Source organism: Mytilus galloprovincialis, chromosome 10 (assembly GCF_965363235.1).
Source record: "Mytilus galloprovincialis chromosome 10, xbMytGall1.hap1.1, whole genome shotgun sequence".
Classification (NCBI taxonomy): domain Eukaryota; kingdom Metazoa; phylum Mollusca; class Bivalvia; order Mytilida; family Mytilidae; genus Mytilus; species Mytilus galloprovincialis.
This window is the reverse complement of record NC_134847.1, coordinates 31,317,136-31,389,224: the sequence shown is the minus strand read 5'-3', so window position 1 is coordinate 31,389,224 and position 72,089 is coordinate 31,317,136. Positions and strand designations below refer to the sequence as shown.

Sequence of the window (72,089 nt, the reverse complement as noted above, 5' to 3'; positions counted from 1 at the left end):
GTTATTTTGCAATTCGCCTTATAACGTGATGCAAGTTGCAAATGGCAAATGGGACGACAGAGGGCGATTGGCCTCGACATTTTCTTGAACCAAGTATACCGTTTAGGAGCCTTACACACAATCTTGACTTTGTTTGTATAACAAAAAATAGCTAAACATACCAGGCAATCGTTTCTAAATCGGTAACTTCGTCAAAACGGTAGACATGGTTTAGGTAAAAGGAATTCATGACTTGCTAAGGTCTTTCCCCTACGTGAGGAAAGACCTTACTTTTTTTTTCTTCCAACATTTTTTTAGGCATGGCCTCTCCATGTTTCTTTTGACAAACTGTTTGAAGTTATCAAGACCAAATATGGACCATTGATAGACCTCATCATGAGGTATTACCAGAAAACCCTGTTAAGGATTTCATCATCCCCTTTTATAAGTTATCTCCCTTTTATTGTTTTATTTCATCATGGCCCCCTCTCGTTGTTTTTAAAGATATCATTACCTTATTTGGACCATAGGTAGATTTCATCATGATGTATTACCATATGAGGTTGCGTAGGATTTCATCATCCATTTTGAGAGTTATATCCCCTTGAAGCAATTTCTTTTATTTGCATTTTTCTTTAAAAGTTTTTGAGATAGAATCGGTTTCAAATTGGCAGCATATACAAGAACAGATGGCAATGTTAATAAACATAAACAATTATTTGTTATCAATCCTTATAAGGAGTTATTTCCCTTTGAAAATTATACACAATTTTTGAAAATTTGTATTTTGAGAACCGCTGCAATTTCAAGCTTGCATATTTAGAAAACGATAACAGTTTGCAGCATACATACTGTATATAAAATGTTCCTCTAGACCAGCTCTACATTTTATACAATAAGCCGAAAAATGTCTGACAGTCTGTTCAAAAGTTACGACGAGATAATTCTTAAAAGTACAGTATTGTGTGTATATCTTTCAAAGGTAACAGACATCAACCTTCTATTAAATGCAAAAATGATCAGTTCGTTAAGACCTTCAATTTGAGGTCAATGTCAGGTCATGATGAAATTTAACCTTGACCTTTAAAGCGAACAATGACCTTGTCCTTGTGATACTTGAAAGGTCAAAAGGTCCTGAGTTAAATGGTGATAGTCCCCATGTCTTTTATGACTTCCGGTTCTTAAGTTTGGTATTGCGTCATATATTTGATTATTCATTGTGACCTTGATGAACTTTGAAATTGGTCCAGGTTTTCTAACATATTGTCCATTAGCTGCAGATCATTCTTCTTTGAGCAGATTTGAGATATCTATTGTCGTTTAAGAGATAATGCAGTTTGCGAGCGGCAGCATGCATTTCTGAATCAACATCATGTTACCACCTGACATATTCAGAAATTGAAGAGTTAAACATGGTTATATGTTTGACCAAATACCAAAAACTTTCAATGAAAAACAACCCCAAAAACTCACATTAATATGTTCATGTTTTGCATTGACTTTGTACGTTTCATAAGTTCTATTATATAATTAATATTGCATCATGTTTGGCACTTTGCCAAATGGGGAAATCTGATATATCAAATTGAAGGTCTTTATGAGCTTTACTAAAAAATGAAAAATTTAAACCCCTTTTTCATCCCAGTTAGAAAGGTGGGGTCATTTAGTGCAAAAATTGCAAATTCTCAGATGGTTAGGTTGTCGCATATCAAATGAAAGTCCATTAAGCGTTCATTTCAAATATCAAAGTGTCGCCCCCAAAAATGACTTTGGTTGGGTCCTTTAGTGTAAAAAATAAAATTGCCTTCTAAGGTAAGGTTGTTGTATATCAAATGAAAGTTCATGATGTGTACATTTGAAATATCAAATTCCTGTTCTCCAAAAATGAGTTGGATGGGGTTATTAAGTGCAAAATTCTAACTTTCTAGAACATGGTGTTGTCGCATATCAAATGAAAGATCATCAAGTCTACGTTACATATATCATACTTCCGATCTCTAAAATGTAGGCGGATGGGGTCATTAAGTATAAAAAGCGAAAAGTTTCAGAAGGTATGCTTGTCGTATATCGAACGAAAGGTCATACAAAGTACATTACGAAAACATCACTTTTACAGGAAAGACCTTTCAATTGTTCTACAAACGATTGAGATACTAGCTTATTTTTTTCCCTTTTTCTCCGATTCGTTAGTACATTAATGACGGAGGCGATGATAAACAGTGTTCATTGTTAGATTAATCAAATGTCCCGCCTCTGATAGTGATACATACTTAAAATAGTCCTACGTGTAATGTGTACTAAGGTTGCACTTGTATGAAGGAAAATATTTGTATTATGTAGTTATTTATCTTATCTATATTCTATATATAAAGCTTTATCTGATATCTGAAGGACGGTAATAGTTACATATTTACACTATGGACAATCCGCCATGATTATAGTTTCTTTCCTGGTAAGTTCAATATGAATATATACTTTACATGAAATTACAAATTAAGATACAGAATTCATGATTCAGTCAAACAAACGTCAAACATCTCTATGTTTAGTGAAGACCAGACGCTAACTTGTTTATTAAGTTTAAACAAACAAGCATCGAATACACATATTTATGCTTTATTATAGAGAATATCGAGCATCAACAACACTAAACTGATAGGGACAACTATATAAATGATGGACATGATGTATTATTAATTGAATCTATTTTTTGAAATAAGATGTTCAAAATATATCTTAATTTAGTAAACAACCATCTCGATCATTACATGTTAAATGTAATATATTTTTCAATAAAATCCGACTCGTTTGATATGTATCGACTTTGATGAGTTATAGTCCTTGAACCAAGGTGATTAGTGTTGCATAGCTCCGCAAAAAGGGATATTTTGACATATTGCAGCTAATAGTGTAACGCCTCTGGTATAGCATTACGAAGCTCATATTTAAATGTGTGTGTGTGTATTTATTTGCTTAACACTATAAACAAATCAACCTTGGTAGCAGGCCTTTTATAATCTTTCACTGGTAATCGTGAAACATGCAATGGTAACTTGCAAACCTTGGTAGCTGGACTGAGTAATCTAAAACACTGGTTTCTTATTCATTTTAAGACAAAATATAACAAAAACAGTTATAAGTTTAGCAATGACTATTTAATCAGTCATAAATCAATATATATATATATATGTTATAAATAAATATCCCAAAGCAAAAACGGTTCAGAGCCCCCCTTGGATGTTAATCGTCGTGCGTAAACATGGGAAAGTGGTTTTACTATTTATATTATTATAGTAAATAATATAGGTCACTTGTCAGGTCGTAAATATCATAAAAATCGGGGTTAACATTAACCTGGTAATGGTTCACAAGTGGTATAGGCTCTGGTAATAATGGTATATCTATCAAAATGGTCAAGGTAATGTTAGCTGTCCGAATCGTCTGCTACAACCGTTTATATAGTCCGGAAGTCCGCGGACACAGAAAGTGTGTCCGTTACTATAACGATAAGTGTGTCTTTAAAATTAACGTAGCGATTGGTTGTAATTCTAAATATACATGATACCGGGTTCTGGAAACAAGGTTATCTCTGTCCATTCCGATTGGTCCTTAAAACCGGAAGTTCCCACGGCAATAATATAGAACATGGCGCAAAAACAAATAGAAATACACAACTGTCGAAGGAAAAGGGGAGATATGGGCTTATCAAGAATAACCCTTAGTGGGAACGTACCCTGGTTACAATATAGACCCTTAACGTGATTGAATAAAACAGGTGAGCAAAAGGGACAAGCAATATACAGGTCAAACTAAAACTGGGATCATGTCAAAGTACCCCCCTGGTCAAACAGTGAGAACGAACCCTGTCCTATCAATATTTCCCATAAACAATAATATAATACATACAATACAATACGATACGGCCGCGATACCTGAAATATAAAGTGTTCGTATGCATAGTCCTTCCGTTCATAATATAACAGTGCAGCTCAGAGTAGCGGAACACGAAAAATGATAATGAAAATAGAAGTGAATTCTCTGAGCAACACAAGAAAAGAATGAAACATGATACATGTAAACCTATCAATCTTAACTCCTACCCTTAGGCATAACACTACCCCCCACCCAGGGTTAAAAAGGGTTCGTCCTCGAACTAAAAATTAGGGACCTACTTACCCAGTACTTACTTACTAATAAATCCTTAAATAAACCCTTACTCTTCTGTTGATGGTGTTGTTGGCTGGTCAGAGGTCCAAACTTCCTTCATTTCCAATATGGTGCCATCCGGTAAGTAACATCGCTCCTCCTTCATTATGGTTCTTACTCCAATTGGTACAAGTTGCCTCTTATACCTTGCCTTCTGAGATTTTCTACATAAATTTACTTTTTCCTGTAATGTGGTAGCCAAAAGGTGTGTTTTGTATTGAGGTGGAGCACCAGCAAAGAATAGCCTCGGATCTAAACATAGATGTTCATGGTTGTCTAATTCTATTTTGATAGGTTTGACATTCCAAAGGTTGGTGGGTACAGAACAGTCAATTTCGGGTGTCAAAGAGCTGGTTGGAATTTCTTTTGGTCTTAAATTCAACTTATTTGCTGGTTTCAATTTCATGGACAGATCTAAAGGTTCATCTTGATGGGTGGCATATGGTTCTTCTGGTGTAGTGGTAATTGGTTCTTCTGGTGTAGTGGTAATTGGTTCTTCTGGTGTAGTGGTAATTGGTTCTTCTGATGTAGTGGTAATTGGTTCTTCTGAAGTAGTGGTAATTGGTTCTTCTGATGTAGTGGTAATTGGTTCTTCTGATGTAGTGGTAATTGGTTCTTCTGATGTAGTGGTAATTGGTTCCTCTGATGTAGTGGTAATTGGTTCTTCTGATGTAGTGGTAATTGGTTCTTCTGGTGTAGTGATAATTGATTCTTCTGATGTAGTGGTAATTGGTTCTTCTGGTGTAGTGATAATTGGTTCTTCTGGTGTAGTGGTATTTGGTTCTTCTGATGTAGTGATAATTGCCCTGGTCATGGTCAAATCTAAAATTTGTTCTGTTGGTGACGGTTGTTTATGTATAATGGTGGCTGTAGAAACTAAAAGTGATGATTCAGGCTCAGTAGTGGTGGTTGTAGTAAATAAAGGTGATGGTTCAGGATGAGGTAAAATGATGGAAGGTTCCTGTGGTTCAAAATCAATATCTATAGAGAAGTTGTCTGGAGAGTTCACAGGTGACAGATCTTGCAAATATTTTGAGAATAGCTGATCAGAAGGGATTATTACTTCTGGTGGTGGCTCTTCATTGAGGAGTTGTCTCATAGGTGATGGAGTACGGGGCTCCACACCTAGCAAGTCTGAAAAATCAAGCATACTAGCCTCCAGAAAGTCGGTCAGTTGCCTGGTTGTGTCAGTGTAAATGGAGTTGTCTTCAGGTGTGTATACATCCTCCCTCCTTGCATTTGTCTCACACACATTGTTTTTGGTTGTTATCAGGTTGGTGTATTTGTCATGGCATTTCTCGTGCTGTCTGACCCTGTAGCCATCACATTTTGGTTGGGAATACGGGCACCAGCGACACTTTATAAATTCATTACCATGTGACCTTCTTCTGTGCCTTTGGAGGCTGTCCCTAACTGGGAATCTCTTTCCACAGTCGTCACACTGGAAAGGGTAAACAAACCCGGATCTCACTAAATCCCTCATACTACAAATATTAAATAAAATCCATTTTAAACACAATGGCCCACTAAGATTTTGGTATAAATATATTCACAGGCTTTTGCATATATATACATGTATATATATATAAATGCACACAAGAAAATAAATGTCTGGTTACTGTAACTTTTTTTTTTTTAAATACAACATTAATTGTTTAACATGTTGCATTTCACGTTCATGTATACTACATGTATAAAGGTTCTAAGAAATCACTGGTAATGTGAATTAATAATAACAAGGTATAATCCTTTATACTATACACATGTACAATACATATGCATGAATAATAAATCTTTAATTTTTTTTAATTAACTCAAATGCACCAACTTTATATGGTATTAAGTTTCCTCTAGTCACTGGTTGCATGACTAAACGCACGCTTTGTATATATATAGCCTACATATAACTTTTGGTATTTAAAAATACATGTTTCAATCAAAATTAAAGGTTCTCACTTCATTAATAATCAGGTAATTGAACTATTACCAACAAAAATATAATAATTTATAACACATAGAATATCACTCAAAATACTGGTTATAATAAACATATCAATAATATAACAATATCAGTCATGGTCTGTCTGTTCTCTGTCTAGTTTATTCTTGACTTGAAATCTTGTATTTTGGGCTGGTTCCCCCAATGGTTGATACCATCTTTTCATATTTCCTTGAAACGGTTTAAGCCTGTTCACATGAACAACTTTAAATTTCACTTTTGGGCCTTCCTGAATTTTATACAAGACATCAGAAAGCACTTTAATAACAGTAAAGGGGCCGGACCACCGCATTTGAAATTTGGGTGAACGTCCTTTATATTTCCTGGGGTCATGTAGGAGTACTCCATCTCCTACTTTAAATGTGGGGAAAGTACAAGAGAGATCATAACGCCTCTTTTGTCTCTCACTTGCACTGACAAGTCGGTCCCTTACTTCTTCATGGACCTTTTCTGTTTTATATGACAACTTATCAACATAGTTGGTCACACTATATTTATTAAGGTTAATACCACAAGCCACCCATAAATTAAATCTACTGGCAGCTTAACTTCCCTGCCCATCATCATGAAACATGGTGTTTCTCCCAATGTTGCATGCACTGATGATCTATAGGCCATCATAAGGTACGGTAAATATTGATCCCAGTCCTTTTGGTGTTTAGGCACAAATTTACTAATCATATCCTCAATTGTACGATTCAATCTTTCCACCAATCCTGAACTTTGGGGGTGAAATGGACTATTCCTGGTCTTGTCAATATTTAATTTTTTGCACATTTGCATAAACAAATCAGAAGTAAACTGAGAGCCCTGATCGGTATATATTTGTAAGGGGAGACCATAACGGCATATAAATTCTTCTAACAGCTTATTTGCTACAGTTTGGGCTTCTATATCTGGTACCCCATATGCTTCAGCATATCTGGTAAAATAGTCCGTCACGACAATGACATATTTATTACCCTTATAGGTTCGGGTCACTGGACCTAAAATATCAAGCGATACCCTTTCCATAGGTTCCCCGACAATATATGATTTTATTTGTCCCCTGGTATGATGGGAAGGTTGGTTCCTTTTCTGACATTCAGTGCAACGCTTACACCACATTTCTACAAAACTGGTATATCCAGCCCAATAAAACCTATGCCTAATTCTGGCTATAGTACGTTTAAATCCTAAATGCCCCCCTAACTGATCATTATGCAACAATAAAAGCACACGGTTTCGATCTGCACATGGTAAAACATACTGTAAATTTATATCATTGGTGATGGTATTTTCCCACTTTCTATATAAAATTCTCTCAACAACAGTTAGTCTTTCCCATTGACTCCAATAGGTTTTATGGTGTTGACTAAGATGAGAAATTTCCGGCCACTTTGGTTTTTCTGGTGACTTTTTCCAAGTCAAAATTTGACTAATAATAGGGTCATCTAATTGGGCTTGTTTGAATTCATCAGGGGTCTTATTATTAAACCAATTAGTAACAATAGGGGTTTCTTCAATTTCGTTCTCATCCAACATATTAATGGCCCTTATTGTTGGATTCTCAATTTGAAAACTAACTTCAGTCACATCTCTGGTATCACAGTGTTTACAATTAACACATGGTCTCCTAGAAAGACCATCAGCATTTCCATGTTTTAAACCAGCACGGTGTTTTATAATAAAAGTATAGGTTCCTAAAATTTCTAGCCAGCGAGCTAGTTGACCTTCAGGGTTCTTGAAATTTTTGAGCCAGTTAAGAGCTCCGTGGTCAGTTCTCACAGTAAATTTGACCCCGTACAAATAATGGTGAAAATGTTTCACCGCTAAAACAATAGCCAATAATTCCCTTCTAGTTACACAATATTGTCGTTCAGTTTTAGATAAAGTACGACTAAAATATGCGATAACACACTCTTTGCCCTCATCATTGATTTGGGATAAAACTGCCCCCACCCCTGTGCCACTGGCATCGGTGTCTAAAATAAATTCCTTATCAATACAAGGATAGGTTAAAATCGGACTAGTTATAAGGGCCTCTTTCAAAATATTGAATGCTTTTTCACATTCAGCATTCCATTTAAAAATCACATTCTTTTCTGTAAGTCTATGTAAGGGTCGGGCTATTTTTGAAAAATCTTTAATGAATTTTCTATAATAGGAACAGGTTCCAAGAAAACTTCTTACATACTTAACGTTGGCTGGTATAGGCAATGACTGTACAGCTTCAATTTTAATTGGATCTGGTGAAATACCATCTGAATTCACAACATGTCCCAGAAATGAAACTTTCTTTTGAAAAATAAAACACTTTTTAGGGGCAATTTTCAATCCAGTCAACTGAATTCTATCAAAAACTTCTTGGAGCCTGGTAATGTGCTCCTCAAATGACTTCGAAAACACAATGATATCATCTAGGTATACTACACAAATTTCCCATTGCAACCTAGATAAGATATACTGCATAAGTCTGGAAAAAGTGGCACCAGCATTACACAAACCAATAGGCATGCGATTGAATTCAAAAAGGCCCTTACTAGTAACAAAAGCTGTTTTAGCACCGTCTTGAGGGTCCATGCCCACTTGATGGTAGCCACTGGCCAAATCAAGAGTACTAAACCATTGATTTCCCCTTAACGCATCAAGGCAGTCCTCTATTCTTGGTAACGGAAAATTATCCTTGATAGACAGGTCGTTGACTAAGCGAAAATCTATGCATAGGCGAATAAACTGGTCTTTCTTACGAACAACTACAATAGGAGAGCTCCATGGTGACTGGGAATGACGTATAATACCCCCGTCAAGCATCCGTTGTATTTCTTCGTCAACTTCCTTCATTTGAGCCAAAGGTACACGTCGTGGATTTTGTTTTATAGGATGAGCATAACCTGTATTTATTTTATGTTGGATTATATCTGTCCTACCAAGGTCATTTTTGGAAATTGCAAAAGCTCCAGAGTATTTGGTTAAAAGGTCAACTACAATTTTGCATTGATCCTTTTTGAGGTTACTTTTACACTTTTCCATTATAACTTGCATATGTTCAGGTAAAACTAATTCAGGTTCTGCATTTATATTTCCCAGAATGTTTTCTGAACATATAGTTTCAGCTGTACCAGCACAAGTATTTTTATATAAGGTCTGGGGTAAATCTGTCAAATTCATGACACGTATGGGTAAATTATCTCCCTTAAACGTACAAATTGATTTTGCAACAAGAACACCCTAATTCTTAAAAGACTGACTGGTATTGTCAAGAATCATGGTTGTACCATAAGGTAATTTCTCATTTGGTAGTGCATGAATAATGATTTCACTATTGGGGGGTATAGTCACTTGCTCTTCAATTGATATTTTGAACAAACTAGGTATTTGACTCTCTAATTGACAGTCCACAGTTTGACTATTCAATAAAATATTTTTATTTGGTACATCAATCACACATTGATTGTTATACATGAAATCATATCCTAGAACAATAGGTATATCTATATCAGCAATCACAAAAATTTGGTATATGTACTGATTGTCAATTAATAATGGTAACTTAACAGTGCCTAATGGTCTAACATTATGCCCATCTGCCATTTTCAAGTTATTTTCATATGGTTGTAACTTGGTTTTACAATGCTCAGGTAAACTATCAAAAATTTTGGGGTTTAAAACACTCATAGATGCCCCAGTATCAAGTAAACAATGAATTGTTCTACTAAAAATCTCAACTTTCATGAATAACCCATCATGATCATGAGTTTTCACTTTCAAAATATCGGGTCGTTTCAAAATACAAGGTTCAGCTGGGAGATGACCCTCTCTTCCAGCAACTAACAGTTTCCCTGGTTTGAGGAATTGGTTGTAGGCACTTCACTTCTTGGTTGGTTATTTTGTCTGTTAAGACCTTGGTTATTATTGTATTGACCACTTTTCATTTGCTGAATGAATTGATTATTATCAGTCATGCGTTTTTCACAATCCCTCTTAAAATGTCCTGGTTCCCCACAATAATAACATGCCCCTTTTCCTGAGTTTCCCCCTTTAAAATGGGTTTTCGGTGCATTATAATTTGTGTTTACTTCGCTGACCTCTGCAAGTTTCCTTAAATTAGGCTTCCTATGACTTGAATGAAATGCCTTATATTTCAGAGCCAAATTAAGGGCATCGTCAACAGCGTCAATATTTGATTGGGTAAGAGCCCAAGCAAGGTCATAGTCATTCAATGCTTCTCTAAAGCTTCGGTAAGCAAGACTATCCAAAACCTCTTGTTGTGCTTTTGGGTAAGCCAAACGTACAAGTCTTTTAATATCATGGGCAAGTTCAGGCAAACTTTCTCCCCTTTTCCTAAATTCTTGTGTCAATTTGAGTTTTATACAGCTTAGTCTGGTTTTCTGGTGCAAACCTTCTAGTTAAAGTATTGATAAGCTCACTATAAGATGGTGGACAATTTGTATTTATATCACCAATTGCTGCAAGTGCTTCATTTTGCATACAAGAAATTAATTTTAAAGCTTTAATTTCACTAGACCATCCATTTAATTGTGCAACAATCTCAAAATGCACTTTATAATCAGACCAATTTGATTTTCCGTCATAACTGTTGGGTTTGGTATAGCCAACATTTCCTGAATTATGGTTACTAAAACTAATGCTAGGGTTAGATACAACATTTATTGGTTTGTCAATCTGTTGACATGTTATAACTGGTACTCGTTTTATAAACACGTCTGAACTAGGTGTGTTCTTGGTATTCTCAATAGGTACAAAAGCACTAGGTATATGACCTGACGTATGGTTCTCAGGGTTTTGTAGGTTTTGGTTGTTTGATTTATTTTGGTTATTTATTTCATGCACACTAGGACCAGAACTAGCAAGATGTGTGGTATTACTATTTGAATTTGGGGATGGTTTATCATTAAAACTGGCTTTTAAAGGGAAAAGCTTTTCTAAAATATAATCCGCTTGCTTTTCCATTGCTGTAGTGATTTTTCCCATTTCACCATGAAGGTTCACAAAATTATTTTGTAATTTTGTGTTAATTTCAACAGACTGGCTTTCTAATTTTGTGTCAAAATCTTTTGACATGTCACTTAATCTGGTATTAAATTGTGAAGACAGGTCTTCAATTTTTCTATTGGTATATTCACTATAGGTATCAACTTGGTTTTTGAAATTTTGGTTCTCTTCAGCTTGGTCACTTAACCCCTTGTGGAAATGGCTAACAATACCAGTTAATACATCAAATTTGGTTTCAATAGTATGAAAATCTGGTGCTTGCACCGCAGATGGTGATAAAATTTCAAGAGATGTCATTTGGGAGCTTTGACTACTTAAAACTGGTGAATCTCTTGCACTTGAAGCTTCAGATCCACTGTAACTGTTTTCACTCATTTTATGTCAGTAATATTTAATAAAATTTATTTAATTTTATGTTTCACTTTATGTCAAGAAAAAAAAAACTGGGTTTATAAATCGAATCCCACCGCCGGTCACCAAATGTAACGCCTCTGGTATAGCATTACGAAGCTCATATTTAAATGTGTGTGTGTGTATTTATTTGCTTAACACTATAAACAAATCAACCTTGGTAGCAGGCCTTTTATAATCTTTCACTGGTAATCGTGAAACATGCAATGGTAACTTGCAAACCTTGGTAGCTGGACTGAGTAATCTAAGACACTGGTTTCTTATTCATTTTAAGACAAAATATAACAAAAACAGTTATAAGTTTAGCAATGACTATTTAATCAGTCATAAATCAATATATATATATATGTTATAAATAAATATCCCAAAGCAAAAACGGTTCAGAGCCCCCCTTGGATGTTAATCGTCGTGCGTAAACATGGGAAAGTGGTTTTACTATTTATAGTATTATAGTAAATAATATAGGTCACTTGTCAGGTCTTTAATATCATAAAAATCGGGGTTAACATTAACCTGGTAATGGTTCACAAGTGGTATAGGCTCTGGTAATAATGGTATATCTATCAAAATGGTCAAGGTAATGTTAGCTGTCCGAATCGTCTGCTACAACCGTTTATATAGTCCGGAAGTCCGCGGACACAGAAAGTGTGTCCGTTACTATAACGATAAGTGTGTCTTTAAAATTAACGTAGCGATTGGTTGTAATTCTAAATATACATGATACCGGGTTCTGGAAACAAGGTTATCTCTGTCCATTCCGATTGGTCCTTAAAACCGGAAGTTCCCACGGCAATAATATAGAACATGGCGCAAAAAACAAATAGAAATACACAACTGTCGAAGGAAAAGGGGAGATATGGGCTTATCAAGAATAACCCTTAGTGGGAACGTACCCTGGTTACAATATAGACCCTTAACGTGATTGAATAAAACAGGTGAGCAAAAGGGACAAGCGATATACAGGTCAAACTAAAACTGGGATCATGTCAAAGTACCCCCCTGGTCAAACAGTGAGAACGAACCCTGTCCTATCAATATTTCCCATAAACAATAATATAATACATACAATACAATACGATACGGCCGCGATACCTGAAATATAAAGTGTTCGTATGCATAGTCCTTCCGTTCATAATATAACAGTGCAGCTCAGAGTAGCGGAACACGAAAAATGATAATGAAAATAGAAGTGAATTCTCTGAGCAACACAAGAAAAGAATGAAACATGATACATGTAAACCTATCAATCTTAACTCCTACCCTTAGGCATAACAATAGTATGGTATGAATTGTTGAAGACTGTATACAATATATGTTTACAGTTCTTTTGAGACTAAAACATTAAAAAACTGACAAGTGTTGTGTAGATAGTTGTTTTACACTAACATCGGAAACAAAATAACAAATAATCCTTTTTCATATTTAATACCACTTGAACATCAACATATATATCAAGAATAATACAATGATAATTTGATTTTGCTTTTATAGTCAAATATAAAACCGGTTGCATGAAATTCACATGAAATGCCTGATAATTTTACATTATAATACAATTACCGGAGTCAAATTCACAAAAGGACGGAGAAATATCTAAAGACAATTAGCGGAGTAAAATAATATTTAGCGGAGATTAACAAATCCATACAGTCCATAAATTTGAATACAAAAGTTTTCGCTATTCGCGACACTCCCAACCACACAAATGTCACTCGAAATGTTCAAAGTAGTCATTTATCACATCATATGTGCTGCCTGTGTCCTCTCCATCTATATAGTGGGTTCTTTTCCTCATGGATATCATTATTGTCTGAACATAAGTTCCTGATCGTCCAATGGTAGTGTCTTCACACAATTTCTTTATATTTGTCCCTCAGCAGGGTTTTCATTTGTTGAAATGTATCTGTTACAGGCATTTTCTAAATTTAGGCATTTTGTAAAATGCCTGAAAACTTTAGGCATTTTCTAAAACTCAACAGGCAATTTGTGGAATTTTGCATCAAAATTTCAGTCATTTTACAAAATGACTAGGTATTTTTAGTAATTTTGTATAATGCCTGTCAAGGTTAGGCATTTTCTAAATTGCCTGAAAATTCAGTCATTTTACAAAATGCCTAAATTTAGAAAATGCCTGTAACATATCCAAATTGTATTTCTGAATAGTTGTTGATTTCTTTTACTCGATTTCGAACGAAAACACTCAGATCCTTTTCTGATGATACCCATTTAAGCACACATTGTGAATCTGACCATACGTATTTCTGTTCTATCGGTAAATTTAGTTCTGTTTCTATGAATTTTAAACATCGTACTCCAATTACAACTGCCATCAATTCCAATCTTGGTGTTGTTAATTTCTTGATTGGGGCGAGTCTAGATTTGGAAAAATCTAAATCACATTTGGAATGGTTTTCATCTCTTTGGTGTAAATATATCGCAGCTGAGTACGCACTTCCTGAAGCATCACAGAAACACAACAACTGGTACTGGACGTTTTTTTAATCAGAATCCAATACAATGCTTCTAGAAATCGCACATTTAGGAATTCTTTCTAAATCACATTTAATGTCATTCCATTTAAACAAATCTTCATCACAAAGTGCATCATCCCAGTTCATTTTTTTCTTCCACAAACTTTGTAGTCGTATTTTCCCTTATATTAAAACTGGTGAAAATAATCCAAGTGGATCAAATAATTCTGCAATTCTTTTTAAAGCTGTTCTTTTGGTAATCTTTCGTGGAAATAACACATCATCTGACGATTTCATACACAGTGTATCAATTTTTATGTCCCAAACATGTCCAAGTACATTATATGAGTTCGAATTTATTCTATCCTCTTTTGATATAAATTCATTTACACATCTGTCATTTGTTATCCATTCCCTGAGATTCATTGACGCCTCTCTGAATATTGTCTTGGATTCAGAATAAATACCAATAGCATCCACTACCGAGTTTGCTCCGGTGATCAAGTTATCAACATATATGTCATTTCTGATTTTTTCTGCACAAGGTGTCTTGTAAGTCATTAAATGACTGTCAATCGTAGCCCCAAGAAGGAAGGGGCTGGAAATAACTCCAAAGGGAACCCGACAAAACCGGTATTCCTGAATGTTGTCATTGTTTGTAGTCGGGTTTTCACAATCCTTTAACCATAAGAATCTTGTTACAACTTACAAAAAAAGCCTTTTCAATATCTGCGACGATAGCTATTCTATATAATCTAAATCTAATCAACATCCCACACAAGTTTTGTAGAAGAACTGGGCCTCTATGTAAGCACTCGTTTAGACTTTTCACCTCCTTTTTCGTCTTTGCGGAAGCATCATACACGATTCTCACTTTCGTTGTAGTCTTGAGGGGTGATATAACTGCGTGGTGAGGAATATAATGCACTAATCCCTCAGTGTTGTGAATATCTACTTTCTCGATTATTTCCTTCGACAGTTGATCTTGTATTATCGAGTAATATTGTTTTAAAAGACCTTGTTTCTTCTTCATTCGATCAATATTGGATTTCAATCGACCAAATGCTAGATTCCTATTCATTGGAAAATCTGGTGAGTCTTCTTTCCAGGGCCACTTTACTTGATACCGTCCTTTCTCGAATGTCAGTGTGTCCTTGAATATCTTCATCGCAATTTCATCGTCTGTGTTGTCTATTTGATCTGTGATACCAATAGATTCTAATTTCCAGAAATCTGTTAGGTCTGGAGACGACAATACTCCGTACTCTTTCTTGCTGATACTGTTTTGTTCTTTTAATTCATTTCCATTGGTATGAGACATGATCAACAACCCTGTTTCATTCGCTTGGTTATCTTTGTCCTTAACTCTTCCGGTGACCATCCATCCCAATTTAGATGCAAGAAGATACAATCCTGGTTGAACTTCAAGTCTACGAGCCAGTATCAAGTCTAGATAGTAGTTATTTCCAATCAGTAAATCAATTTCTGAAGACTCGTTCTCAAATGGAAGATCATCTGCTAGGTAGATATCATTCACATATTTCTTTAATTTTGTCATGGAAACACTATCAAGTTTTCTTCTATTTAAACAACCACTTATAACTGGTACTATATTTGCTATGATACTGAAATATAGAACATTCTTGAGTCTGATATCAAGATTGGTGTGTGTTGTCTTTACTATCTTTATCTTTTCACTACCAAAAGTCATTAACCTGATTTCCTCTTCATGGTAACTTTTCAACCCCAATTTTGATGCTAGACGTTGAGATATATAGGTTCTTTGTGATCCAGAATCAAAAAGAATTCTAGACTTCTCTTTCTTAGTATAATTTGGGTTTGCTATTTCAGCTGTAGCAGTCTGCATAAGAACCATTTCACCGAACGCTAGCATAGAACTCTCTTGTTCACTTTCATTATTTGTGCTTTCAAATTCTTGTAATACATTAGCAGAACAATATTCACTAATTTCTTCTGACAAATAAACACATGTGTTTTTCGTGTTGAAATTTTTTGGACACAGGCTTCTGTGATGAGAATTAACTTCATTGCAATGAATGCACAATTTGTTTTTTTTTTACACTCAAAAGAACCATGTCCAACTTTCAAACACTTAAAACAACTTCCTTTCAACTGACGTTTTCGTTCTTCAATCGTCTTAAATTTTTGGCATTCATCACTCCAATGTTTACTTCCACAATACCTACACTTGTCAAAGTATTTACTTCCAGGTTGTGATTTGGGTGAATTTGCTATCAATGCTTCAGCAGAACTTTTCGGTTGATACACACGGTTTTCACTTCTATTATTGTTGAATGAATTGGTTTTCCATGGCTCTCGAGAAAATTTATTTCCAAAACCATTCGGTTTTACAGAATCTTTTGCCTTCTCTGTGACACAGGATTTCTCTCGTGCAACCACATAATCGTTAAATTTTTCACACAGACTTGATATTTTCCACTTTGCCTTAGCTCCTTTTTGAATTTCTAATTGAAGCAATACATCTTCGGGTAGTTTTGATCTGATAATAGATACAAACACGTCTTGGTTCACGTCCTGTTTCAAAACTTCCAGACTTCGAATATGTCTGTTAAATTTGTCTAAAAATCTCTCAAACTGGAAATTTTGTTCGATGGCGTTGGAAGATTTATTAATTGATTATAATGAATATCAATCACATCTTGTTTGTTTCCAAATCGTTCCTCTAATATGTTAATGGCCAAAGAATAATTATCACTAGATAAAGTTAAACCTGACACTGCAGGTTTAGCTTCTCCTTGTAGCTTGCTCCAAAGATAATTGAATATCTCAATATCTGTCAACTTTGTATTTGAATGTACGGAACTTTGAAATGAATCCCAAAACTCCATCCACTTTATTTTCTCACCATTAAAAAAAGAAAGATCTAATTTTGGTAATTTTATAGAACACGTAGAATTTTCTTTTTCATTTATCAACTGTTTCTTAAAGATTTCATGTTGTTGTTTTATTTGACTTTGCATAATATCTTTCATTTCCCTTTGTAACTCCACAATTTGGCTAGAGAATTCGTTTTCTTTAACCTCTATGCTTTCCTTTTTAATAAAGTCAACTAACCTTTCTTTAAATTGTATCAGATCCAAGTAGCAATCCATCACACTTGAACACAGCTCACAATCTTCACCCACTATATCATCTATTACTTCCCCTTCATCTTCCAAAGCACTAGCAAGTTTCCCACTTTGAATTTCTAATTTTTCGGAATACATCTTCAGCTTGTCTGCACATTTCGTTGCTTTCAACACAAAACGTTGTTCATCGAGTTTATCTACCTCCGATGATAAGATTTGCTTCCCGTTCAGTATTTCTGTCTGAATACTGTTCCTGTACCTTGTTCGCACACCTTTGAGGAATCGAACATTTGACATTTTGAATTTCCTAAATTAAGATCCAATTTCGGAATAAACTTAATCCCGGGTTCCGGCACCAAACAATGTTGTGTAGATAGTTGTTTTACACTAACATCGGAAACAAAATAACAAATAATCCTTTTTCATATTTAATACGACACTTGAACATCAACATATATATCAAGAATAATACAATGATAATTTGAAATTGCTTTTATAGTTAAATATAAAACCGGTTGCATGAAATTCACATGAAATGCCTGATAATTTTACATTATAATACAACTACCGGAGTCAAATTCACAAAAGGACGGAGAAATATCTAAAGACAATTAGCGGAGTAAAATAATATTTAGCGGAGATTAACAAATCCATACAGTCCATTAATTTGAATACAAAAGTTTTCGCTATTCGCGACAACAAGTAATTTAGTACTTCTCGATGTGAAAAGACATACAAATTCCAAACAAATAAAACAAAATGACCACCTCTTATTCCGAAGCAGCTAGAGATGAAAACAAATACAAAAACAAAAATGATGACTGCAAGATTGGTAATGTACAACCAATATTTCTTCTCGAAACAGACGTCTTTAGTGAAAGTGATATGAATCATTTAGGTCAGCGACCATTCCTAATAAATATAGAGGTATATCGAGCAATAGAAGAGCAGGTACCAGTTAAAGCTTTAATTGGGTTACAGAGAGTTCGAGGCATCTGGCGATTAAATTTCGACAATAAACAAGACAAAAAAGAACTACAGTCATTGGGGTTAACCATCAGAAGAAAATCAATAACCCTGTACTTGAGAAACCCAAAGGTAACCATGAATGAAGAACCAAATGCTATTAAGGTCAAGTCAAAAATGTTCTTCTATCAGCAGATGACGACCAGATCTTAAGAACTCTTGAAACCTTAGTTAGCAAGTGTGAGATAATCACTCACTCCAGGGAAAGATTGAGAATTGATAATCTTGTAACAAACTGCAGAACAGGTGATAGGATAGTCATATGCTAACCTTTCAATCAACCTCTGTCAAAGTCGTAGGCAATTATTGGGCTACTATCAGCCATTTTGGCCAAGCATCTGCAAACTGACCAAGTATGAAATGTAGTAAGTGTCTAGATGAAGGACACACAGCAAACACTTGTCCAAACGGATGGAAGTGCAAAAAATGTGGTCAACTATGACATAGGCAATATGAGTGCGACGAGCATTCTGATGTTGAAGTTGAGGAAGACAATACATATATGACAAACATGGAAGGTTTCTGCAGTTCAGATGTTTTCCATGCAAGTGAAAATGATGTACAGAACAATGACAAGACTGAAGATAATGATGAGTCATTCCAGGATAGTGATGTTGATTCGAAAAGCTCGACAAAACCTCTCCTGAATACCAAGGGTAGAAGTAGGTCAGAGAGTGACAAGGAACATTCGCAATTGAACCTTGGTACTCAGGAAAGTAATTCCAACGGAAACGTCAATTCCCAACAGCAAAATGAAAAACCTAAAAATGTTAAAAGTGTTGACAGAAGATCGGATATCTCAAAGTATTTGACAACAAAACCGAGCGACACAACAAACACCACACCTAAACATTCAAAAACAAAAAACGTTGAAAAATCTCCAGTTACTCCAACAGAGAATTTACACGACGCAACACGAGATGAGGCTGCTAAGAAGCCAAAAAAGAGACGTTAGTTTTACATCAGTAAATTAAAGTACAAAATATAAACTGAAACTCTTTTATTTTAAATTATATAAAAAAAAAAATGTATTGAATCAATCATATTTTTCACACAACAGTATGTATAGCACTGACTTCATTTATTTTTAACTGTTTATATTATTCGAGATACGTCTCAAAATGTTTGTTGTTATGTGACACAGCTGATGAAGGGTGTCCAACTAAAATATCCAGACTGACAGATAGTCTAATCAATACAAATAATGAAGATCATAAATGATCTGTTCTTTATAAAAGATTTATCCTGAAAAATAAAATAAATATAAAAAGTACATTAATGCATTATGTATTTAATAAAATGGCAAAGAAATTGTATTGTGTACTAGAGAATCTAGTCATGTCGATGATAAAATTTAGTTCCTGTTACTATAATATTAAATTAAAGTATTTACCATCTGATACTAGACATCCTGAGAGAGAGAAAAAATATTAATCCATCTTATAACAGTAAAGTCTCCATCAAAAATTGATTAAAAAACCTTGACCAGAAAATCTATAAATAAGTTGAGTTCGAAATATAGAACGAAAAATAATAAAAGTTGAGAATATGCGTACCTGGCGCACGAAAGTCTAAATTTATTGCAAGACAAACAACATATAATTGACAAATACAATCATCATGAGAACAGGATATCAACACACATAATGGAAAAGATCGTTAACATAATACATCTTACTGGGCGGCAAAAACTGATAAAAATATTAACCAGGAATACACCGACTATAAACATAGAGAAGAAAGAAAACAAACCGGTATTACTTGATGAAAAACAGACACAGTTTTAAATTCATCATTTAAATACCAACGATTTGAAAAACTAAAAGTAATCAGAGAGGCGTATAACGGTATTTCTCAGGTAAAACAAATTTTTATCAGTATGTAAACAGCCCTATAAATAAGCCTTCTTGTATAGAAACAGGGCTAACAGAATTAAGTTTTAAGTCTGTCAAAAGTAATAACAAACTAACAATAAAGAAAACAAATCTTAAATGAATTAATGGTAAAAAAGATAACTCACCATGTATGAAATTTAAGATATCCAACTATAAACCACCGTGAAAAACTATCTTCATATATGTACGGTCAATGATAATGGCCTACAGCAACCTGGAAAAAAAATTAGTAAGTTGGGCAAATCAACAAAAATGTGATATACTTTTATACAGGAAACAAATTTTACTGAGCAAATGCAGGATACTTTGTCTAAAGAACTTGGTAAAAACATTTTCAGAAGTGAGGGTACAAGTAATTCACGCGGAGTAGCAATGTGGATAAACGATAGATCAAATTTTAAAATTATTGATGAGCACAAAGATTTTGATGGTATATTTATTTTGATCAATATTGAAATAAATGAAATATTTACACCCTTGTAAATATCTATGCGAAAAATAAATCAAAAGAAAGAAATAGTTTTTTCAAAACATTTCAATCTTATATAAATAAATATGGATTAGGTCAAACAATTCTAGGGGGTGATTTTAACGACATCTGGTCATTAATTGATACGAAAAATAAAAACGAATCTTCCAAAAAATTTGTAAAGCCAGTTACAGGTTTAAAAGGGCTTATAAAATCGTGTAAATTAATAGACATCTGGAGAAGTAAAAATAAAAATCTAAGGCAATATACTTGGTGTAGGAAAGGTAGATCAGAAGCCATCGGAATTGATTATTTTCTGATTTCAAATGAGGTACAAAAAAATTGTGAAAGTTGCGATATTAGACCTATAGTACAGAAACTAACTGACCATAATGCAGTATCCTTAAAAATTGATACTGATAGAGGAAAAAAGGGTAGTGGCTACTGGAAATTAAACTCCAGTGTTTTAAACAATGATGTGATTGAAATAAACAAATTAATAAACAAATATGAAAACGAATCAATTAACTGTGATAACTTGGGGATACTATGGGACAATTTGAAAATAGAGGTCAGAAATGCAAGTTTAGACTATTGTAAAAGAAAAGCCAAATTAAAAAAAAAAAAAAAAAATTCTAGAAAAACAGCTAAACGATCTTAATAATAAAGCAAATAATGGTACAGATGTAAATCAAAATTTACAAAAAGAAATTGAGAATGTGGAGAATGATCTAGAGAGTTTATATAAAGACAAAATTAAAGGACAAAAAATAAGATCAAGGGTAAAATGGTTTGAAGAAGGAGAAAAAAATAGTGCATACTTATTGGGACTAGAAAAAAATCGTCAAACAAAAAAGACTATAACTGAACTATATGATGAAAATGGGCTCGCAACAACTGATCAAGATAAAATTCTTAATCTACAAGTGAAATATTACTAAAACCTTTATGAGTCAACTAATCCTTGTGATAATGAAGTTAAAACATATATTAATGAAATAAAATTAACAAAAACGCTTAACAATTCAGATAGTAATCAATGTGAAGGGGAAGTAACAGAAATTGAATGCACTGATGCAATTTTAAAAATGAAGCTTAATAAATCCCAAGGTCTTGTTGGGCTGACAGTGGAATTTTATAGGCAATTTTGAAAAAGTCTTAAAAATATTGTAGTCAAGGAATTTAATTATAATTATGAAAAAAAAGAACTTACAATTTCCCAAAAGAAAGGTGCAATTTCACTTATTTCTAAAAAGAATGATCCTCTTTTATTAGATAATTATCGTCCGATAATTTTATTGAATATTGATACCAAATTATTAGCTTATGTGTTAGCTCAGAGACTTAAAAAAGTATTACCTTCTATTATTAGTCTAGATCAAACAGGATATGTTAAAAATAGATATATTGGTTTCAACATCAGACAAATTCGAGATATAATAGATTATTCTGAGAAATTAAATATAGAAGGAGCAATCCTTTTTTTAGATTTTAGTAACGCTTTTGACTCAGTAGAATGGACTTTCATGACGGAAACACTGAAACGGTTTGGATTTAAAAGTAGCTTTATCAGATGGGTGGAAAATATGTATAACGACATTAAGGGATGTATATTAAATAATGGGTGGGTCTCGGGTATATCGAGGAGTACGACAAGGGTGTCCGATTTCAGCGTCACTTTTTGTTAGAAATATTGACAACAAGAAGCAATAAAGATTTTAAAGGTATAAAAATAACATTAGATGGAAAATCTTGTAATTTAAAAATTTGTCAATCAGCTGATGATACAACACTTTTTCTTCAGTCAAGGAAAGAAATAAGTTTAGCTCTCAGTATAATTGAAACATTTGGAAGTTATTCAGGACTTAAGCTTAATAGAAATAAAACAGAAATATGAAAATATAAATTGGACTGACAAACCAATTAAAAGTCTTGGAATATATTTTGGGTATGGCAAAAAAGAGTGTCAAACATATATATATTGAAAAAGTGATGGACAAATTATCAAAACTTGTAGAAAGATGGGCAATAAAGAAAGTTAACACTTCTTGAAAAAATATTAGTAGTAAAAGCTCTTCTGTTACCAAACATAACCTACATTGCTACTAACAGTTAGTTTCATTACTTAAGAAAATCTACAAAATAAAAATAAAATCTTATATAAATTCATTTGGAACGGAGGAAAAGATAAAATGAAAAGGTCAATAATAACAAAAAAACTTTACAGAAAGTGTGTGTGTGTGTGTGGGGGGGGGGGGGGGGGGGTAAATGATTGATATAGAGTCCTCTATATAATATAGACATTTAAAATGGATTATAAAAATATTAGAATCAGAAAATGCGAACTGGTCTGTATTATCAAAACTATACCTTAATAAATTCGGAAAAACCTTCTTATTTTCAAGATGAATGTAAATAGCACAAAATTACTAGATAAACACATATGGAACAGTACACCAACCTTCTATCAAGAGATGATATAAACATGGATAAAAGTAAAAAATTGTGAAAACAATCATCATGATCAAATCAATAATTATTTAGAAATTATAAAACAAGTTATATGGGGAAATAGATATATAAAATTTTAGGGAAAATGTTTATTCTTTGATAACTGGATTGATAGTAACATATTTTATATAAATGACATAATAGAGGAAATATATCAGAAAAAATAATTACTTCAAAATTAAGAAATAAGAGGAATTGGATTTCTGAATACTCAAAACTAAAAAAATCTATACCGAAGCAATGGACAGACAAATTAAAATCAGACGAGTCATTCAAAACAAAAGTCCATATCAACCGAACAAAAACTAAACTTAAGGATTATAATGATGTACTAACAATTAATGTTAATAACATATACAAATTAGTATTAAGTGTGTCCAAAACAAAAATACCAGGAGGATTTTTTAAATGGGAAAGAGTCTTAAACAAAGGGAGATTGATAAATGAATTCAAAGACACTATTTAATTTAATTTTTAATATCTAAAAGATAATAGAATAAAAATGTTTAGGTGGAAATTAATGCACTATATTTTGCCAAATATAAAACATTCTGGAAATCAATGAAAGTTTTACTTAAAAAAGTCTTCATAGACGAACATGTGATAAGTCTCCATTCATTGGTTATAGGAATCAAAATTCATGACGAGGCATATTATGCGCTAAATCATCTGCTTAGCTTAATGTTCTTTTCAATCTATAAAGCTCATTATGTTTCTAATAAAAACAAAAGCAGTAGACACATTAAGAACTTTTGAATATGAGGTAGAAAATACAGTATATTTATATAGTATGACATATATAGAGATCAATGGTTTATAAACAAAGGTATTGAATATTTTGAGGAATAATGAATGATGTCACTTTAAAGTAAACTTAAGCTACATGTAGTAAAAAACATATGCTATCTATATTATTATGTGTGATTGTATGTGTTTTTTTTTTCTCTTTCCTATATCATAAATTTAATATGCAAGTAAATATATATAAGTGTAAAATGTATGCCTATGGTATGAGTATCTGTGCAAGCTATGGAAAGAAATTGGTTTTGTAAAATGTATCAACTGACACTGTATGTTTGCACAATATTGTTACTATGAATATTAATGTGGGTACTTCAGATGTATTATCATGTGTAGGTGTGGTGTGTGTGTGTGTTTTTGTGTGTGTGTTTGTCAATATATAGGTACTGCAACACCTGTACGCTGCATTGAATTTGTTTACAAACTTTGGTAGGTAAAGGTCACAACACGGTACCTATCTGGGTCAAATCAATAACAAATTTAGTTAAGATTGAAAAGGCAACTAGGAAAATTATTTTTACAATCCAACTTACCTTTTGACATCATTATTCCAAACTTTCAAAACCACATCGAAATTAATAATCCAAATTCCCGAAACACTTAAAAAAATATTACATCCAAACACGAGGTCACTGACCGCAATACGTTTCTGATTAGGTAATAAAAGAATCCCCAAAGACATTCCGGATGAATGATCAATTTCCGTAATAAAATATGTGTAGATATTTTTTATTAATAACATAGCCGAAATTATTTTTTTTGTGAAGCAGCATAGACTATTTGTAACAACTATAATAGTGGTTTGTAGTTTAATGTATTCAGATAATTAAACAAATGTATTTTTTTAGTTAATTTTACTGAATATTCTCCCTGGGTATTCAGTGGTAATTAAACAGGGAAACTTGTTAAAATTCTGTACACCAAGTTTAATTGTTAAACAGCAATATTTGCAATAAAGAATCTATTAAAAAAAAACATAAAAAATTCTTGGTAAAAAAAAAACCGATTTTATACATCAAACAAGTTTTAAGATTTCACTAACTTAAAAAAGCGGTTATCATGCGTAGTTTAACCTTTTGATTTCAACATTTGCATTTTCCTATCAAAATAAGAACAACCGAGACCACAGTTAACTATATTTAATATTTTACAGTAAAACTGATAGATCGTATGTAATGCCACTTTCTTATATAACATACCCATATACATAAAGATGCTACAAATAAGAAGCAAGTCTGACTGGCAGCAGAATTAATTAGAAATGGAGTCAGACGTCTTAAAAAACTACATAATTGTCCAGTGTATGTTGACAGGAATTTCACCATTAGTTGTGCGTGAAGTATTTGACAGAGAATTTGCCCCTGCTTGTTTAAAAAGTGAACTAAGTAAGAAAAGGAACAAGATCCAAGAGCTGAAAAATAAAAGAATTTTGAACCAGACACAAATGAATATGCTTTATTCAGGAGAAGGTGAGTTGTTTTGATGCAAAGGAAAGTATTAGAATCATGTTATACGTTTAAAGGATTTTTTTACTCCACCGTTGAATTCTATCATACAATATATTATTTTTCTGTGGTTATATACCTCTTTGTGTTTTGTGTTATGAGTTTGAACAGCGGTATACTACTGTTGCCTTTGTTTATTCAGTTCCAGATCTTGCGATTTGAGAAACAACATATAAAGATTCCCCTATATTGTATATATATGTCGTGTACATTTTATTATTTTGTACAGATTATTACTGGTACAAAAACTTTGTATGAGTAATTACTTGTATGATGCCATCATACAAGTTATTACCTGTACAAATATAATTGTACCAGTAATTACTTGTACAATTTTTGTTGAGAAAAAAGATAATAACTTGTACAACACAATATCTTTGAGCTGTATGTGCTTCTACTTTTGCTTTTAACAAAATGTTTCATTGAAAAACTCCTTTCTTTGAGTTAGTAGGTCTGGTATTGTTTTGTCAATTGTCGGGTAATATTACAAATTTTCTTTTACTCTTTTTGTTCGTATTTATTTATTTGTTAGTTTATTTTTTTTTTCTTATCATAGAGCGTATGTATTTTTGAAATCAATTGTGTTTGTTTTTCTTTTTTTTTTGCAAATGTGTATTTTATACTTAGTGGGATTGTATCCATCTCAAGCCTTTTTCAACTGATTTTTATAGTTCGTTCTTATGTTGTAATGTTACACCACTGTCCCAGGAAAGGGTAGGGTTGGGGTCCTGCTGACATGTTTAATCCCGCCACATTATGCAGGAGGTTGTCATTCAATGATTGTCGCTTGACGATGTGTTACATACTTTTTCCGTTCATTTTTGTACATAAATAAGACCGTTGGTTTTCTCGTTTGAATGATTTACATTTGCCATTTCGGGGCCTTTTAAAGCTGACTATGCTTAAAGGCCGTGGTGGTGATCTATAGTGTTTAATTTCTGTCATTTGTGCTCTTGTGGAGAGTTGTCCCATTGTCAATTATATCACATCTCCTTTTTATATTAGCATTATTTTTGAAATGTTAGAAGAAATAAGACACACGACGAACGCAGAGTAACAACATAACCTAGCATGAAACATTGAGCAAATTAAGCTTAACAGCTTCGTGCCATTTAAATACTAACTACTGGTGCAAAGTAACAAGTCGTTAAAAGCAAGAATAAAATAAAACCCTTCTACAATTTATTATCAAAAATAAATCATGATAAAAAGTTGCATATGTAATATCATATATTGGAATTGAAAGTTAAACCTTATAGATAAAATAATCTATATGTGTTTGCACAAGACAAGGAAACATGACATCTGGTATTACACAATAAGTTGATCTTTTCATTTACATTTGCCTGTCTTACAGCCACGCCGCCAACTGCAGTGAACATGATCTTGGTCACCAATTCAAGAAAGCACTTGTACTGCTTCCATGACGTATACCTCAGTGCTCTCTGGTATGTCAAACATTGTCAAATCCTTTCTCTGAATCTTTTCGATTTGATTTTGACTCATTAAACCAATCATGATTTCAACGTTTGTTCCTATTTTTCAACTTTCTGTAATATTCAGTACAACTCCTTTGATATTTCTACAGTCAATCAGACCTCTGTCTTCTATTTAACTGTAACATTGTCTACAATTTCTAAATATTTTAATCATCTTTTGGCATGTGCTGTTCTTATCAAAGGATAGAGTTCATCAACTGCACAATATAAACAATTCAATTACTGGTACACTCAAAACACCATTCTGTCATAAGAAATATCTTTGGAGTGCTATCCTTTTGGAACTGAATTTGGCTACCTTTACCTTACTACTATTCTCTCTGTACTATTTTACGCTTGTGAAAGCGAATTATTAGATTTAATTATTTCTTTATATTTTTTTCTACACTGTTTTCCATCTTTACACTTAAGTCTTCACTTGTTTTTTTAAGTTTTGCTTATATGTTTGTTATTCAAAACGAACACACATGTTGAAAGTTTATACCTTTATATGTGTAAGTAGTAAATTATTTGTTTAAATGGGAAACGATTGCTTGAGAACATCAAATATAATGATTTGTACAAGTTATTATCTTTTTCTCAGTAAAAATTGTACTAGTAATTACTTGTACAATTGTATTTGTACAAGTAATAACTTGTATGATGGCTTCATACAAGTAATTACTTGTATAGAATGTTTGTACAAGTAATAACCTGTACAAAATAATAACATGTACACGACATATACATTGACATTAACCTTAAAAGCGGTCATCCAAGTACATGTATCAAAATTCCTGATTTAGATTTTGAAATTATTCCTTTTCCACACATTGGCAGCAATATACCAATTTTATCCACGTAGGGATTATATCATATCTCATTTATGATATGCTGGAGCTTGCAATTGAGAAAATAATTATTATGCATGGGTGTAATAAAAAGATACCTCGTCCTTTTTCTCCAAAAATTAATCTGAAGGTTCCAAGGCCAAACAGATAATTTTCCAGTGTTTACCTAAAAAATTCAAAAGATTGTTTTGAACTTACTATGCATCTATTTATGATGCTTTTGTTTCGCTCTTATTTCACGAATAATATTTATTCAATTATGTTTTCTTTGGTCGAATGACTTTTAACCTGCAAGATTTTGGCTTTTTAATATGTAAACGATGTTTGATTCTGACACAAACGTTTGTTATAGTTTGTTTCCATTATTTTATTTTGCTTACCCTTGCATCAATATTTACTTAAATTTTACTCTATCAACATGATCAAGAAAGTGTATATACTATATATGGAATGGACTATGCAAGACCAAAATGTGGTGATGCTGACGTCATAAACATATATTAAATTAACTCTCTACCTTAAATTTTGTGTTAGCGTCTATAATAGATGAATTAGTATGTCTGTTTTTGAAATTTTAGTCTGTTTTGTTTTATGCTTGTGATGTAAGTTTACATGTTGTGGCTGCTTGATCTCAATAAATGTTAAGTGAAACCTATTATGTCCGTCTCAGTTTTTCAATACCATGGAACTATAAACACAAGTAGAAGAGTAAGCTAGTAATAAAAACAGGTTTTACCCAGTATTTTCATTGGGAAATACATTAACCAAGTAAACAATATGGAAATGTGTTTCACTTGTTCCGTTAATTGGTAGCGTCTGATTTATGTCAGTTTGTATTTGTGTTATACTTTGTTTCTGTTATACAAATACATAGGCGTGTTTCAACAACCTATCAACTGGGAGACGCGAAAATCAAACAACGAAGAGCAAACAGCAACGGTACATATTTTTCAAAACAAATTGGACATTGAAGATACATAAACAAATAACTAATGTTGATAACAGTTAATTCTAGTGGGAAGACAAATTCAAACTAAGGTAGAAACAAAATAATAAGGAATGTTTTAAAATATTATTGTCCGCTCCTTTCTGAAACAATACACAGGACAAAACAACTCATACAGATTCACTAAAATCCTACGCATCATATAACCAGAAAAGGTCTGCAATAAAAGTTTTTGTTAAAAATAGCCAGTAATACTGTTTTGCTTTATACCGAATTACCAAACAAAGAAGTACAAGGGAAAGCTATGAAATGTTCATAAAACATTATATGAATTGCAAGCTAAATGATGTATTGATATAACTTTTGCCATTTTCAGCATTTTAGTCTGCTATTGTTGGTTGTTTCATATACACTTTATGATTTAGAGAGATGCATTGATATGCCATATATGTTCGTGGTTTTTATATCGAGAAAAAATATTCGAATTTTTTCTTTGACGCTCCACTCTCGTTGATAATGATCATATCAATAATGTTGACAATAGATTACCAATGTTATCAGAAATAAAGCTGGTGTGGTCCTGATTTAATCAAAATTTAGATCCATACTTGTGTAGCCTTGTGATGTGTTGACTATAAACTTAATAATATTGATTAACAGTTAACAACATGCCAACATATAAATGTACATGTGATTGTGAAAGTAAATTCCAACTTCGATTTATCTCAAAACACGTCCCGCTATTTTTATTTTCACTTTTTATTTCACTTTTGTTAATAGTTGAAAGATGGGGGGAAAGTGCTAATCATAAAATGTATTAGTACTAAAGTTGTTTATTTTCTTCTTGTTGACATTTTCGTGTTCAGAACACAACTTTTTTGTCTAATGTTATTTGAAACAAGGCATTAACCAAACAGAACGATGTTTTGATTTGTTTTAGTTGATTTGTATCATATATATTTCCTGCTAGTGTTATGCTCTGACTTTTGTCTAGTTAATTGAAAACGAGTAAAAAATGTGCAGATTCCCGACATAAATCGTAAATAATAGTGTCAAACTAAAATTACAAAACCGTTAAAGGGTAACACATATATATTTTCATAATATATCATTGTTATAAATGTATACATAGGTTACCGATTACAAATGCGTTAAGTTTTGCAATTTGATAACAACTCGGAGATCGCATTGTATATGTAGGAAATTAACGGGTAATATACATCATTATCATAACACATGTTATTATGTGACAAAGTTTAAAGTGTTACAGAACACTGAAAGAAAGTCAGAGGTTTACATAGAGAAAACAATATAATAACGTGCACCTGTCAAAAACAAATATCTGGTACTAGAAAGGAAAAACATTATTAGGTCATAGGTAATCCGTAATACTTGTATATGTGTGATTTATTGTTCATATCCACTTAGCGCAAGGTTCCGAGCATATCAATTACAAAAAAGAAATGTATATGTTGGACATTGTCTTTACTTCATGGATTTCATTAAGTTTGGTAAACTGACGCAATTTTATAAAGCTAAGATTTGAATATTTTGTAGGCAAAGAACCTTCATCAACAACATTTGACACATCACTGATGCTTTGTTTATTGAAACACGTTGCTGATATTGATGTATATGATCAGACTCCACAACAAAATGTTAGAAATACATCGGCTGATCTAGGCAGAATTCGTTATTATAGAAACGAGTTTGCTCACATGAATAAATCTGAATTGTCGACAGAATCTTTCAATAGGATTTGGACCGATTTAACTGAGGTTAGTTTATATTTTGATTGAGACTTCTTTATAATACAAATAAATATGCTTGAAATTAGCAAAAACAAACACGGAAATATCGGCTCCATTAAAAGCTTCCTTGTGCATATCGTTATGTGATGACAAGTTTCAGAGGTCCATTTAGTAGAAATTATAAGACTTGTTTGTCATCTTAAAGAAGTTCGTAGAACAGTACGTTAGAAATCTGGAAAAAAACACTTTTAAACTCTAATCATATTCAATTTAGGACGCACACTTCTGTTGAGTCAAACAAGAATTAAACTGTTTGCTTAATCTTATTTTTGGGGTTTATATGACTGTAAGAAAATAAGAGATTAGAAAATTGTCTGGTGGTACAGATCATTTTTTGCTACGATTAGTAGAAAGTATCCTATAGTATATGATTTGCTTATTTTTGATAAAATCTTTTTTCTCAACGTCACACATGTTCTCGGCATTTTGGCTGATTACACGACCATATGGATTGCAGCAATTCAAATGTTGTACCGAAGCATGAAAATTGTTGATTTGATGGTTAACTTTATTGCTCTTGTTTGAATTTGATATTGTCATTTTGGGTCTTTTTATAGCTGACTTTGTGGTATGGGATTTGCTCATTGTTGAAGTCCGTATGGTGACCTATTGTTGTAAATTTTTGTATCTTTTGAATTGGTCTCTGGTGGAGAGTTGTTTCATTGGCAATCATACTATATTTTTTTATAATTAATCCAATGAAAATAGTTGGTACATAAAGAATGGTTACAATTATATTTACAGGCCATACAACGCTTAGGGGGACCAGAAATGTATGAGGAATGTCAAAAATTGAAACGAAAAATTGAGAATTCAGATCAAAGAGTTCTTATTGAGATTCTCAACGAGATGCAAAGTTCAGTAAAGGAAACAGAAAATTTGAAAGAGGAATTTGAAAGATCAAAAGAAGAAAAAAAATTGGAGATCGATTTATCAAGAGTACAACATCAAGAAGAGGTTGAATTGCAAGATGCTTACTACCGTAAAGAAGATTTTAGTATGTATTAATGATTCCAGAAGTTAAGAAAGTAATTATTTAAAATATCACGATCTCATTTTCACTTATCTTCGAATGGAGTTAAGAAACGGTTTGTACAGAAAAAATGATTCCAGACACATATTACTCCAAATTGTTCCAAACTATTTCTACAGGAAAGTGGGACATAACTTTCTGTTGGCCCCTTTAAAAATATGACGTCTACAAACCTCACACAAAGGTTTTTAAAGGTCTCAACACTTACGGTTCATGGGCTACATTTGTTTATTACCTAAATGTTCTATCCGAAAGAAAAACTAACTCTCAAATTCACTTGTCCTAAGAGAGATATTCAGCTACTTCAGGTTTACAGAAAGACACAAATGTTGCCAACATGTAGCTTACTTCACACTGATCAATATCAAATTCGACCAAGTTTTAATATTAGGAATTGTTAGAAAACATATGGCCAGGGATACCCGATATGGATAGGCCTAGGTGCTTAACCGATTCACTTTTTTAATTAAAAGTAACACAGACTCAGCTCTGAAACCTTTGTTTAAAATAATCCCATTTTTCAAATTACAAGGATGTTTGGGGTTGTTTTTAAAGTACAAACACAGATGCGGAAAAAAGTATTCAATAACGAAAAAATATCAGCATACATTAAGTAAATCAATTCTATAAAATGTATATACAGTCGAACCTCGTTGTGTGGAACTCGGTTGTGTCGAAAACTCTGATGAGTCGAAGTAATTTCTCGGTCCCGGTAAAATTCCCGTTTGATCAATGCATAATTACCGCTGATGAGTCGAACTCGGTTGATTCGAATACTCTGTTAAGACTTAAGTCAAGTAAATTTTATAGTCCCGTCGAAGAAAAATTAATGTAAATTGACCTCGATGTCTCGAACTCGAAAGTAAGAATTTTCGAAAGATGCAAACTTATGATAAAAATTTAAGTCGGATGTATTTCTTATGTCAACTAATCATTTTCAAAAGAGATTAAAGCTGAGTAAACATAATTGTTTGTATGACAGTTAAAATGACATGTTTATGCACTGGTGGTAAGCGGATGGTCGTAACTAAAAGTTACGACCATCCGGAGATGGGAGACAACTCTAGGGATAAGTTTTTCTTTTCCGATGTTCGTGCACTAAAAGGTTCATTTGAACCAAACCGCTTGTCTCGTACATACTATTCGGCAGTCCGGTGATATTAAAACCAAATTTGATGCATTAAAACATTCCAATTTTCGTAAAATAGTCATTCAAAAATTCAAGCATGATGGTCGTAACTTTAAATGTGTGATGGTCGTAACTTCAACTATAGTATTTTGGATGATGGTCGTAACCGACACAAGATGGTCGTAACTTTGAAAGATGACCGTAACTCGAGTATTTAGACAAACTTGTATTAATGTATTTTAATTGTTAAGGTAATAGACTCAGATGTAATATATGATTTGCTACAAACAATACTATTTGTAACTCTGGTAATGATATGCAGAAATCAAGCTAGAGAATTATTAAACATACACATTTCTGATGGATTTCAAACGCTCATCTTATAGGAGCAACAGTGAAAACTAATAAATAAAAATAAATAAATAATCTTTATTTCAAGAGGATGATCCCATTAGTTAAAACTAACCTTCCTGAGAGTCCTTAAAATAATAATAACATAGTTATAAGTACACACAGTATTATAAAGTTATATTATACACACTATACAATTATTATTGAAATAATAATGAAAAGGCATATTAATTTGCACAATTGATGAAAAATTTGTAACATTTTGTTTTAAAAGATACAAGTGTATCACCCATTTTGATTTCATTTGGTAAACTGTTCCATATTTGAGAACCTGAATATGTAAATGTTTTCTTTAAAAAAATTGTTTTTGGTTGTGGAAGATTTAATAGTTTTTTATCAGCTGAACGTAAGTTATAGTTTTGATTATCAGTAAAATGAAAATTTTCTTCTAAATAGTTAGGAACCATACCATTAATTGATTTAAATACAAGTATTGCCTTTTGGTATTGAATTCGTTTTTCCACATTTAACCAGTGTAAACTATTAAACAATAAACTGGATGATGTCATTATGTCAGCTTCTACTATAACCCTAGAAGATTTCTTTAATAATTTATTAAGTTTATCTATTCCACTCTCACAACAACTTCCCCATATATTGCAACAATAATCAAATAATGGCAGAATATAAGCATTAAAATAGATAATACGTATATGCATAGGTAAATATTTTCTTATCTTTTGTAATAAGTTGATTCTATTTGATATAGTAATTGACATTTTATCTTTTTGCTGACTCCAATTAAAGTTTTTGTCAATATATAAACCAAGTAGTTTTTCACAATCTACATTTTCTATTTGTTCATTTGAAATATTGATATCAAAACTGTTTCCAGTTAAACAAAGCCATTGTTTTGAACCAATAATCATTGATTTACTCTTTTTTGGCATTTAATTTCATATAATTTTGCGAGCACCAGTTTTCAATTACATGAATATCATTTTGAAGGTTAGAAGCTAACTGAATTACATCATTACCTTTACAATGTAATGTAGAATCGTCTGCATATAAATCTATTAATGAATGTTCTATATTAAGTGGTAAATCATTGATATATAAAATAAATAACAAAGGGCCCAGGATAGAACCTTGTGATACACCAGTTTTTCTGCATTTAGTATTAGACATGACGTTATTGACCTTAACTTGTTGGCTTCGTTCAAACAAGTATGACTTAAACTTTTTGGAACGTTTGGATTTTAGCTCTACATCTTTTATATAAGCTTTGGATTTTACATATTTTGGCTTCGAGCATCACTGAAGAGACATTATTTGTCGAAATGCGCATCTGGTGCAGAAAAATTGGTACCGTTAATGTTATTAAACCAGTCAAGTGTACTATTAGAAACATTATAATATTCAAGTTTTTTCAATAAAATTATATGATTAACCAGATCAAAAGCTTTCTTTAAATCTAAAAATATAACTCCATTTATCTCTCCATTATCTTTTTTTGCTAACCATTCATCTACTAATTTAGTATGTGCAGTAGTATACGAATGTTTAGTTCTGAAACCTGACTGTGTAGTATTAAGAAGGTCATTACTATTTAAAAATATATACAAACTATTAGCTATATGTCGTTCTATGATTTTTAGATAGACAAGCCAAAACTGCTATTGGTCTATAATTATCAGGATTACAGGCATTGCCACTTTTAAAAATTGGGCATACTCTTGCAGTTTTAAAAATACTTGAAAATTTACCATAACTGATGTTTAGATATATGTCAAAGCTGGTAAAATGACATTGCTGCACATACTCAAAATAATTGGTCCGACATCATATAAACCAGTTGCTTTCGACTTGTCAAGTTTTTTTAAATACATATTTACATCTAAAATGCTCATTTCTGGTATAATGAATTTTTCACTACCCCTTTGTAACTTTGATTTTACAAATTTATTAAGTGCATCAATTTAATCAACTCGCATTAAGCCAAAAAGTATGTTAGGGTTGAGAATTGATATATTTTTTACTGTACGTTAAGGCATTAAATTATTAAATGCACGTGTATTCCCTTATATTTAATTTTAGTATTTTTTATTTACGACTTTTTTTTTATCTGCAATCATGTCGGCAGATGAAATTATTAAACGTACAGTCTGAACAATCATCTTTAAATCATTTATTGCAGCTCTTATGTCTTAGAGTTTTTGAGTCTTTGTTTACTCCTTGACTTTAATTAAATTGTTATTGTCTTATAAACTATTGGCCTTCAAATATTCGTCTTTTGGTCGTTCATGAGGAAATAGAATCCACAAATGCACTTCTGAGTCAGGGTTGAGTTCAATATCGTAGCTGCTACGTAGTGCTTCGTAGATCTTGACGATTGAACATGCAGCTATAGACTAGTTGTTACATAGATATTGATAGCAGCTACGTAGCCGCTACGATATTGAACTCAACCCAGGATTTTATTACGTGTTGTCGTTATTTTTTATCGATTACATAACGATTATATATTGCTGTATAGTATTGATATTAGTTCTAAGTATTGGTAAGGAATGCAAACTGAATCCATGGTGTCGCAATGATCATTGTGTTAACTTCGAAAGTAGGAAAATTGTTGATATATATTTTACACTGGTACATGCACTGAATTTAAGAGTAAAATAAAATACTTGTTTGTAGCCAGGATAATGTTACAAAGACTAAATGTACTGCAGCAATTATTACATACAAATCCCGGTATGCAGGTTGAAAATCATGTGTAAGTTATATGTTTACATTGTATGAATGGCTACAAGCTACTCATGAACTTCGTCATTGGGCATTACTGTGCACCTGATTATCAGCTTGATTTCACCAAACAACAATATGACGTCTAAGCATCCAGGCTAAAAATAAAGCGTATGTTCTTTTTAAAACTCAGGTACGGACCTGCGAATTCGCGTGTATGCTCTAGTCTCGATAACGACCTTCATAACCTATCAATATGTTAAGCTTATTTTGACTCCTTATTAATACTCTTTCGACTTAATGTATCATTCTTCAATTGAAGATTTAAAAAAATCAACTAGTAAGTACATCCTCAAAAAGTTTATGTTTGCAATAGATGCGAATTCCAATCGGAAAAAAAAATAGGATACCGCTATTTCATGTGATGTCCAATTTGTTAATTTGTTTCTTAAACTCATTTATTTTGTATTTAAAACAATTACATGTATTTGATACATTTTGTGCTTTTTATTTCTAACAAAGAATGATCATAACCAGAGCTGTGTTTCTTGTTTTAAAATGACTAGAACACACCCGCGAAATCGCGGGCATCCAGAGCGTAGTTTAAAGTATGTAAAGTGTTGTTGGAAGAATTTTGTAAAATATTGAATGACTGGAGAATTTCAGCAAAAGTATCATAAGTCATATAGGTTATTTGGGACAGGAAAATGCTTTTTTTTTTATCCCTCCTCCTTTATTTCCAAAATTCCCAATTTTTGGTTTTCTATCAATTTCAATATGAACATAGTTTTCATTTAGTATGTTATGAACATTTAAGTAAGGAGCCTGTAATTCAGTGGTTGTCGTTTGTTTATGTGTTACATATTTGTTTTTCGTTCACTTTTTGTACATATTTTAAGGTCGCTAGTTTTCTGGTTTGAATTGTTTTACATTGTCAGTTCGGGGCCTTTTGAAGCTGAGTATGCGGCATGGGCTTTGCTCGTTGTTGAAGGTCGTACGGTGACCTGTAGTTGTTAATTTTTGTGTCATATTGGTCTCTTGTGGAGAGTTGTCTCAACATGGCAATCATACCACATCTTCTTTTTTTTGTAATCAATGAATTTTGTAAAAGATTTAATGACTGGAGAATTTCAGAAAAGGTATCAAAAGTTCACATGAATATTTTTAGCGCTTATCTGTATATTATGAACATTCATTACTATATAAATATGGTGTATTTACTTTCAATTCTAAGTTTACTAATCGATCCATGGTGGTCATTGATATAGTATACAGACCCTCTTTATTTAATAAACTCTGTGACCGCCGTGGATAGTAAACTTGAAAATGATAGCAGATAGAATTCTGAAAATACACTTTATTCTTTGTATATGTATGTTTAAAGTATACAGAAAAACGCAAACCGGAAGTCTAATCTGACTTAAAATTTTGTCCAATGACGGGACAATATCCGGATGCCTTTTTTCTCGTTTTTCTCCCAAAATAACTCAATCTGAATAATCATATGAATGGATGACAAATGCGACTATGCACTGTACCTATAGGACACAGAGGCGTGTTGATTAATTTATTGTGGAAAGGAGAGAAGCGACACCAAAAATGAGGTCTTCTCGTTTAATAGTATAGATTTCTCCACTTTTGAGAAATTTACATTGTTAATGAATTTAACCGCTTACATTAATTCAACTATTTGCCTCTTTATTAATTTTATACATTATATTTTAAGAATATATGACTGTTCATTTCATTTTGTATTGTTTCGTTCGATTCGTTCCAATTTTCTTCTTTACAGGTATACCTTTCTCCATCTAGTTTTTATTATTTGGTGAAACAAATATATAATATGATATATGATATATTCATATAACAGAAGACACGTTTAGAACTCTTGACTGGTTCGGTTACATTTGAAAAATTTGGAATTTTAAATCGAACTTTAATCAAAATTCCCCAAAACTAATATTTGAAAACTTTTAAAATTTCTGAATTGATAAGTGTTACATTGAAATTGCTTTATTTTACATTGTATGTAAAAAATGAAGAAAAAAAATCTTCAGAAGTACATCATATGAAATACTAGTATGCATATAATAAAAGACACGTTTAAAACTCTTGACTTGCCTTATTCGGTCTTATTTAAAACATAGTTACGACCATCACAAATTTAAGTTACGACCATCCTCAATATTTTGTTTTTTTAGTTACGACCATCATGCTTGAATTTTTGAATGACTATTTTACGAAAATTGGAATGTTTTAATGCATCAAATTTGGTTTTAATATCACCGGACTGTCGAATAGTATGTACGAGACAAGCGGTTTGGTTCAAATGAACCTTTTAGTGCACAAAAATCGGAAAAGAAAAACTTATGCCTAGAGTTGTCTCCCATCTCCGGATGGTCGTAACTTTTAGTTACGACCATCCGCTTACCACCAGTGTTTATGGTGACCGCTAATTAACACTTGTGTTGATCGTTCAAGCGGAATGTTAGTTTGTTTAACATTTTTCATCTGAGATAAAAACAAAACGAATTTAAATGTCCCAAGCCGAGATTAAATGAATCGTTAGATTTAAAACTCATTAATTACAATAGATAAAAGGATTAGGACAATTATAATATATTCATGATAATTTAATGTAAAGCAGACGACCTCATCAGAGACCATTCAGAACCTATTTCGTGCCGCGAGTGATTTCATAATTTATAGCGACTGACATTTGTGAATATTTGTGTAGACTATTGATTTTATTTGTGCATGATTTGTATCTGTACTTGTGTTTTTAATTATTACGAAGGACCAAAAATGGAGATTGAATACACAATTATAAAGTGTCATATCGAGAAAATAAAGACACACTGTTCATTGTATCTAGTTTACACACATCTCATACCGTATTTCATGCATTCAAAATTTACGACGACACACTCGACCTCGGATGAGTCGAACCTCGGATGAGTCGATTACTTTGGTCCGGTCCCTTCGACTTCGACACAACGAGGTTCTAACTCTAGATACATGTACATAGAAAATGAAATGTATTACTAAGGATTAAAATGAAATGTACTTGATTGGTCATGAACCCAAATAATTTTGATATAATTCAATAAGATTAAACGCATTATGTACTATTCATTGCAAATTAATCATCATCCTCTGGAAGTGCATCTTCTGAAACAACAATACTGTGCAAGGAAAACAAAAGGCGAAAAAAGATAACAAACAGACCGGCACAAAATTAAACGGTCTATTCACGAACCTTTTTAAATCTAATTGTTCGAAGATTCATTAAATTCATTTAAAACAAAATACATTTCTCATACCATTTGAACCCGACTGATGATATATAAAAAATAATAAAGTTCTTATTCAACAGGTTGACCTGCTTCAAAATTATATGTCTGTTACCAAACGTAAAACATCTTATGCCTTGTCAGGTACAAAAAAGAAATTACATCAAAAGGTTAAAATCTAAATCAGATTTCAATTGCAAGGTCATAAAGCAAGGATCTCTAATAAGAAAATATGGTTTATGACTTATTACTATAAGCGTAATTCTGAATATATGGTGGGAGAAAACTCCCATTAATACCATCGTACGTTTTCAACTTAAATCTATGTGTTTCAACATGTCGAAACTCACAATTATGTTTTCCATATCTTGGAGTGATCTGAAAAGAGAGGATTAAAAGTTAAAATTTTCTAATATTTTCTTGAGCTTTGACCCTGTTTTTTATTTAATATAATATGATTATTGTGTCCAAACAAACATGGTTTCTTTATACTTTTGTCTGTAAGATGATAAGTTACCTGCGGTTTATTTAAAAGTTCATTACAATCTCAAATGATTTATGTCCATTACACAATTATATGGATTTATGTACTTTTCATTAAAAAGGTGTAAAAATTGTTACTTCAAGATAATATTTGGTTGTTTTTCATTTGTCACCTACCCTTTTGCGCAATATCCTATAGCGCCATCATATACAAAGTGAAGGTTATAATCAATGAACCTTAAATTGAAAAAGAATAATCTTGAACATTATCTTCTATAAATTACAATTATATTGTTTCATACCAAATGTTTTGAAATACGCATGATACTGGCGTCACCTAACGTTGCACGCTCATAGACATAAGCCAACATAAAAACGTTGGAATGCTTGTTTTTCAGATGGCTTTCTTCAATAAAGTTTAAAGGATTATCTTTTTCCTAAGAACTTTTGATTTTCTTAGATAAATAATGACAAGCTTACAAGTTCCATTACAAAACAAAATGAAACCATTTGTTTTATATACATTTTAATCACAAAAGCAATCGATTTTTTGGGGGGATAAACTATGCACTGCAAATGCACTTATTGTTTCACTAAAGAATGTCAAGGCGAAAGATCTACAACATATTTAGCACGGCAGTGTCATTGAGTTCTTCACAAATGTATAGAAGGGAACAATTATTATAGCTCGGTTTTTTTTTCTATTAATTTGTATGCTAGCGGCTGTCGACCATAATAAAGTCTCTTGAAAACACCCCAGTATCGCGAGGTAATCTTGCCCTATGAATCGATAGAGATTTAACATAAAACATTAATTCGACTTTTAAAGTTTTCCTACCAAGCAACAACACAAAATAGCCGAATTTCAAGTCGTGTGATAAAACTGCAATAATGACAAGTAGACAGCACATTCTGTATATTGTATTAAATAACGTCAAAATCGTATGTAAGGACATTGTATCCGACATTTTTTTTTATTGTTATCTGATATCTCGTATATCAGATTATATTTATGGGATTAATATGAGTATAGAGATAAATTTTTTGTTCTTTTATCCCTTATATATTTTTATGTAGCAAATGACACTGTATTAAATTAATATCATGAAAAAATACCGAAAAACGTAACCCTACGTTTTATTTGTTTTAAAGGGGACAAAATGTCGTACATTGCTAACCAACTCGAATAAAAATAATTTGTTACAAATTCATGAGTATTGCATGATGCGAAAGTGTGAGCTTTGTACAAAATACTAATAAAAGATTTATTTTCATTCGTCATGGGGTTTGCTCAGAAACTCTCTTTTTTGAGACAATTTAAAAAAAACAAAAGCAGCTTTTCGTGAATGGGACACATAATTTGCATCAGCTTGATCCCTTTTTATGAATATCTGTCTTTTCGAGAGAAAGAAATCGACAAAACGTCAATGCCCAATTACAACGTTCTTGTTGTAGACAAACTTTTATATATTTTTTAAGGGTATTCAGAATTTCACAAAACAAAAAGTGTAACCCGGGACAAGGAAATCTATTTCAAAAATTAAAGATTTTATTGAGTTTTACTTTATGAAAATAACTAAGTCTGTCACATATTCTAAATTGCAGTATTCTGAATGAAGAATTTAAAAGCTTTAAAATGATGTATAACACTTTACAATGTCATTTTCAATGTTTATAAATTGATAAGACGAATGTGTCTTGTCCGTGATTTAAAACAACACCAGTAGCGTGCGTCATTTCTTTATGTTTGCATCACAGTAAAGCAAAAATGATTCACTAGTACTTTAATATAAATATTCAAATGTTTCAGAGAAGATATTGAAGCTAAAGTCAAAATTAGGAACATGACCGTTAAATCATTCTGTAAAAAGTCAAATCACAAAAATACTGAACTCCGAGGAAAATCCAAAACGGAAAGTCCATAAACAAATGGCAAAATCGCATGCTCAAACACATCAAACAAATGGATAACAACTGTCATATTCCTGACTTGGTACAGGCATTTGCTTATGAAGAAAACAATCTAGGCCTATATGGGTACGGTTTATAATTTGATAAGACATACCGACAAATATAATTGATAAGGATAGATAACTTATATCAAATTTCACTGGAATGCTTTGTTTTAAGCAGTCAAAGTATATGACGATTTGACGAACAATTAAATGAAATAATTACGTCGTTATATTTTCGGTACGGTGGAAAGCAAGAAGAATAGCTGTGTTTTGTGAGATAATTCTTACGATAAATACACTTCGAATAAACAAGGTTAGATTCAGTTTCAACAGCTCAATAACTGCTTGACATTATATCCAAAACATCTAAGTGTCAACTTTTCAAAACACTTGATACCACAAGATAATGGTTAGACGGGAGATACTATTTATAATAATCAAAACACAATCAAAGTTCTTTCCGCAGATAAGTGGTAAAACTTAAAACAAACATAAGATCAATATTTTTTCTAAAAGAAGTTAAAAGACATAATCAGAACCAAATAGTCCTTTTTACGAAACGAATCAGAACAAAATGCAAAAGTCTTTTAACATGAAGGTGGAATGACTAAATAATAATCATAACAAAATGAAAGGTCCTTCCTAGGAAAGGTGGAAAACGGAAAAGTGGAAAACTTAATCATCTATGAACTACATGTACAATGTGTTTTCGAAAAACAGCCGTTCGATACTACAATAAAAAAAAAACAATTATCTTCTTTTTTTAATTTGAGAAAATTACTATATACTTTGCAGTCACTGCTGAAGGTACTAAGCTACTGTTTCAGGCAAAAAATGTCATGACAAAAATATAAATTTAGCAAACAGTATAGGAACTAAATTACAGATATCGCCCAAATTGTACATTTGTTTAGTTTAAGTACAGCTTTTTTTAAAAAGATAATAAAAATTTAGGTCACCGATGAGTTAAAAAAACATGTTTCAACTTTAATGCCAAAAACTTGTATTTTTGCACCAAAGGGATATAATTTGGAGCTATTCCAATGACACAAACATTTTAAAAGTCATCTTGGGCCAACACGAATCGATTTTTTGGTTGATTTTTGAACCATATTATAAAGTAACAATCAATAGTGTAATAAATTAAATTTATAATGAAAATAAAAATGATAAAAATGTTCTGAAATTTTTGTACCCTCGAGCCTCCTTAAGTAATATTCTTTGTGACAACAAAATTTTCCGCATTGTTATCGTCCTGATGAACATCGATGAAAAAATGAAACCAATACCAAATACTCTGGAGTAACATTGAAACTATATTGTAGATTCAACTTATAATAATAACAAATAATCAGCAAAACTTAAAATGACTTTGCCATCTTTCGGAGGTAGCACATTCTTGCCGGCCTCGTAGTGAATGTGACATTAAAGTTGCCTTTGTTTAAATTTATGATTTCATCATAAATCAAAATACATGTACTAAACTGTGTGACAAAAAACTAGAAGAACTTTTATTTCAATCAGTTACTTTCTCAAGGGAATTATGCTTCAAAATAATGAACGAACCAGGTATTTGTTTCTGATTTTATAGTTTGATTTTTTTTTTATTTGCAGAACAAGACACTCACATGAAAAGAACATGGAGGGAAAAGCTACACAAGGAAACTTTTATTTTATCAAAAACGGCAATTTCAATATTCGAAACTATTCAACACAATCAGTTTGTTGTTATATCTGGAATGTGTGGGTCTGGAAAATCGACGTTGGCTCATTACACAGCTCTTCGTATGTCAGAAAGCCGTGGCTATTTTGTTGTTCCTCTGCCCTCAGCTACTAGCGAAATATTTATTCAAATAAATGAACACAGAATACCCGACACAAAAATTTTATTCATTCTGGACGATTTTGTTGGAAATTTTTCAATTTCTGATTTTGATGAAATTAAACTGACTTCCAGGTTAAATGAAATTAAGTGTATTGCAGACAGGCACAGTAAGTACAAGTATTTATTTACATGTAGAGAACATGTAAATGTTATGAGCAAACTAAAGGACGTATTACCATCTATTGTGGAATGTAACTTACATTCACCCGAACTGTCATTATCCCGTGATGAACGTCAAAAGATCTTTGATTTATATGTTAATGATGAGGACATTATTTACCAGGATAACGAATTTTTAATGTCAAAGCAGCTGCCGTTGCTTTGTATTTTATACAGAAAGGATTTTTGCAACAGAAATCAAGATTTTTTAATGGACTCTGACCAAATAATAACCAGCAAAATAGAGGCAATGAAGGCGACGGAAAATCCATCGTATATCTGTCTTGCTTTGTTACTAGTTAAAGGAGCATTCGATATTAAATATACTACGTTTGAATGTGTTATATATGGCGAGTATTATACATTTCTACACCATGTTATATCGGAGTCAAGTTTTAAAAATGCACCAAAAAGTCGTAAGTGTTTACAGGACGGATGGAATTCAATAGAAGGAACATACATTAAAAGAAAGAGAAATCAACTGTTGTTTATACATGACAAAATTTATGACATTGTTGTGTCGTGCATTGGAAAGCAATTTATAACTAGTATACTCAAATATTCTGAATATTCATTCATTGAAAACCGAATTAGACTGAAATCTTTTGAAATTGAGGAAACCGTCAAAAGCGCTAGTATAAGTTTGAATCAGACATATAACACGCTTTTCTTTGCTAGACTTTTACAGGAAATAAGATGTGGAAACAAAAGAGTTTTCGCAAACATTCAAAATAAAAATAAAAATTATAGAAAAGCCTTCATAGAGTATCTTGCTGCACAATTGACAGAATCAGATATAGACTCTTTAAAAGTGCCTCTTCTCCTATCGTGTACATTGGGATATGATGACTTTGTATCGTACATTGTCGGAACGTGGATCAGTAAAATACGATTTCCAATAACTGAAATAGAAACACCCCTATATGAGGCATGTTCAAGGGGATATTTTGATATTGTCAAGATATTAGTATCATGTCTAAAGGATAAAAATATAGACAGAAATCTATATCTGTCGATTATGCGTGCTTGCGAAAAAGGATACACAGATATTGTTGAGTTATTGTTAACACATAGTGTCTATCAACATGCAATTAGTGGTTTTGTTGCTTCCTGTGAAAATGGCCATAAAGAAACAGTGTTATTTTTTATGAAATTACCCAGAAAGAAAGAACCAAAACTTTTGGAGTGGGACGTTCTTAGTGGCTTATCAAAAGCTTTAGCTAGGGCTTGTGAAAATGGACACGAAGAAGTTGTCCAGATTTTACTGAGCCATAATATGCCTGTTAACAATCCTGAATCCACTAACTCAACACCATTATACTACGCTTCAATGAAAGGTCATTTGAATATAGTCAAATTTTTATTAAATGCAAATGCACACGTGAATGAATGTGATATAAGGGTGGCGGAATGGAACGACCATGAAGAAGTCGTTAAATGTTTACGCAACCATTTGAGTTTGTAAAATGTCATCGATTTCAGAACTCCTCATCAAACAATACTGAGGCGACATTTTAATTTTTAAAAAATTCTGGCATAAACAAAGTCAGTAGAATATAGAATAGGACAGAGTTTGTGCCTAATACATGTAATATTAATAATAAAAACAAAATATAAAGACACCACCAAATCGGTTATTGTTTGTTTTGACTTCGACAGCTTGCCACGACAAACTTTCAAAAGTTTTACTTGAATCTTTAATAGCAAAAAAACATACTAGTAGATAATAAAGTCATATGGTATTTGTAATGAGCTTTACGACCGGATGTACTTTTTCACTTATATCATGATACAGAACCCAGAAACCATATATTTTCAGAATCAGTGTGAATCATGTTTCATATGCGCTCAAAGTGACATTTCCTTTACTGTAGGTAGACAATTATCTCCCTAATTGCAAGCAATGGTATATCGACACCATATATATATATTTCGAATCAGTGCAATAACAGCTATCATACGACACCGGATGTGACATTTGTACATCGAAGGTAGCCAATTAGCTCCCTTTGAAAAAATAAGAAATACGATAAAACCATGGAGTTCAAAAAAGTGAAAAGTAAGTTTTCAGATAACAACGGAAGTGACTATTTTCAACCGGAAGTATCTGAACTTTCTTTCTGATTTCAATAATAAAAACTACAAACTATGTATTTTTAGGAATCTGTGTAGATTTGTTATCTTTTGAAACCATTTTTGTTTACAAAGATAACTTTTTTGTACATTAAAAAACGTTTTGCATATATTTTTGTTCTGATCAAAAAATTTAAAATGTGAGGTTGAAATCCCTTCGATTGTTCTCTAAACGATTAGTGGTTTTAGTTCTTGGTTACATTATTTAACTCACCGTTTTATAATCTAATGCATATTGGTTTAAAATTTTCCACAAAACATTGAATTGTTAAAACGTCCTTAAACAATGGAAATTCATGGCATTTTCATTTTCATGATAGGAAATAATCAATTATACTTCAGATTCTGAATTTTTGAATAAGTCACTACCAGTGAGTAAGCACCAAACAAAAGCAGATTGGTAAAATGTTTGTCTCACTCTAAAATAGTTAGTATAAAAGTTACAAATGTATGAACTATAAAGTTTAAATTTTTGAAAGGATAATGTTGGTTTTCAGGACATAGAATAGACAATACATGTAATCAATGATTGATTAATTGATTGACATGATACAGCAATGCACAATTGTTCATTGATTGGGTATTGAGTCGGATCTTGAATACCCATACTGTAACTTTCTCTGCAGTTTGTATCTTCTGCTGACTGTGACATGATCCCAATTCTATACTAGCCAAAAGAATCATTTCCACCTCATACATTTGTCATAAGGCACCAATGAGAACCTGAATTTGTAACGGAATAATTCTAAGATGGCGTGAATATCGTATGAAACTAATAGCTTCGCACCGTCGTGCAAAGCAAAAATGAACTGGTGGTTAAATTGCATGTTTTTATTCTAGGTAATGACCTTTTGACGATAGCTGATATTATTATTTTATTAATTTCGATTTCAAACGTTCAGCCTACACATATAAAGAAATCTTTTTTCCATAACTGTGTTAACCTTCCCTTCTTGCTTCGTCTTTTATGTTCGGAGCTGATTTGATTCTCTTTTCCAAATTTTTTAATTTTTAACTTGTATCGATCTGATCATGAGTCAAGCCATCTTCAATTGATTTTTTTAATTTGTTCTTATGTTGTGCTGTAACACCACTTTCCCGGGTTAGGGGAGTGTTGGGTGCTAACAAACATGTTTAACACCGCTACATTCTTTATTTGCCTGTCAGGAGCATGTACGTCACTGGTTGTCGTTGGTTCATGTCTATCATACTTATTTTTCGTAATTTGTTTTGTTATAAATTAAGCCGTTAGTTTTCTCAATTGAATTGTTTCATATTTTTCATGTCGAGGCCTATCAATAAATAGCCGACTATAAGATATGAGGTTTTCTCATTGTCGAAGGTCGTACGGTTGCCTTTACTTGCTTACAACCACTTCATCTGAAATTGGATGGATATAAAAAAAAAAGGAGATGTGGTATAATTGCCAATGAGTCAACTCTTAACAAGAGACCAATAGACACAGAAATTAATAACTATAGGTCATCTTACAGCCTTCCACAATGAGCAAAGCTCATGTTGCATAGTCAGCTATAAAAGGCTACGAAATGACAAATGTAAAATAATTCAAACGAGAAAAACTAACAGCCTAATCTATGTACAAAATAATGAACGAAAAACAAATATGTAACACAGCAACAAACGACAATCACTGAATTGCAGGCTCCTGACTTGGGACGGGCACATACAGAATGTGGAGGAGGAGGATAGTTCTCATTGGCAATCATATCACATATCATTATTTATAAATTTATACCGGTGATAAGATAAAAGAATGGTGTTATTCTATTTCTAAAGTGGAATTTCCTGATTGTTTTCTATTAAAGGGGCACTAGCTGTCAAACTCATATACACCGATTTGACTCAAATTCTCATATTTGATTTATAACAATGTGAAACATTTATCAAGATTATAAAATGCCTAAAATAAACAATCTAAGGTCATGGGGTCGATAATATGACGCTTCGTTTCGTTTGTATTTTAGTCTTGACGCCATCTAATTAGCTGTCGAGTTGACCTCCCGAAGACCACCGATGCCCATATAAGCGATATAAACATAAATATAGATATAAATTAGTGTTGTCAAATCATACCGTTTTGCCTAACTGGTTACTCGGGTAATCGTTCGACCGATTAACCGGTTAACCGGTACTTTAAGTTGATGTCTGAAATACCTTATCTACAGAACCCTACACATGTATGATTTTTTTATAATACGATGGACTGAAGTTTGTACGTCTTTTTTGCATTACAAGGCTTGTCTGTGAGGATTCCTTGCGAAGTTAGACTTTAATAATCCAGTACATCGTATCTACTATGGTTCAAACTTCAGTTTGAAAAATAAAAAAAAACGTCTTGAATTCGTCGAATGGAAAATGTCTGAAATAGTTATCAAAGGTACCAGGATTATAATTTAGTACGCCAGACGCGCGTTTCGTCTACATAAGACTCATCAGTGACGCTCATATCAAAATATTTATAAACCAAACAAATACAAAGTTGAAGAGCATTGAGGATCCAAAATTCCAAAAAATTGTGCCAAATACGGCTAAGGTAATCTATGCCTGGGATAAAAAAAATCCTTAGTTTTTCGAAAAATTCAAAGTTTTGTAAACAGGAATTTTTTAAAAATGACCACATAATTGATATTCATGTCAACACCGACGTGCTGACTACTGGGCTGGTGATACCCTCGGGGACGAAACGTCCACCAGCAGAGGCATTGACCCAGTGAAACCGATGATGCGATATTTCGTTTTCTCTTGCTGTCTCAGAAAATAATATGGAATGTTCAATTTGAAATGATTAAGCCTGTTATTCGTACTATGAATTATATATTATAAACATTCATGTTGATTTGAATTTCACAATTTGTTAGTTGGCATTTCTTTAAAGTATGTCAAAGTCTTGCACGATGGAGGTTGCACATTCAGGTGTACGTCTACTCAATATCAGATAAGGACAAAAAATAATGAAGTAAATTCTGAAATTTAATCGGATTACTGATCTAAAGTCACTAGAACATGTATACTAATTATGTTTTCTTAAGATCTTGCCCCGAGCTGAAAGACAAATTGTCTAAGTTCTTATTAATTCTATTTGTTTTGGATCAACAGTTACAATAGCAATCAATATACTGGACAATTGATCTGTCACAATATTTACCACGATGATAATTTTAAAATAAAACACAATTATTTGTTGATTTTAACATGTTCAATACACATGTATATCAAATCTATTAAAATTGAAAAAAAGTCCGGTTAACCGATTAGCGTTTTTGGTATTCGAAATTTGGTCCTTCCGACGGTTAACCGTTGACAACACTAATAGAAATAGAAAGAGAAAATCTTGCAATTAGATTCTTCTAGGTCTATTTAATTTCATTTATAGATTAAAAATATGTTGATCTTCATTTTTACCTGTATGAGAATGATTTGTTTGAGGATCGAATCCGTCAATCAAATGATTTACTTTTATTTCACTTTCAATGTTGACATTCTTTTCCTTTAAATAATCAATCACGCACACAATTCATGCGTTATCCATCTATAACTAAGGGGTTAAATTGAAGTTCTCATGAATACGGATTCAATAAGGTCGAATTATTTACTTGCAAGTGAATACTTCGTCATCAATGTTTCTTAGCTTATTTTGACAAAATTAGACCATACTAGCTGCTAAAAGCGATTTGTTATTTCACTATTTCACTTTCATTAATGATTGAACAAAACAAAACATATCTTATATCTTTTATATATCTCGTAGCTAGTGCCCCTTTAACGAACGATATTTTGGAGGGTCTGGAAGGGGTTAAAATGAAGAATAATGGATAAGAAATACAAAATAAAAGGGCCGAAAAATAAAGAATAAAGAAAAATAGCCAAAATAAATAAAGAATAGAGAATAATGGGGTGTTGAAATATAAAGAAAATAGAGAATAATGGGCAAAATAAATAAAGGATCGAGAAAAATGGTCTTAAAATAGAGTATAATGAAAATGAAGGATCCCCTCCATATAGACACTAATAAATGATGGAAATGAATTTCATCATGTATGACATAATTTTGCATGTTTTGATGATAAGTTCAATGTTTTAATATCAAATAAGGCATTAAAAAAAGATACAACTTGTTGTTGATGTCAAATTTTATTCAGCTGGATAGATACGTCATATTCTTCAACAATCTGCAGCATTAAGATAGAAAGGTACATTTTACGCCGTACTGAGTCAAAATTTCTACTCCATCGTTAATGCCAAGAACTTGCTAAAAAAATAATGTAGTAAGAGTTATATATGCATTTTCATTATCACAATATACAGATTCTAATACTTTAACACGCACAAACATCAAACAATAACAAGAAATATATAAAAAATCTCAATATGAATCTTAGGAGATATGACGTCTATAAGGCAACCACATAACAAACAAAAAACGGACATCTTTATGTCAGCATAATTATGTTTTCATTGGTAGACAAACATTCATTATAGATACGGAAATCTTATGTTCTGAATTGATCGTAGTGAGGGGCCTCGGTTCACGAGTGATCTAAGTAGTACAACCACTATATATCACTAGCCTGTTAACACTGATGTTATGAGATTGAACCCTGCACGTGGCAGGTGCGCTCGATTCCAATCTAAATTGACGAAGATTGTCAGTTTTTCTGAAAGCGGCGGTTAAACACCAATCAATCAATCAATCGTAGTGTTGACAAATTTTCACTCAATTCAAAGGGAAGATTTTAGTGCATCTAATTCTTAAAAAAAACATCCTCAAATGACTGTAAGTGGACAAAATATAATTTTCAACTAAATATATGTATTTGTTATATACTCGTTAGATACACTATTTGACCTGAAAGTTCAACATCTCATCCTTGAGCTTACCCATCAATTCCAGTTTACACGACACATATGTCACGTGTTTTTGAACATCATTCTTAAATTGGCACGGTAGTATTTACTTTCCGGAAACTAGGTTGCTCCTTTGTGTACAATGTATCTTAACACTGTGACTGGACAAATAAACAGCATCTACTGAACATATTTTCCAAAAGCTGAGGGATGGATCAGGTGTAGAATATATGAAATAATTTTACTTACAGTTGAAAATTATTTGATGAGATCTTAAAAAAATATATATTTACAGCATGATTAAAGACATAAAAGCACAAGTGGCCTTATGTTAATAAAGGTAGCAGAAAAAGCAAACAGTCATCATACATACAATTATTATCATTTATCTCTGAACATTATAATGAAAGTATTTCAGTAAACTGTGTATGAAGATTCTTGGTCAGTGTTAGAAAGTAGCGAAAATTCTAAAAAGGCTATCATTATCCATATGGCCTAAGAAATACTACCGTGCCACCGGAAATAGTATAACAAGTAAAAAAGTAAAAAAACAAGTAAAAAAAATAAAAAACAAAACAGGCATAAACGGAACAACTAACTGAAATATCGTCTTAATTTAACTTTTCCACAGAGCGTTGCATTATTAGTTAAATTACATAAATTTTAGTTAAATTACATTATTCATGAATTGCAGAATTAATACTCAAACACTTCGTGTTGCTTAGTCTTTAGTTTTGTGTACTAGTATTTGTCTGTTTGTCTTCTTTTTTTAAGCATGGCGTTGTCAGTTTATTTTCAATCTATGAGTTTGGCTCTCCCTCTGGTGTCTGTCGTCCCTATTTTAAACTGTATCATACAATCATGTCAGAACTATATTACTTGGCGCTGGGTAAATGCCATGTGTCTGGACCTATATAGTGGTGGCTACATACTATACATATGTTATCACAGTGCGTAAAGTGTTGTCGGTATTAAATTTCCTGAATTTTGAGTTTTTGATAATTTTTGTATTTTATCCTTATCGATACATACTGAGCAACTTTTTTGACCGGTGTATCCTTTTTGCATCACACGTGTTGAGATTATATATGAACGAGTACTTGTTGTAATACCAAGAGTTACATATGGTGAACTGAACTCAGTAGTCAATTCGTCGTATGAAGCTGAAAAGTATATATAAAATATTCTTTTATCAATTTACAGATGTAATCATTAATAATAAGTAAGTTCAACTGCAGTTTTTTAAAAGCTGAATCAAGTTTTTATTCGTCTGTAAATGTGTTTTAGGTCATATATAGAAGGTAGTCGAATTCTTGACTGGACAAAGTTTCTTCGAGTCGGCGAGAACAAGCAGGCCTTAATCAGATAACTTGAGAATCGAGTGTTCAGCATCATGGTAGATTAACAGTTACCATAACACATGAAGAAGTCATTTATCTAGTTGGCACTTCTACATTTGAAAATGCCTGTAACAAGTCAGGAATATGACAGTTGTTGTAAATTCTTTTTTTATGTGTTTTGTCATTTAATTTTGCCATGTGATTAGGGACTTTCCGATTTCATTTTCCTCTGAGTTAAGTATTTTTGTAATTTTACTTTTTTCCATTGACCCTAAATCTCCTCGGAAGGGATATCATTCAGGTTTGAAGAATTATTCTGTATGCACGATAAAGCTGATACTCACATGACTTTACATGCTACTCCTGTAGACAAAGAATTTGGTGTGAAAAGAATCAAGGGTTGGATAATAACAAAGTCACTGAATACAGATGTACCAATCTTATGCGTTCATTAATTCTTCTTTATGCAGCATGTTCTTTCTTTCGTCGATTTTCGTGTTTTTGTCATGCAATGCTTTGTCATATACATATCGGTGTTGTACATAACCCTCTCCCTGATTATATTCTTTGACTTTTTGTAAACATTAGATATAAAAAAGAAGATGTGGTATGATTGCCAATAAGACAACTATCCACAAAAGACCAAAATGACACAGACATTAACAACTATAGGTCATCCTACGGCCTTCAACAATGAGCAAAGCCCATACCGCATAGTCAGCTATAATAGGCCCCGATAAGACAATGTAAAACAATTCAAACGAGAAAACTAACGGCCTTATTTATGTAAAAAAATGAACGAAAAACAAAATATGTAACACATAAACAAACGACAACCACTGAATTACAGCCAATTGCTGCTCATCTAGTCATCTGTATATGTAGGATTGTGTGCTTAACTTGTTTCTAACAGACATTTTGTTTTCACAACTTTAACCTCCCTCTTTTTTCCGTTTGCAGTAATCTTTACTTCTTTAAAGCAAACTATCGAAGAGCTTTATATTCAACTAACATCGACGTTTATGTTACACAAATTTCGAAACAAATCAATAATATATACATTTCACACTCATTGAAAGAAATTTGATATTTACCTAGAAGCTGACGTAAGCTTACTATCAAAAGACGTGAAAAACACATTTTAATTTTGACAAAGTACTAAAATTAAGATCTAGAAAAATTCTTTAGATCTGACCTGTAACGAATACAATATAAAAATTCCGAATCTTGAAATTATAACAGGTCTTGGTCACTGTTATTGAACAATTGTTTGAAAATTTCAAATTTGAACCTTATCGGCAAAAAATGAAAATCTTTAGTACTTTTTGGCGATAAAAATACAAAATAAGTTAATGTAGAAAGAAAAGATATTTTTCTATAAATTAGTTGTTTTTATTTTGCTTCAAACGAATATATGTGGAGATAAAAAGTTATTTAAATGTGACTCTATATTTTCCTGGATTTTTTGCTATGACCTTTGACCCTGATTAAAAAACGTGACCACTGCAGACAACGACGACAACAATATTTCGATGAATCCTATTCTCCTCTTTCCAATGATATAAAATAAAGCCGTGTTTTCTTCTGTTAACCGAATTTGGTAAAATGCGTTGATTGGGCACCCTACTACTTCGGTATCTGTCTGCTTTTTGTATAGCTATTTCAATGTAAAGAGAACTAGGTTGTGTCAATGGCGACAATAAACTTGCAATTGGCCACATCGAACAGCAAGCTACAATATGACTAGTTTGAAATAATTCATAAAGAAAAACAATGATCTAATCGATATAAAAACGAGAAACAATTATGACACGTTGCAATAACATAAGAGGGTTGTAACTTTCTAACAGGGGTCAGTATATCATTACAACATAGAAAGATATCCTATGATGTATAAACTGAAATTACTTAACCAAAAAACTTATTAAAAAACACAAGTTATCATCCATTGAAAAAACTAATTTGATCCATGACACAATATTAAAACAAAATTAATACTCAAAAGGGGGAGTGAAACAATGTCAAATAGACAACGTCTGCCAATATAGACACATCCCATGAGAGGCACACCTCCAGATCTAGAGTCGTGTCTATTTGTAAATGTTTTAATTTGCAACAAGTAAAGTGAACATAATTTTAAAAGCAGAGGTAAACTAAGCCCACTCTTTATAAGTAAATCTATTTTATATCAATCAATATCTGAAATACCACATTTCCAATTATAAATCAACAACCACATGCACAAATTTAACTTTAATTTGGAATAAAGCGAAGCAGTCCACAGATTGGTTGAAAGCTAAAACTTGTAATACATTTAATTTTCAGAAAATGACATTTTTGATTTTCCGGTTTGTCGATAAGCGAGAACAACTTATATTGACAAAAAGCTGTAGTTGTACGCGAATCTTCATAGAGTGGGCTGCAGAATTTTTTTGTCACACTTCTGGATTATATTATGTAGTTAACTAATTGATACTTGGGTCAATATCTCTAATGTGCCTCGAAATTAGAAATTCAAAAGCTGTGAGAAAACAAAAAATCTCTGTGTAGTGATATTAAACATGTTTCTATTTGTCACAAATGACTGATCCTAATCATTTGTGGTGATTTGGAAAGTAGAGGAACATAGAATAAATGTGTAAAAACTATGGAGCTATAAAATGTGTTCAAAGTATTAAATTTTCAAAATCTTATTGTGTGAAAAAAGGGATTTTTACCATGAGGAGCCGCATCACGAAAAGATGTTCGGGGTACGCTAATTTACGGAAAAGGTAATCTCACTTCGTACCTCGAAAATGTGATTATTTTTTTGTCTACCATATACACAATTAGGTGATATATACTTTTAGTTTCATATTTATTTTCCCTTTCGTGCATCAGACGTGAAGTAGCATCATTCTTGTAACACTTGCAAAATGAGTATATATACAGCTAGGTTTGTACTTTCCATTGGTTGTGTCTTTGATCTGAGATCATTGGTATAAACAGACGCTACTTGCAAGCAACCACTGAAACAAGGGTTTCAAATATATCTTTTAAGTTATATGTTAAAAATGTTAACATATGTCATAAGAGTATCCGTTTTTTTTTCAAAAAATTTAATCACACAAATACTGTATTCCAAAATATTCAGACAGGAAAGTCCATAATCAAATGGCGAAAACAAAAGCTCAAACACAGCAAACGAATAGATAACAACTGTCAAATTTCTGCCTTAGTACAGGCATTTTCTTATGTAGAAAATAGTGGATTAAATCTGGTTTTAAAACTAACTAAACCTCTCACTTGCAGGACAGTCTCACTTACATGTGAAAGATGACCATGTCATAGTTGTCGTAATTGTCGTAGAATGATCAAACTCGGTTCTTTCTTTTCTTTCCTATGCTTTGTTGTTTTTTTTATGTTTTCCATATATATCCACGACCGTATCTACTATTGTAGTAAAAACCAATTTTACATTCTCTTGTTATTGTTTTGTGTTTGATGAGCTGCATTGTATTACCGATAAAATTATGGTATTCTGGACGAGTAAGGAAAATGCACTTGGAGAAAGGACAAAGAAACATTAACGTGTAAGCACTGTTACACTTTACTAACATTCCGTTCCCATTCAGAAAGGATGAGAACTCCTGTGTGACGTGATTATGATTATTGCGAAACCCAATCTTGTCGATCGTTATTTTGTTGATCAGAAAACGTTACAATAGAGCTAAACTAGTTAAATTGCAGGTTTTTCCTAAGGTGGTCGAAGTGCTAAAACTAGATCTTACGCCAAAGAAGCTATTTGCAAAAATCAAGACAAATATTGTGTTACAGTTATCCAAACATTTAAAAAAAAAGAAATAATTGTTGAGTTCTGTGCGTGCGTTAATTTGAAATACTTCAGTAAATTTTATTTTTGAGTATCACTGGTGTCAACGTGATGATCATAACTGCAATTACGATCATCCCAATATGGCGGACACAGTTTTTGGGACATTTTAGACGGCCGATTTCACCTTTTAGACAGTTTATTTTCAGATTTGCATTATGTCTAGAAATATTTTATAAGCATTGCCAATAAATATTGTTTTGTTCATAATGGAAAAGCAACAAGTAAAACGAATATCGATATACAAAAAATCACGATGATGATCGTAACTTTTTTATTTATATCCAAGATGGTCGCAACTTTTATTTAAGATGATCGTAACCGTCTGTTCTGATAAATAAAGCTGGGTATGGGAAAAATTGTACATTATTAGCTTATATTGTGAAAATAATGAAAGACGATCACTGGAGGGGAGGGTAACGTCCTATTGGAAAGTGCACACATGGTTATGATTTATCGAGATTTCGTTTTTTGTTGTTGTATCTAGTTCAACATCAAAATGCATTGGGGTTAATAACTTAATATTGATTACATTTATTTTATATGAATAAGGTATTGACATTTCATATCAATGGCCAGTTTGGTAGGATTTGAGATATGTTTTCTCCCCCCCCCCCCCTACACTTTGTAGGGACAATAGTACCTATCGGGAACCTTGTATTTTTGTGAATTCAGACTATAGTTTTTTATTAACAGATTTAGGATTTTTAAAGGAGAGGTTTAAAAAACATAGTATTAAGAAGTGTAACTTTATATTTTGAATGAAACAAAAAACAATGAAACTATCAATTAATGGAGATGCTATTTGATTTTTATTGGGGGGAGGGGCTTGGATGAAAAATTTTGTCCTGCATTTTTGTAAGTTCAAATCTCATCCTGCTTTTTTATTTTTCACTCTATTCGGTCCATCCTCTTTTCATTGGTTCAATCTAATTTTTATACCTAAATTGACCTTCTCCCTTTTTTTCATGTTGTTTAGTCAAATTGTTTATCCGGCTTTTTTTCACTCAAAATTCCTGTCCTGTCTTTTATTCCAAATTTCACCCCGCCCTCCATTTACAAATCCAATTGTAGCTCCCTTATTGATATTTTGGCTTTAACAACTTCGGCTAACTTCAATAATACTATTTAAGCTTTATTGATTCCTTGTATAATTAACCAAAGTTTCCCCACAAAAGGGGGTGCAGACACCCTGACCCTCCCTCCAAATCTGCCTTTGAGGTGTACCAATGTTTAATATTCATAGTTTAATTACGGAAATACAAGACCAGCCAACAAGTTAAAACCAATAGAAACACATCAAAATAATGTTACTTTATGCCTACCATTAATTAATTATTTTCAAACGGACAAATGGATAACAACTGTCATGTTCCTGACTTGGTACAGACAATTTCTAATGTACACAATGTTGAAATGAACCTGGTTTTATAGCTAGCCAAACCTTTCACTTGTACGCAGTTGCATCAAATTCCACAGACACCAAATAACTACACAGAGATGTCACTATATATTCAGAAAACTTCTGCGGTACATACGACTTTTTCTAATTATAATTGGAACGTAAATAACGTCATCTCATTTTCATCCAAATGATCTAACGATCTTAAATTCACTGTTAAATAAGTTAACACAATATTTTAAAAAACTAAGGTTTTAACTTTTCATCTTAAATATATTTAGCATGTTTAGTTTTTCTTTTAGGTCCCTTTTGATCTCTTTCGGTGTTTAGGTAATAAAACATCCATATTGTTTTAATGATAAGTTCCGAAATCAATTGTATCTTACAGATTCAAATGATTGCGTAAACATTTAACAATGTCTTCATGGCCGTTCCATTCTGCAACATTTATATCACACTCATGCACTTGTGCCTTAGCTTTTAATAACAATTTGACTATATTCAAATGACCATTCATTGACGGGTAATATAATGAAATTGATTCAGAATCAATATTGTGACTTAGTAGTATCCTGACAACTTCTTCGTGTCCATTTTCACAAGCACTCATCAAAACGCCTAGCCCGTTCCGCTGCAAAAGTTTCGGTTCTTTATCTTTTAGTAGTAAGACTATCTCTGTATGACCATTTTTACAGGAAGCAACGAAACCGCTGTACAGATCTCGATATACACCATTTGTTAACAAAAACTTGACAATATCCGTGTAACCATTTTCACAAGCACGCACAATCGGCAGATCTGGATTTCCTATAACACCAGTATCCCTATATTTTTCTGATTTTACTAAAATTTTGACAATATCAAAATATCCCCTTTTACATGCTTCAGCTAGCGGTGTTTCAGTTTCGGATATTGAATATTCTAACAGTCTGTTCCATTTTCCAACAAGATACAATACAACGTCATCATATCCCATTTTACACGATAAAAGAAGGGGTGATTTTAAAAATTTTACATCTGAGTCAGTTAAATGTGCTGTAAGATATTCTATGAAGGCTTTTCTATAACCATGATATTTATTTTGAATATTTGCGAAAACTCTTTCGTTTCCTTCTCTTATTTCCAGTAAAAGCCTTTCAAAATATAGTTCGTTATACGTCTGGTTCAAAACTAAGAAAGCACTTTTGGGTGTTTCCTGAGTTGTAAAAGATTCCAATTTAACACGATGTTCAATAAAAGAGTATTCTGCAAATTTTACTATACTATTGATAAACTTACTCCCAATACATGATATAACAACGTCATATATTATTTCGTTTATAAAGGACATACGATTTCCTTCTCTTTTAACATAAATTCCTTCTATTTTCTCAAATCCTGACAATAATAACTTACGGCTTGCCGTCGGTTTTTTCTTAAAACTTGATTCCGATATTACACTCTGCAAAACAGTATGACAGTTCCCATATCTTATACATTCACATGAATAATATTGTGTATAAAATTCTCCAGCAACTAGTAACAGAGCAAGACAGATATACGACGGGTTCTCCGACTCTCTCATTTCCTCTACTTTACTTCTTATTATGTTGTCAGAATTTAAAATAAAATCTTGAAATCTGCTGCAAAAATGCTTTCTGTATGACTTACAAAGTAACGGCAGCTGCTCTGACTTTAGTAAGAAATCATTATTCTGGTACACATTGACCTCATCTTGAATATATAAATCAAAGATCTTTTGACGCTCATCAAGGGATAATGACAGTTCGGGTGAATGCAATTCGCATTCTACAATAGATGGTAAAACGTCTTTTAATTTTCTCATAACATTTACATGTTGCCTACATGTTATTAAAAACCTAACGTTAAGGTACCTGGCTGTAATTGTTTTAGCTTCATTCAACAATTCAGTCAATCTTATGTGGTTGAAATCGGAAATGGAAGATTTTCCAAATAAATCGTCAAGAATGTACAAACATTTTTGGTCGGGTTTTTTATAATAATATTGAGGTGTAAAATTTTCCAAAGCTGAAGGCACATATATAACAAAATATCTATGGCTTTCCGACATACGAAGCGCTGTGTATTGAGCCAACGTGGATTTTCCAGACCCACACATTCCAGAAACTGCAACAAACTGATTGTGTTGAATAGTTTCGTATATTGAAATTGCCGCTTTTGATAAAATAAAAGTTTCATTGTTTAGTTGTTCCCTCCATTTTCTCTTAAATTCAGTGTTTTGTTCTGCAAATACAAGTATAATAAATGTAAAATAAAAAACAAACATAATATACATTTACATAAAGCATAATATACTAACAAAAGAGCACAATCGTTTTAAATTGTAAAAAAAGAGAAAACTAATATTGCGCATACTTAAGATATTTCACTGATCATTACTTCTGTTAAAGTAATGATTTACATTTCTATCTGATAGAAAAAGAGTATCCATTAGTTAAAAATTTAATTTTAACTAGGATTCATCAACTGCGAGTACTCTGTTATCGGTACAATATAATCACTTAGCATAATACTTCTCTACGTCACATGTGAAGGCCTGAACAATTTGAGTGTACTGTTTACTAACTACTTTCTCGCATCTATTTTTAGCCTCGTTGTAAATATAATAGCGCACAATAATGGTACGATATATATTTTGCTGTAGATTATTATTTAAGGTGGTATGGGTGTCTTCCTCCATCTTGGATTGTAAAAAACAGAGAATCAAAGGTCCAGATTTTCAATCAAGCTAGCAAAATTTAATGCAGGAATGCAGATATTTAATGTACATTTTCATTTAAAAGTACCAATGTATAAGAATATAACTTCTAAATATTCATATTTTTGCAAATGTTAATTATTTTTGGTTGTTTTTATTTTTTTTTTAAAATTGGCATTATAAGGGGAGGTAACTCTAAAAAAGTGCATTTTCTGAAGGATTCTGTATGGAATTTTCCTATTTTGTATTTTAGCCGGAAAAACGTACGGTGACCCTATCTTTTCTTTTGATATTCTCAAAGCAGTGTCTGAAAGCTATCTTTTCCTGAAGTATTTACCAATTCTATCATTTTGTTTAGTTTCTAATCACAAAATGGTGTTTTTTCCTGTATAATCCATACAAAATGTGTCATTTTGTCCCGTCCTGTAGCTTGAGAAAATGTGCGGTGACCTATCATTTTTATTATATTTTTCAACATGTATCAATAGATACAACATTTTGGCAAAGTATGAACAAATTCTATTATTTTTATTTTAGACTCCCATACCACCTTAAGACAATGCATTGACTAGTCAGGTTATAAAAATACATATAAAAAAAAAATTAAAAAGATATAACGCTTGACTATCTCATTTTCACACAAAAACACCACGTGCAACGTTTCATTTGTATGTGCAAAAGATAAGAGTTTTCTGTCTCTATATCGTGTTCCTCTCCGATAATTGAAAAACTAAGCAAGCACATTGCTTTTTTTATAATAGTCCTTGGTATTTCAAATCAATATCAACATCATTGTTGGCTTGTTCGTATAGAGGAAGCCAATTTGAATATAACTAGATTGATGAATATTTTGAGACCGTTTTTAATGCTAATCCATATACTGCATTTGAATGAAGTTAAGATAAAATCGTGGTAGCATTTTCAAAGTATTAAATCAGAACATAAATGAAGTACAAATACTGACGTTTATTTTTATCAGAAATGCAAAGGAATTCTAATTCAGCCTGGTCTTGTTGTTCTATTCTGAGCAAATCGATCTCCAACTTTTTTTCTTCTTTCAATTTATTAGTTTCTTCTTTCAATTTATTAGTTTCTTCTTTCAAATTTCCAATTTCTCTCATCGAGCTGTTCATCTCGTTGAAAATCTCACATAAGACCATTTGATCTCTATTTTCCAAACTTTGTTTCTCTGTTTGGCATTTGTCATACAGTTCTGATCCCCCCAAGCGTCGAATAGCCTGTAACAATACCAATAACATCGAATCATACTGTAATTGGTACCGCTTGTCATTTATGGTTTGAGGCAATGCAAACGAATACATTCTTAAAGAAAGAATATAAGTTACATTGCGGTTCTTCATCAATGAGAAAAAATACAAAATAAATAAACTAAAACAATTTGGGAACGAAAAGGGCGAATAACACTTAACATTAACACAGAGTGATAATTAACCCTTTTATTTACCAGTGCTTAACCCTTCGACGCTTACGATATACATACGACATACCTAAAATGGCACAAACAAGTTACAGAGTCGTGAGATTGCGATATCTACATTGTCTCTGATTTGTCGAAGGTTTTTCTTCATTTGCTTTAATTGTTATTCACATTTTTTTGTTTACTATTTTATGATTTAAAAAATATCAAGTAGCCGCTTCGCATTTAAAAAAATCACAGGTTTTACAAGGTTTGAAATCCCCTTGTACCCTAAGTTCTGCATAATACACAATATTGTGGTATATCCAAAATATTCTCTAAAAGTTCATTCAGTTCAGATAGGTAAAAGTAACAGCAACTTAAACATCAGACTTATTGAACATATATGGTATGCGTTTGCTTTAATACTTGTTTTACTTCATTTGAGCTTTTAAACATTTTTTATTCGAGCCTAACTGATCATTCGAAATCCAAAAATTTGAATCCTGGTATCTATAATGAGTTTAATTAAACACCTGGTTTCTGTTTTTAATTAAAAGCTAAGATCTTGGTTTAGACTAGTTTAAGTTTTGTAATAGATATTTAGTAATGACCACAAGGATTGTATAAATGGACTATATATATTATGATACTTCACATTAATATGCCAGATTTTGATGTGCTAATACGAGGGAGATAGTTTACTCTTTCCCATGGCTCAGCAGTTGACAATGTTTTAAATGTCACCCTCTACTACAGACCAATCAAAATCTATGATTTAAAGGACAATGAATTGAATTTACATTATTTTTTTAAACAATGCTCAAGTTATACGGTTTGGTTTCAGACGTTTAATTTTATCAAAATAAAAAATACATCTTGCTTCACGTTTGTTGTTTTTCTAATACTGAACTGTAGCGTTGCTATGTACATGACGTCATAGATAAGTATTTTCAATTCAAAATTTAAAAGACGATAATGATAGAACATGCAGTATTATAAATTAAATAACATATTGCTGGGACGGTAATAGAGCAGATTGGTACTTCTCGAAAAAACGATGTCAATCTGTGACAAAAAAAAAGTTTCACTAAAACTTCTTCACGAATTTATTTAAGCCGAGTTCGTCAAAGTTGTTTTGGTAAAACCTGTTTTTTTAATCAGTAGAACTTTGTATTCCTGTTCATTTGTCAGGGTTTACAATCCAGGGTTGTGTGAATTTGTCTGGTTTTCGGACCGGCAAAAATTCATCTTCTAGATAAAAAAGAAATTATCAGGAAAAAGACGCCAAAATATAGTACTGAGACTTATTTTATTATTTTGTTATGATTTGACGGTCGACGTGAACGCACGAGCGTTTTGTATTTATGTATCTACGTCACTGTCGACAGTATATCACAGTAAAGTATTATACATTGTGTAAAGGACGACCATGTACAATTCGAGGGAATTGGGACAATAGGCTGTTTACTGATTGACCTAGAAAAACAAATTCATCTATTGCTACGCATACTTCCTTATTTTGACTTTTGTGCACAATTGTTTCTCACATTTTGTGTTGCAGAACATTCATTTTCAAAATGTCTTTTGCAAGAAATTAGTTTTTTTCTCATTTTTTTTTCTCATTTTCCGCTCTTACCATCCTAGGATTTTAATTTTTTTAATCCTTCTGTCCTTCCTCCCTTTTATTGCCTCACTCTGTTTGTATTGTTTTTGGTCAAATTAAAGCATGCAATGTCCATTAAATCATATACTAACCTCAGTTAAATCGGTCCAAATCAAATTGAAATGTTCTCTCGAAAATTCACATATATTCATGTGAGCACACTTGTTTCTATAACAATGCATTCTGCCGAGATCAGCCGCTACACGTGTGTCATGTTGTTGAGGAGTCTGATCATACACATCAATATCAGTGAAGTTTCTCAACAAACAAAGCATCAGTGATATGTCAAATGTGGATGATGAAGGTTCTATGCCTACAATATACTCAATTCTTAGATAGTTGGAACTGTGTTTAGTTACCTAAAACTAATGAGCAATGGAACCTACAGTAAAGATATTGCCCGTCAAAAACGTTCTAGTACTTTAAAATCTGTGTATTTCTAAATAAACATATATAGTAATTGGTGGGAATTTAACTGTATTTTTTATATATTTTATAACAATTTGTGATAAACGAAGAGAAATATATGGTGCCCTTCAAAGGTTTGATCAAGGTAGTTAGCTACTATATACGATTTAGGATTGGAACCTGAACAGTTTTAGCTTTATTTATCAATTAATTATATCAAGGACGGAGCATGGCACAAGCGGAATATCGTATAGGACAGATATAATTCATCTAAAATTAAAAGTCAGAACATCTCCCTGATGTGTTGCCGCCTTGTGTCAAATATCAGGAAATTAGCAAGTTCTGTTCTTGACAAGAAAACGTCAAATAAATCAATAATTTTGATCAAATGTCAAGGTCACCTGAAGATTATGACGATATCCCTCCTACGTTTATACAGATTCAATCCAAATACCACATGGTATGTTAAGAAATACAAATTGTTTGACCCTGGAGAGAGAGTGTAAAACAACAACAAAAACGAGAAATACTGCTCAGTAATAACAATATATATACCTTGTTTGAAGTTTAACGTTTTGTACATGTATCGTAGGGGTCGACAAGTTGTTAAGCCCATGATAAATTTGAAAGAACTTCTTGCAAGGAATAAATTAGTCGTAATACACATATTAGATGATATTATAACTGTACTTTCCATAAAAAAAAAACTCACCTACATCTGGATAAAGCAGATTCATTTGTGCCTTGCGCAAAACTCCTTTATCTTTCAGGTCTTTTATCTCCATGGATTTCGTTCTTAGTGAACCTTTTAAACACTTAGGGTGAAATTCTCTGTGAAATATTTTACGGACAGCACGTGGCGAAATTCCTGTAACCACTAACTGAATAATTATGAAGTTCTTTTTCTCGTCTGAAATTGACTCCATGGTAAATTATTGGTGTATGCTGCTGACAGTCACACTTGCTTCATATTGTTGACATCTAAATGGATAAAGTAAACTTTGTAATGGGAAAGTGACAATAGTCATAATCTATCAATTTTCCTGTAAAATAATAAAAATGAAAATACGTTCAAAACTGTTCAGCAACTAAACTATGACAGCAAGTCGATCGTCTACTTCTTTTCATATTTTATCAAGACGATGGTACATTACCACTGTTACATTCTATAATATCTTTTTTTTACAACATACGAACTAAAAATAAATGAAATTATCGTTGATTTGTACATTTTCTCTTTTATTCGTGTACCTAATTATTTTTCAATTTTACATTTTGACAGAAGTTAGCCGAATTCTTAGCTTCCTGGATAGCTCGCTTGATATTCTTCCTGATAAAGTTAATATCTAGAACAAAATGCCAATTTATTTTTCATATACCTCTATGTTCAAGATGTGGGACAAGAATTCATGATTTTATTTTGAATGTCCTATAAGTAAGGAAAAAAACATTAGAAAAAACATGTGTGCACTACACGAACCAACTTTATAGCAATTAACAAATAAATTGATTTTTGTTGGATACAATATTTGCAAAATCAACTAAAATCATAATAGTGTTAAGAACCGCCATAACACTCAATACGTGAATGCTTGTAATATTTTTAGAACTTTGGTTCAATGTTTAGACCCTTTGTTATTTTTTTCTTCAGTAAATCTTGCCAAATATTCGATTGCGATTTTATGAAAAATAATGAGAATTGTGCGATTGCCCTCTTTTAATGTAAAGATAAGCATGAGAGCACTTCCGGTCACCGATTTGACTCAAATTTTCATATTTTATTTAAAACAATGTAAAACATTTGTCAAAACTATCAAAAGTATAAAATAAACATTTTACAGGACTTCAGCTCGATAATATGTTACTTCGTTTCATGTGTATTTTAGTCTAGACTCCATATAATTACCTATCGTGTTGACCTCCAATTACCATATAAGGGATGTTAACACAAATATAGATATAAATACATTAAGCAACTCGTGCAATTGGATTTTATAGGTCTGTTTGATTAGATATTATAGATTTGAAATATATGTTTCTCATCGTTTTAACCTAGTTTATAAGAATGATTTTTTTGTGGATCGAATCAGTCAATCAAATGATTTACATTTGTTTTACTTATAATGTTGACATTCTTTTCCTTTACACAACCAGTACACGGACAAAGTAAGCGTTATCCGTCTCTAGCTAAGGGGTTAAATTGGAGTTCACATGAATACGGATTTAATGAGATCGAATTATTCACTTTCAAGTAAACAATTCATTATCAATGTTTATTAGTTTAATTTGACAAAATTGAATCATTTTCACTGCTAAAAGCGAATTATTTATTCACTATTTCACTCTCCTTAGTGGGTGAACAAAAATTAAATCATACTTTGGATTTTTATACATCTCGTAGCTAGTGTCCCTTGAATGCTAGCTTGATTTATTCCCTTTTGCAATGTAAACAATAAAATCGTACAAATCCGTATCCTTGTTTACACATAATAATGCGTGTATTTGTGTATTACAGTACATTGAACAATTTACAAGCGAGATCGTGATTAAGCAATTATACTAAATAATATATTAAACATAATTATTCTAAATCAATTGACCTGTTTACAGTTAAGAAATGTTAAACCCCTTTTACCGTTCAATATCTCTGTATATGTTCCGGTCTGTTTAATTAATCATAAATTTGAAATTATGTTATGCATCGATCTTCTCTATTGTGTAGTTAATTTGTTTATTCCCTTCTTGTTTATCTAAAATTAATTTCCAATAATTGCCTGTTCTTCACTTACCAGTGTAATGTTTAAAAATTCATTTGACTTATTTTTCTGCTGTTTACTTAATCTGTAGATCCATGTTAATATATTGATCTTACCTTCTCCGAAATTATAAACATGGCGGATTATGTTCATCGTGTGTACCTGTAACTATTTCCTGCATGCGCGATCAACTCTTTAATATAGATGAGATAGGTATATACGTACCGGCAATACACCGGTTAAAATTTCCTACAAACAAGTGCAATTTCCCTATCATATTTATTCGGGGTGGGATGTTTGAATAACCAGACATTGAAACGTGCAAAATTAATGTAACTTATTCTCGTTGAATGAAGATAAGCATATGAGAATTCGATATTATCTTGTCATGTGTTTTTCTTGCAGAAAAAAAAACCATTGTTCAGTTTCATTTATCAAATATGTTTTTGAGACTTATGAGACGCATGTTTAAACGAAAAATTACTTTAGTTTAGGGGTAAAATTAGTGAAAAAAATTCAATTAATAGAAAATAGATTAAGTGCATAGTGTGCAATTGAACAAGTTTAACACATTATTGTGTATATAAAAGACAACAAAACAAGAATGATGATGTATTGATTTCCTTTTAGTTATTAATACACGTTTGGTATATATAGACACGTAGAGAAATGTGATCACATGGGCCTTTACATACGACTTTACAGTTAAAATCTTACAACAGAAGGTATATTGAAATTACATTATTGGTACCAAAAATATATTCAATTTCTGCACACACGAGACATAACGATAAGCGAAATTTTACCAACTGCATTATAAGTCAACGCTTGTCACATGGCCATAATTTTATAAATTGAATACCTTTACATATTTATTTTAATTTTATAAATGAAATATTCAATTACGAATTGATACATAAAATTGAGAATGGAAATGGGGAATGTGCCAAAGAGACAACAACCCGATCATACCAGATTTGAAAGGCTTTTTTATCAACATTAAAGCACTAAAATAAAGGCAACAATAGTATACCGCTGTTCGAAATTCTTAAATCAATTGAGAAAAAAAAATCCGGGTTACAAACTAAAACTGTGGGGATCACATCAAATATAAGAGGAGAACTACGACACAACAGAAACACCCATTACAATCTAACACACAGAAACGAACTATAACATAACAATGGCCATTTTCCTGACTTGGTACAGGACATTTTAAGATAAAAAAAAAAAATGGTGGAGTGAACCAGGTTTTGTGGCATGCGCAACCTCCCGCTTTAATGGCAATGTTAAATATAAAAATTACATGACAGGACTACAACAAGAATAAATGGGAGTACAATTTAAAAAATCTATACAAAAAAAGTGAATGTTATTTTAACAACAGTAAACAGTCAACTGCTTGCAAATACATTTTAACAAAAATATCGAACTCAATGGTAGATTCAAAAGAGGGGATTATTTTGTGTTAATACTTTTCTATCAGTTAGTATTATGATTCTTAATCTGACTACAAAACAATGCAGATAAATATAGCTTATAATTGGACATCTTGATTAGGATTATGTTGAAACAGCTTTGGTTTGCAGTCTAAAAAGTATCTCAAACGGTCACAAGATGGTCATAAAATCGTTCATAAGATATGTCTTAAAAAATGTCTTTGGATACTTTCAAAAACCAGGCACCTGGTATCTTTGATGAGTTTTGACAATATTTGTATAAGTAGGTTGTCGATGTTGTGTTTATGCATTGAATGTTAGATTTTAACTAATTTCATCGTGATAGACAGAAGAACATAATACCGGTGACCATAAACAACAAATTCATAAGACAATTCGATCATTCTGTTCTGATACCTGATATTAAAATTTAAACTGCAGAATACGAAAAGAAATTTTCAATTAACTTAGAAATGAAATAGCACAAATCAATTTATAAGCAATAACAAGCATTGCGTTATCAAATTTAAAGCATCAGTTAATGAAGTGTACCAATATTCCAACTCACAAATCATTGAAGACTCCAATAAGAAAATGAGTGCGTCGATAGAGTAAACGTTTTCTGCTATGCAAACATCACCCGCCATGCGGATCACCACTTAGACAAAAACGCCACAATAGGTAAATTAACTGTTCAGACGACTGTCTTGGTTTCTAAAGACCCAAGACCACAAAAACATGTCGCTTGTGAGTTGAGAGACATATACATCGTATCGGTTTATAAATTCGCGGTGGTGACCATAAGACTAATGTGGCCTCGACTTCAGTCATTCTTCCTTATAACTCTAATATAGTATTTAGTAATTTGTAAACACCAGAGGAGTTTTCAAAGAGTATATGACTGCTGAGAAATGGGGAATTGACAAAATAAAAATCATCAAGTTTGCAAAATATTCTAGTTGGAAATAATTCATCTGTGTTAGTATCGAGGAGAAGATTCATATAAAAAGACGACCTTTAAGTTTTCTGTTATTCTTAACCACAAGTTCACTGGGATATATTAGATGCAAACTTTATGGAAACTATTGAGGTACATAACAGTTAACGTGCAGACATCTTATACGTTCAGGTTTTTCACATTCAATCTTTTTTGATAATATTCTATACAAAAGTCAAAACATTGTCGTCACTCACCAAAAGCTAACTAAACCTTTAACAGATTTATTCAGAATGGATATGGTCAAGATACTACTGTCAGGTCATTGAATATGTCATTCTTTGGATTTAATATTGAATCACGCATAGGGTCTTTGCATTGGAAATAAACACATTTATTCTAAAACCAGTTGTTGGCAAGATACGGGTTATGTTCTTCTCGTATATTATATGATGGTATAATAGTACGCACCTAACGGGAGGGATTGTGCGATGAAGAGGTCTGGAGCTGACATGTCAGTAACTGCTAGTAGTCCTTTGTTAATTTATGTATCATTGTCATTTTGCTTAGGTTTTTTTTCTGTTACCTATTCTTACACCTGACTCGTACTTCCTTTTAACTGCGTTTTACTGTACATATTAATGAGTGGTTGTTTATTGTACATTGTTTAGAGGTAAAGGGGAAGAGTTGATATCTTACAAAACATGTTTAACCCGCCGCATTTTTGCGCCTGTCCCAAGACTTTGTTAGTCTTGTTTGTTTGGTTTTTTTTTAATTTTGGTTCATTTATATATACTGACCGGCTTTGGAAATGCTACACTAGATTATTCTTTTCAATTTTCATTTTTGATTATGCATTTTTTTGTAAACAAACTTATGAATAGAAAGTTCTGTCATTACTTAAATGTTTGGGAAAAAAATGCAGTTCGAAAGTTGTATTGATTACGTCATTTTCGATGTTCAAATATTGTGGTATACACTGAAACCCTGGTTTCCCCTTACCAATGAACGTGTCACCATCAAAAGCAATGACTGCCTGTAACAAACGCCAAAATGATTGTCAGAAAGGTCAACCATTTCTGTTGGGCACGTTTTGGTTTCTGTTTTGCACCTTCTGATTTTGCCGTTGTTCCACCCATTACAGTGTGTTTTGTCAATTATGCGGTTTAAACTTTAAGGCTCTAAATGTTTTTCTGCAGTCGATTCTTTGCCAGTTCAGTTAATGGGAAACATTTATGGCATTAATCTGTGCAAAATTTCATTCATCAATTTGGTTAGCAGTTGACGTTGCGGCCGTAGATCTGTCTCACAAATGACGTTGTCTAATCAAATTCTATTGATGTTGCATTGTCACTACATGTTGATCTAGTCTTTGATGGTCTTCAACAAATCCAGTCTACTGGTATCATTGTCGGTAGGACAGTCAGACGAGTTTCTGACGTCAATTTTTTGTGTTGCAGCACGTTCACGTTTTCCTGTTTGCAGAATTCTAATGAGTTGATTCAGCTTTTCATTCCTGAGTTTTGGCAATATGGAGATGCAACATTTTTTAAATGATTAAAGTGTGTCCAAGGATTGAACGAACTGTTTCACAAAGAAAAAAAACCGGAAAAAATCTTTTATTGGCTCGAAATTTCTCTTTCTGAAATTTCGTGCGATCTAAAAAATCTGGTATGTTCAATAACCACAGGTAAGTCAGATGTTTATTTTTCGAAAGGTAAAGACATATGATGAGCATGAATAGTAGTTGTATGAGGATTAAACATTATTTGGTGAAAAAAAATCTACAAAATGAGTGTTGCGTTTTTAAAGCCAGTCAGTATAATTTGGAGTTTAGTGTTAGTTCTTTTTTGCTGAACTAATACATTTTTCTGTTAAGAGGCCAGCTGAAGCCCGCCTCCGGGTGTAGGAGTTTCACGATGTGATGAAGATCCATTGGTGGCCTCGGGCTCTGTTCTGCTCTTTGGTCAAGTTATTTTCTCTCTGACACATTCCCCGTTACCATTTTCATTTCTATTATCAATAAATATGAAAGTGAAATAATAAAACTTTGTATCTCTGTGAAGGTTCTGTATGAATTATGCTTCATATGAGTACAAAAATAAAAAATGATAATAAAAAAAACTTTCTCATTGGACATGTTGGAATACTGACTTTTTGTTGAAATATCAATACACCTTACTCAGCAAATTTGTTGTCAATAAAAAATGTCCAGCTTTTTTATGTTATCATCTTCGTTGTAATTGTTGTTCGAATCAAGGTGGTCCTTCACACAGTAAGATTTGTGTTTACCTTAGACAAGATATTTGTGTCTACGTTTCTTATTTATGTAGAAAACAACTGTTCTTGACAAACGTCCAATTGTCTTTTTGAGGATGTTAGCTACTCTTGTTTTTGAATTTTTGCAAGATATTCGGAATCCTCTGGGTTTATCCTTGTAGTGTCTTTATAAATTTTGCCCGCTAACCCCTACTTTTCTTTTCATAATTTTATAACATATAGTTGTAAAAGTCATATTTAAAAATCTTATAAAGACCTTGTTATTTTTTTATAGCTTTTGAAAGGAAAAAGGTGCCAATGTTAAATGTATGAAAAATCTACATTTCTTGCCATATTTTCAATGGCTTATATCTCGAAGTTTATCATGAAGTTTAAATAAGTTTGATGTGAAAGATGTGACAATCCAACCAGTGGTACTGTTCATGGCTGTGCTTTGCGATAACATTTCAAAATTTACTTCTTGCTTGTAAATGTATAATTATATATGTAATTGTTAATGTATAATTGTTATCCTCTTGTAGCACCATATGTGTGCCTAAGTAGTAATACATTGTCTTGTCTTGTCTTGTCTTGTCTTGTCTTGTCTTGTCACAATCAACCATTGCCTATGGCGAAAACAAATTTTGCTTTGTCAAAACCAAACCATCATGCTAACGTAGTATTATCAAATTGAAAATCTTTAGAATAACTTTATTTTAAAATAAAACAGTAAAATATTTTAATCGTACCATCCTTTACAATTTATCTCTTTGAACAACATCACCGCTCATCTCTGGATTCTTTTTAACATAATTGAATGACAAAGAGCATTAAAAGAACATGATTCATCGCTAGCATGAACTTTTTACACCCAAAAATTATGAATTACATTATTTTTATATTCTTTATTACAAAATTAAAATTGAGATTCTGCGAGAAAAACGACACCTCTTCCCTTTCAAAGTCCATGATTTGTAATGGAAACCCTAAAAATAATTGATTTCAGAAACAAAATTTGAGGTACACAATGTCATTATATGGTGTAGATTCTGAAAAAACCCCATCTAGTTTTGATTAAGGGAAGGGATGTAGAAGGGTATTTACATTTGTAATGTAGTGTTGAAAGGATTTCCCGATGGAAGCCGCCAATGGCTGATAAAAAAACATACTAGTAGATAATAAAGTCATACGGTATTTGTGATGAGCTTTACGACCGGAAGTATTTTTTCACTTATATCATGATACAGAACCCAGAAACCATATATTTTCAGAATCAGTGTGAATCATGTTTCATATGCGCTCAAAGTGATATTTCCTAAACTGTAGGTAGACAATTATCTCCCTAATTGCAAGCAAGTGTATATCGACATATATTTATTTCG

At 32.2% G+C, this 72,089-nt stretch overlaps 2 long non-coding RNA genes across 2 annotated transcripts; one reads left to right on the top strand and one right to left on the bottom strand.

Annotated features, from left to right (window-relative positions):
• Positions 1 to 24,900: 24,900 nt before the first annotated feature.
• On the top strand, positions 24,901 to 45,124 carry LOC143047376 (uncharacterized). Its single transcript, XR_012969530.1, has 4 exons — positions 24,901 to 25,342; positions 30,211 to 30,431; positions 31,209 to 31,461; positions 43,065 to 45,124. It is a non-coding gene; the product is annotated as an uncharacterized LOC143047376 (long non-coding RNA).
• A 12,323-nt stretch (positions 45,125 to 57,447) lies between these two features.
• On the bottom strand, positions 57,448 to 66,229 carry LOC143047375 (uncharacterized). Its single transcript, XR_012969529.1, has 5 exons — positions 66,189 to 66,229; positions 64,029 to 64,297; positions 63,001 to 63,221; positions 60,790 to 61,063; positions 57,448 to 59,350 (listed from the first exon to the last, which is right to left on the bottom strand). It is a non-coding gene; the product is annotated as an uncharacterized LOC143047375 (long non-coding RNA).
• Positions 66,230 to 72,089: the final 5,860 nt, after the last annotated feature.